Below are 67,424 nucleotides of genomic sequence, written 5' to 3'. Positions count from 1 at the left end.
GCGCACTTAGCCCTGGTTATGGGTATGCACTTTGTTGTACGTCGCTCTGAATAAGAGCGTCTGCCAAATGTCAATAATGTAATGTAATGTAATGTAATGTAATGTATTTCAAACCACAGTGCACTTACTCTTTGTTACTGCACATTGTACCAATACACTTTTATGTGTGTTTATATATGGGCTATCTGATCATTACCATGGAGATCCCAAAAGGCCAGGCTAAATTGCAGTCTATGATCAAGATAGCAAGTATAATTACTGGGGACTGGTCATATCAGCAGCTTAAATTATCAAATCCTCTCCACTCCAAATTTAAATTAATCACCCTGTCAAGGGATAGAATCCTACTGAAAAAAAACCACATCAATTGAATTTCCTCATGGGGATAATAAAGTTCACGCTGACATAGACTTTTGCCCAGGTGAATCTCTTCTGAACCTTGCCAGCAATAAAGTCTAACCTGGCCAGCAAAAAAAAGCCTACACACAGAGTGAAAAAAGTTAGAATGGTTGTTTAACTCCCACTGGTGGCTACTTTTAAAAGTGCAGTGCAATAATGAGAGTAAGAAAATGTCAATACTGAGAAGCTATTACATTGAAAAAAAAAAGAGAGGGGAGGGGGTGCAACCAACAGAAAAAATAGAGATAATTTTATGCTGTGCAAATTATGGGAAAATTGTGTGCAAGCTAATTTGTTAGCTGAAATATATGATCATTTGGGGTGGCCTGTATCATATTGGCTAAGATAAATGACTGGCACAAGCAAGGTTGGTGGTTTGATCCCAGGTGTAGCAACAATAAGATCTGCATAGCCTTTGGGCCCTTGAGCAAGGCCCTTCTTAATCCAGGGGAGGATTGTCTCTTGCTTAGTCTAATCAACTGTACGTCGCTCTGGATAAGCGAAATGTCAATAATGTAATGTAATGTAATATTTGTGTCATCTCCTGTGTCTTCATGTTGAAGTGTCCAGTACGTTGGCCATCCAAGTGCATATGTGTGTAGCAACCGCAGTCTAGGGTCAGTTTCATTTAGTGAGTCCATATCTGAGCATCAAGAACATTCACACAGTTCCTCAAAAATCTGTTGTTTTTTTAATCAACTCAACTAAATGTTGGATATAAAAGACTGGATGTCACTACATATCCTTTATTTAAACAAAAATAAAATATTTTTAAAATGGGACCTGGGAGTAACCTTAGACTAAAAGCTAATATGAAATCCCACATTAAGCACATCTCCACATACACTTTCATACACACCTCATAAATAAAGCCTTTAGCCCTGTCTGATGCTGAGAAATTGACTTGTGTGTCATTGGAACATTACAGATTATCCAGTATGCAGCAAGATCTGACTGATAAGGGAATAGAGGCAGGAACACATTAGTCCTGTACATACAAAACGTCACTGAACTTTACTTTTAGAATAGATTTTTGCATTTAAAGCTATTCTTTGCTTTTAAAGTACATGGCATACATGCTTGTGCCTTACCAATAAAGGAGAGCACATAGATCAACCAAATATGGAAACTACCTTCTAAAACTACCCAAATGTACCAAAACCCACAAGTACTCTCGCACAATATATTATTCACCATCAGCATGTTTCAATGTTTTTTATTTAGTAATCTCATTTTTTGTGAAATGTATTGGCACCTCTAACAATTATTCTAGAAAAAATCTGTGAGGCAATACAATTTTACTAAATAAAAACAAAAACGATACAAGCAAACTCTTTGGAAGGGTGGCGCAAAGAAAGACCTTACTGAGCAGAATAAACAAAACCAAGCATCTTGAGTTTCCTCACTGGAATTATGACTGGAAGAGAGTGCTATGGTCAGATGAGACCAAAATTGAACATTTTGGCCATACACACCATCAACATGTTTGGCGGCAAAATGAAATCAAACTGAGCTAGATACAGCATACTATAAAGAATGTGGGTTGTCCACAAAAATTCTCCCACTTTTGCCCTGTTGAGAAAGGGGTTCTAAGAGAGAGGAATGTTTTAGTAGTATCTATCCTGTGTATAAAACTATTATGTACGTATATATCCATATAGTTAAGCTATAGTTTGTCTGTTATAGTATGTACAGTGCTGTCTGTAAATGTTTGGACCGTGACATTTTTTGTTGTTTTCACTCTGTACTTACAGCCCTTTTTATACATGGTGCCCCCAATTGTAGGGAATGTCAATGTCAGTAACAGTAAAGCAGGCTATCACTGGACTGAAAAATCAAGAAAAAAATCATCATAAGGCTGAAGAAGCAAGAACGCACTGGTGAGCTCTGCAATGGAAAACAACCTGGTAGACCACAGAAGACCAGTGTAATAGCTGATAGAATAATCCTTTGAATGGTGAACAAAAATCCCTTTATAACTGTTCAACAGATCTATGCCTCTCCAGGCTGTAGGCGTAGATCTGTCAAAGACAACCATCAAGGGAAGACAAGCCTCAAGAATAGAATGGCCAGGTTACAGTTTGCAAAAACATACATATAAAAACTGTAGCTCTTGAACAAAGAGTTTGGACAGATGAAAAGAAGATCACCCTGTCCCAGAGTGATGGAAAGAGAAACAGCTCACAGCTCACAATTCTAAGCATACCACCTCATATGTCAAACATGGTGGATGTATTGTTATGGCTTGGGCATGTATGGCTGCCAATGGAACTAAGGTTGTGTTCATTGATGATATCACTGCTGACGGCAGCAGGCAGCAGGATGAATGCCAAAGTATGCAGATTTATCTTGTCTGCTCAGATCCAGACAAATGCATAAAACTGACTGGACTAAGCTTCATCATCAGTGGGCGGCAGATATCTAGCATGGGCCCCGGTGCAAGATTTTTACATAACTAAAGCTTAGGCCTATGCCACTCATGTCAGTATCAGAGGAAAAGCACAACACAATACATTCACTGAATGTATTGTTTACAATAAAATATGAATTCATATATGAAAATAATGATTCCAAGATTGAGCAATGTAAGAATGAAGTTAGCTCACATTAACGTTACTTCGTTGTGAAAAACAGGAATCTAGGGCGTGGAAATATAGGTTGAAAGATGTTTTGACATATAGACGGACTAGGTTAAACCTAATACAGCTCAGGGTTTACCTGGATATAACATGGCTACGTCCTAGTTCCGAGAAAACTTTCACTTTTCAGCCAAATGTAGCCGAATTTTCTCCTGAAAAAGTACAGTAGGCTAACTTTATATCTAGCTTGCTATCCTACCTGCAAAGTTTCGCCGGCGTCGTGTGCAATGATTGCGATGGGCAACTGCTACTGGGGACAGTAAGCCGTCCAGTTTAGGTAGTTTTGCGGCTTTTTAATCATTTCTTTTCTGTGACCCGCTTGTGTGCTTCAAGGGCATTTTCACACTAGGCATCTAAATGGCACTAGACTAGCTAATAGCAACATATGATCAAGACAGTTCACGGAGGAAAACAGCAAGCATATTTCCCAGCAGCACTCATATCAGAAAATAACAACACCAAATGAATTAGCCTGCCACAAGTTATTTCATTTAATAGTTTTATACATTATAACCTTTTTTCTGTAAAATAGACACGCGGCACAAATAAATAACCATGTAATTGTAATAACGATGAAGTTGAGACGGGTGCGTGGGGGTTGGACCCAAAATGCACGACTCAGAAACAATAGTAATATAAAGACCCCTCAGGGCTTTATTCGGGACGAATCCCAGGAGAGTAGTCAACACAAGCAAAGTCCATACACGTAGATCCAGCCAAACAAATACAAAACAAACAAAAAGCACGGTGCCGAGGGAAGAGGCAATCTCGTAGTCGGTAGGCGTGCAGGGAGGTCCGGTAGCAGGAGAGCGGTCAGCGGGGCAGATGAACAGACCAGGCAGAGGCGTAGTCGTGGACGAAGCGGGAGTCGAAACCATGAAACAATCAGCGGGGCAAAAGTACAAAAAAACGGTAGGCGGGGACGTAGTCAAGAAACAAAACGAAGGTCACAAAACAGAAATCAATAGTCGATGGTCAGTAAACAGGCGTGGATCGTAACGTGTAATCAAACAGTCAATAATGCTCAAGCGTTGCGTGGTCAACAGAGGCAGACAATTTCGCAGTGAACAGTTGCGCGACTGGGCTATAAATGCAGGTGTAGACAGGTGTAGACAATTAGTTAGAGCGTAGCAAGGAAATGGAAAACAGGTGCGATGGATGACAAGTTTAACAAGGAGATTAGTAATCGTTAGTAATAAACCTATCCTGCCCTAGCATTAGTAAATTAGTAAATGACATGCACGAGAAACGTAAGGTAACATGAACACATGATTAGTCTTGTTAGTTTCTACCCAATCCTGATCTAGCGTTAGTAGTTTTAGTAAATAGACAAATAGAAACATTAGGGGAGTGAAGGACAGAACGAGAGAGAGAGAGAGAGAGAGAGAGAGAGAGAAAAGGCGGAACGCAAGGTTTGCGGAAAAGCATGTAAAAGTGTATGCATAACAACGACCAGTTAACGTAACAATAAACATAAATCAAAACATGACACAACGCGAAACTAAGACGATAACCACTAAACATAACCAGGAATATAATCGTACGAAAACATAACTAGACATGACAAGAAAATAAATCCTAACGAGACATAACTAAACATGACAAGAAAATAAATCGTAATGAAACATAACTAAACAACATGACGATCCTAGACTAACATAATACATGAAGACACTACGTGACTAAGACAACATGAATAAACATAAAACATGGCGAGACAGACCTGAAACGTGACAGAAGTGACGCGTTTGCTTATTTAAGGATATACAGTGCATCCGGAAAGTATTCACAGCACTTCACTTTTTCCACATTTTGTTATGTTACAGCCTCATTCCAAAATTGATTAAATTCATTTTTTCCTCAAAATTCTACACACAATACCCCATAATGACAACGTGAAAAAAGTTTTTTTTTGAGAATTTTGCAAATTTATTCAAAATAAAAAACCAAGAAATCACATGTACATAAGTATTCACAGCCTTTGCCATGAAGCTCAAAATTGAGCTCAGGTGCATCCTGTTTCCACTGATCAACTTTGAGATGTTTCGACAGCTTAATTGGAGTCCACCTGTGGTAAATTCAGTTGATTGGACATGATTTGGAAAGGCACACACCTGTCTATATAAGGTCCCACAGTTGACAGTGCATGTCGGAGCACAAACCAAGCATGAAGTCAAAGGAATTGGCTGTAGAACGCCGAGATAGGCTTGTCTCAAGGCACAAATCTGGGGAAGGATACAGAAAAATTTCTGCTGCTTTGAAGGTCCCAATGAGCACAGTGGCCTCCATCATCTGTAAATGGAAGAAGCTCGGAACCACCAGGACTCTTCCTAGAGCTGGCCACCCGTCTAAACTGAGCAATCGGGGGAGAAGGGGGGCCTTAGTCAGGGAAGTGACCAAGAACCCGATAGTCACTCTGTCAGAGCTCCAGCATTCCTCTGTGGAGAGAGAACCTTCCATCTCTGCAGCAATCCACCAATCAGGCCTGTATGGTAGAGTGACCAGACGGAAGCCACTCCTTAGTAAAAGGCACATGGCAGCCCGCCTGGAGTTTGCCAAAAAGGCACCTGAAGGACTCTCAGACCATCCATCCATCCATCCATCCATTATCTGAACCCGCTTATCCTGATCAGGGTCGCAGGGGGGCTGGAGCCTATCCCAGCATACATTGGGCGAAAGGCAGGAATACACCCTGGACAGGTCGCCAGTCCATCGCAGGGCACACACACCATTCACTCACACACTCATACCTACGGGCAATTTAGACTCTCCAATCAGCCTAACGTGCATGTCTTTGGACTGTGGGAGGAAACCGGAGTACCCGGAGGAAACCCACGCAGACACGGGGAGAACATGCAAACTCCGCACAGAGAGGCCCCGGCCGACGGGGATTCGAACCCAGGACCTCCTTGCTGTGAGGCGGCAGTGCTACCCACTGCACCATCCGTGCCGCCCTACTCTCAGACCATGAGAAACAAAATTTTCTGGTCTGATGAGACAAAGATTGAACTCTTTGGTGTGAATGCTAGGCGTCATGTTTGGAGGAAACCAGGCACCGCTCATCACCTGGCCAATACCATCCCTACAGTGAAGCATGGTGGTGGCAGCATCATGCTGTGGGGATGTTTTTCAGTGGCAGGAACTGGGAGACTAGTCAGGATTGAGGGAAAGATGAATGCAGCAATGTACAGACATCCTGGATGAAAACCTGCTCCAGAGCGCTCTTGACCTCAGACTGGGGCGACGGTTCATCTTTCAGCAGGACAATGACCCTAAGCACACAGCCAAGATATCAAAGGAGTGGCTTCAGGACAACTCTGTGAATGTCCTTGAGCGGCCCAGCCAGAGCCCAGACTTGAATCCGATTGAACATCTCTGGAGAGATCTGAAAATGGCTGTGCACCGACGCTCCCCATCCAACCTGATGGAGCTTGAGAGGTGCTGCAAAGAGGAATGGGCGAAACTGCCCAAAGATAGGTGTGCCAAGCTTGTGGCATCATATTCAAAAAGACTTGAGGCTGTAATTGCAGCCAAAGGTGCATCAACAAAGTATTGAGCAAAGGCTGTGAATACTTATGTACATGTGATTTCTTAGTTTTTTATTTTTAATAAATTTGCAAAGATTTCAAAAAAACGTCTTTCATGTTGTCATTATGGGGTGTTGTGTGTAGAATTTTGAGGAAAAAAATGAATTTATTCAATTTTGGAATAAGACTGTAACATAACAAAATGTAGGAAAAGTGAAGCGCTGTGAATACCTTCCGGATGCACTGTATAAACACACGCCACTATCATGGCGTACGTAGTCGTGTTATTTTCCGGTGAGTGGTTAAGATATAATGACCTGTAAAAAAAAAAAAAAAAACGGACATACTGATATAAGACACGTATAGTGAAATGCAACTGCACCTGCTCCATCAGCTATATGACGGCCACTGTTCATGTAGCAGGACAATTAGCCAGAGAAACAAAGGAGGTTTTTTTTATATACAAAATATAGAATATGATGACTTTATTTCAGTTCAATTACTTTTGGTCCCCTAAAATTAAATTAAAGCTGAAAGTGCGCACTTAACATAGTAGTATCCAAATTATTGCAGACTGCACTGTATATACACTCAGCGAGCACTTTATTATGTATTTATTAAATCAATTTTTTTACTTATTGCTTCTCCTGCTGTAGACTTGCCACTTAGAAGTTTGATGCGTTGTGTGTTCAGAGATGCTTTTCTGCATGCCACTGTTGTTGCGGTTATTTGCATTTCTGTCACCTTTCTGTCAGCTTTGACCAGTTTGGCCATTCTCCTTTGACCTCTTTCATTAACAATGTGTTTTTGCCCCCAGAATTGCTGCTCACTGGATGTTTTTGGTTTTTCTCAACAAGCTCTAGAGACTGTTGTGCATTAAAATCGCAGGAGATCAGCAGTTTCTGAGCTACTCAAACCACTCTGTCTGGCACCAACTATCATTCCACGGTCAAAGTCCTCATTCTGACATTTGGTCTGAACAACAGCTGAACCTCTTGACCATGTCTAAATGCTTTTGTGCATTTAGTTGCTGCCACATGATTGTACAGGTCCATCTGGCTTTGCTGAAAATTATATAAATATTTTAAGTTTTCTGTGATGTGTGATATTGTTTTTGGTTGTCGTCTCTTGTCCAGTGACAAGAGTATGAATAAAAAGCCTCAGAACCTATTATGTGTTGGATGTTTGTTAAACAATACACGAATTTCACTTTATTCACATTATTTCTCTCTTTTGGGTCTTCCATTGCAGTTCACACACAGATAATACAATAAAATTAAATTAAAGCTGAAAGTGCGCACTTAACATAGTAGTATCCAAATTATTGCAGACTGCACTGTATATACACTCAGCGAGCACTTTATTATGTATTTATTAAATCAATTTTTTTACTTATTGCTTCTCCTGCTGTAGACTTGCCACTTAGAAGTTTGATGCGTTGTGTGTTCAGAGATGCTTTTCTGCATGCCACTGTTGTTGCGGTTATTTGCATTTCTGTCACCTTTCTGTCAGCTTTGACCAGTTTGGCCATTCTCCTTTGACCTCTTTCATTAACAATGTGTTTTTGCCCCCAGAATTGCTGCTCACTGGATGTTTTTGGTTTTTCTCAACAAGCTCTAGAGACTGTTGTGCATTAAAATCGCAGGAGATCAGCAGTTTCTGAGCTACTCAAACCACTCTGTCTGGCACCAACTATCATTCCACGGTCAAAGTCCTCATTCTGACATTTGGTCTGAACAACAGCTGAACCTCTTGACCATGTCTAAATGCTTTTGTGCATTTAGTTGCTGCCACATGATTGTACAGGTCCATCTGGCTTTGCTGAAAATTATATAAATATTTTAAGTTTTCTGTGATGTGTGATATTGTTTTTGGTTGTCGTCTCTTGTCCAGTGACAAGAGTATGAATAAAAAGCCTCAGAACCTATTATGTGTTGGATGTTTGTTAAACAATACACGAATTTCACTTTATTCACATTATTTCTCTCTTTTGGGTCTTCCATTGCAGTTCACACACAGATAATACAATAAAATTAAATTAAAGCTGAAAGTGCGCACTTAACATAGTAGTATCCAAATTATTGCAGACTGCACTGTATATACACTCAGCGAGCACTTTATTATGTATTTATTAAATCAATTTTTTTACTTATTGCTTCTCCTGCTGTAGACTTGCCACTTAGAAGTTTGATGCGTTGTGTGTTCAGAGATGCTTTTCTGCATGCCACTGTTGTTGCGGTTATTTGCATTTCTGTCACCTTTCTGTCAGCTTTGACCAGTTTGGCCATTCTCCTTTGACCTCTTTCATTAACAATGTGTTTTTGCCCCCAGAATTGCTGCTCACTGGATGTTTTTGGTTTTTCTCAACAAGCTCTAGAGACTGTTGTGCATTAAAATCGCAGGAGATCAGCAGTTTCTGAGCTACTCAAACCACTCTGTCTGGCACCAACTATCATTCCACGGTCAAAGTCCTCATTCTGACATTTGGTCTGAACAACAGCTGAACCTCTTGACCATGTCTAAATGCTTTTGTGCATTTAGTTGCTGCCACATGATTGTACAGGTCCATCTGGCTTTGCTGAAAATTATATAAATATTTTAAGTTTTCTGTGATGTGTGATATTGTTTTTGGTTGTCGTCTCTTGTCCAGTGACAAGAGTATGAATAAAAAGCCTCAGAACCTATTATGTGTTGGATGTTTGTTAAACAATACACGAATTTCACTTTATTCACATTATTTCTCTCTTTTGGGTCTTCCATTGCAGTTCACACACAGATAATACAATAATACCATGGCTTGATGGTGAAGGTAAAGGCTGAGGAGGGAAAATCATCTCTGAGGGCTAATAGTAAAGCAATATAGCTGACAGCATACCAAAATAACAAAATCTATGTATCTAACAACCATAATGTACAACCACCCTGTGGTCTGAAAAGGAAAAGTATTAAATAAAAAAATGAAAGGCTGCTGGCTGGACTCAAGAGATGTTTCTTCTTGTTGGACTCATTTTACTGAACATTATGTCCCTATTTCACAAACTGAGTTTTTAATGCTGGTACGGGAACTCTGATTAAGTGATTGTGCAACCTGTGCAAATGCTAGTGGTTTGAACTTTTTGTTTACAAACACCGTACAAGCTCCACTGAGATAGCCCAACCTACAAAAGTACAGAACTAAGAGCAAGGAGCCACATCAGAAGTACTGCCCTTGTTGTGCCTCGGCCTATAGGACGGATTTCACAGGTCTCTGGTCTCACCCAACCCCAGACCACCCCCGTGTACTGTTAGTCATCAACCGTGATTTGGGTTCATGGCTCCTCGGACTCCCACAGACAGCAGACCTTACACCTATGTTGTAGCATAGCGTAGGTGTAAGCGTAGGTGGTTCCTTTCTGTCTGTACCCTCCGAAAATGATTCCCAAAATCTGACTAATTCAAATGGTGAGTAATAGGGACGTCACATAGCAAGAATTGATTGGCAAGTCATTTCTGCTGACCCATGTGTGGACACAAGAGCTGTTATCTCAAACTGCTCAGTGGACCCTGGTCATATAAAGCTCCTAACCCAGCTGGGGTGCTTCACTTTTTGCAGGACAAACAGTAGGCTGGCAGAGAGACATGGCATTGATACATGTAGCATGCTTTCTAATTCTGTGCTCCATCTCTTCAGCAGTAAGTGCATCATCTTTTTTTGGTCACTTTTAAATTATTACTTTTTAAAATTGCGTGTCTGTCAGATAAGGATTTCATTTGTGCTCTTCTTTTGTATTTCAGCAATTTAGAGGTGATTCTGATGGGGTCTGTGCCCCAGATGACGGATTTGTGAGTATTGTTACATAGTGTGTGTGGGTATGGGTGTGTGTGTTGATGTGTATGTTTGTGCATGTGTATGTGTGTGTGTGTGTGTGTGTGTGTGTGTGTCATTATAGAACAGTTGCAAATATATAAATGCAGGAGTTACATATTCATTTTTTCACTGGTGTTCCCAAGAAATGATACCCATGCACAAATAGCCAAGGAACTATATGTACACCTTAAAAAGGTCAATCTTCAGTTTTAAATGTGTTTTTGTCACTTATTGTTTGCAGGGTAAATACTGCCCAACAACATGTGGAGTGGCAGATTACCTGCAAAAATATAAACCCAGCATGGACAAAGAGCTTGATGAAATGGAATATTTATTAGAGGAAATATCTAATCTGACAAAGGGAGCCCAGGACAAAGTGACCTACATGAGAGATTCTGCTACCCAGGCACAAAAGTCTAATCCCCCAGGTGCAAACTCATTTTAAGACACTTATAAACTCACTATGGAATAATTGCACACCTAATTACACATGTATGCATGTTTTTCCTTTTCTCAATTTATCAATTGGTCAGTAGATATATTTTTTTTCTGACCCCTCTGTCCAGTCTCTCTCTCTAATGTGTTTACACTCCAGTTAATCAGCATATATCCAATTAATCTTGAGTGTCTATCCAATTCCTTCTCAACTGAATTGATCTATTTTATCTGATTATTTTATTTACAGATTATTATATAAAAAGGTCATCGAACATGTTGGATGACATTCTAAGATTTGAAAGGAGTATCATTGAGCAGGAATCAAAAATATAGTAAGTTGGTTATGTTTCTGTTATGAAGCTGTCATTGCAATTTATAAGTCAGAAAAACATACAGCATCATACTTCTGAAACTGTGGTTCTGAAGTTCAGGATCATCATATTAATTGTATAGAAATATTGAAATAATTACTTACATACATACAATTTAACCTTTACAAAGAATTGAACATGTGGTAACCCTCCCATCTTCCCCCAGTGAACTTGAAAGAATGCTTGGGACCAACGAGAAGCAAATGCTGCAGCTCAAACAACTGTCACTGCAGCTAGAACAGAAGTGCCAGCAGCCCTGCCAAGACACCATTAAGATTGAGCCTACTACAGGCAAAGGTAGAATCAGCAGGCTGAAATTGATAGCGCTTTCCCACAGAATAATCACTTTACCTTTTCCATCTATTGAGAAAACACCATTAACATATTATCCACTGTAGTTTACACAGCCTATATTTCTAAATTGAGGACCAGCCTATAAGCCTATGCAAGTTTTTGTTCCCAGAACTAACTGCACAATAGTGTAACTATAGTCAAGGCCATAGTAAAGTTTTTTGTACAAGAACAGTCTTCAGTTTAGTCGTTGATGAGCTTATTAGGAAATGCAGCTAAAATGTCACTAAATTAACAACTCCGATCATTAGGAACTGAATGAAATCCAAACCATATACAGTCCTCCTTGTGCACCCCTGATATAAATGCCAAAGCACTTCAGATTACCTCGCTAAATGGTACTACAGATACTACAGAAGTGCCTGGGAATTGAAGCTGCAACCAATTGCAAACTCAGTTCCCGAACTATAACTGCCTCAACACTGGATGTATGGCTAAATAAATCGTACAAGGCGCAGGCTGAGCAGATTTGTTTTTCACATTTGTTCCCATATCAGATTGTCAAGACATAGCCAACAAAGGTGCTAGAACCAGTGGCCTGTACTTCGTGAAGCCCATGAAAGCCACACAACAGTTCCTGGTCTACTGTGATATCGACAGCACCGGAAGTGGCTGGACTGTGCTGCAGAGGGTAGGCCCACAAGAACAACCAAAGATTAAAGGTCACTCGCTGCTTTAACAGTTCAGTTATAACTGGATGTTCTCTCCTTCCAGAGGCGTGATGGAACCCTGGACTTCTCCAAAAACTGGATCCAGTACAAGGAGGGCTTCGGCTACCTGTCTCCAGATGACACCACAGAGTTCTGGATTGGTAACGAGAAGATACACCTCCTGTCCACCCAGTCTACCATTCCATACATTCTGAGGATTGAGATGACCGACTGGGAAGGAGCTAAAAAGTGAGGAACCCCATCTCAGACTGAACAAAATGGCTGACTGGAGTGAATAAGTCATATTTAGTTTGTAGTTGCGTATGCTTTGATATTAGAAGCGGGATCATGGGAGTTTATGGTATTTTAAAGATCAAATATTCACAATATTCATATGAGTTAATATCAAGCAGGGTTATTGTGTTATAGTAATGGTAAATGGTTGGCATTTATATAGCGCCTTTATCCAAAGCGCTGTACAATTGATGCTTCTCATTCACCCATTCTCATTCACCCAGTCGGAGGGTTGCCGGTTCGATCCCCCGCCCGGGCTGTGTCGAAGTGTCCCTGAGCAAGACACCTAACCCCTAAATGCTCCTGACGAGCTGGTCGGCGCCTTCCATGGCAGCCAATCGCCGTTAGGGTGTGAGTGTGTGAGTGTGTGTATGAATGAGTGAATGAGAAGCATTAATTGTACAGCGCTTTGGATAAAGGCGCTATATAAATGCCAACCATTTACACACTCACACACCAACAGCGATTGGCTGCCATGCAAGGCACCGACCAGCTCGTTAGGAGCATTTTGGGGGTTAGGTGTCTTGCTCAGGGACACTTCGACAAAGCCTGGGCAGGGGGCCTTCCGACTGCCAGGCGACTGCTCTTACTGCCTGAGCTATGTCGCCCCATATAGTGATGATCAAAGTTTTACTTTTGTCCTCAAGAAAGAATTCCAGAGTTTAGCCCTTGTGAAATAGTATGTTTGCAAAGTTATGCAACTCTGAAACAGATCCCTGTATTCAAAGTAAACAGCATAGGTTGTGTTGCACAATGTTTCTGGGGGAGGGAATGCAGCAGTGTGACTGTGTGCAGGTGTGGGGTGGTGAGCTGCTATCAAAGCAGAATTTTTATAGAGAAATTCTCTGAAAATTGTCAAATCTTTCCATCCTCATTTACACAGTTCAGATGAGGGTCTGCTACAAGTTTTTGGTTTCTCCTTGTTTCTAGGCATGCCGATTACGCCATGTTTAAAGTGGGCCCTGAGGTTGACATGTACCGACTGACTTACGCCTACTATTATGGGGGAGATGCTGGTGATGCCTTTGACGGATTTGACTTTGGAGATCCGAGCGACAAGTTCTTCACTTCCCATAATGGAATGCAATTTAGCACTGCTGACAAGGACAACGACAGGTACGAGGGCAACTGTGCCAAGCAGGACAGGTCTGGCTGGTGGATGAACCGGTGCCACGCTGCACATCTCAACGGCAGATATTACAAAGGTAACAAGCCCTGAAAGCATAATTCTATTAATAACAATGTTAACATAGTATATTTCCTTTGAGTATCACACCTTTTATTAAATCGACATGCATTATTATTTTGTGTGTTTGAAATTATGTTTCGACACCAGCCTTCAAAAGTAGGCTGCAGAGGGCAGAAAAAGCAGTGTCTCACTTATAAGTAATTATTTTTTTGCTTTGGATGTCAAACCAGCTGTTTTATTTTGAGGTTCCACATCTGTGAGACAAAAGTGGATCACCTGAGGCTATCGCTTTCTCCATTTTTCATTCAGATGGGAAGTACACGGAGAAGGACGCTGGTGAGAATGGCTTTGACAACGGCATCATCTGGGCAACATGGCACAGCCGCTGGTACTCCATGAAAGAGACCACCATGAAAATGATCCCCATTAATCGCATGACCACAGGTGGTGATCAGCAGACTGGCGTCAAGCAGTTTGGTGGTCTTGGAGACATATAAATGAAATATTTGCTAATATTTCATTGTGCAAATAACTGTTTTTTTGTGTTTGCTGTCTACAGTCAAACATCATGTTTGTCACCCAAGGACAGTAATATCTTTGGTCTTCTGTTCACTTTGACTCATCTTGGCTATTTGTACATTTCCCCCAATACATTTCTAAGTATAACCACTATTTCTAAAGTCCACATTAATGCAGCATGGCTTAATGTCTCTGCTGAACTTCAGTGATGAGGACTGAATATTATGCACAGAAAGGAACAACATTTTTGGTTTTCTTTTTACTGCTACAAATAAAAAGTTACGGTTGACTGTTTTTCTAATTCCTGTACAATTCTTCAAGAGGGAAAACATAGGAAACAAATCCAGCAGATTTGATATAAAAAAAAGAAATATCAAGGTATGTATAACTAGAAAAATACAATCTCACACCTCACTGGAATTCATTCTGTGACAGAAATTAGGAATGAGAGAATGATATTAGGCTATAGTTAGAAAGCCATTGAGTATTCAGGAATCTCAAATATTTCCCAGTAATTATACATTTAAATGTAAGTAATATGAAAAAATATATATTTCTATGATTTATAATTTCATGAAAAACAATGTAGCTTTTTTCCCCAATCATGACCATGACACTAAGTAGGCTTCAACCTCCTAAGACACTGGGTCTGGTCTCTGTATCAAGAACCTTATGTTCTACTATGTTCTACTATGCTGTAACCAACACTACAAGGGACATTCTATAAAATAAAATGAAATAAAAAATCTTTCACTTTTTTGTGCACTTTGTTGGTGGACAGAGATTTGAATCTTTGGTATGAGGCATTAGGCTTGAAATAGCCGTGATTTTTGGCTGAGACTGGCAGTCCTGATAGTGGAAGCGTAACGTGACAAATTCCGATCAGCATCATGAAAATCATTTTAGAGCATGTCTGGAGTTTGCAGAGCTATTGACTACAGTAACAATCAACTGGGAGACATGCATTATCCCTACTCACAAACTTACATAATTTTATTGCACATATATTTAGCCTCTTATGTGATATAAAAGAATCCCCACCTTCAAATACAGAATTGATCATAGTACACAATTAAGAAAATGACACTTTACCAGTCATCAGAAGATAAGAATCATCCAGTTCCATATTATGAATGTAAATTTAAATTATTAGACTGCTCACAGTTTTTAAAATAGCTGTTCTGCATTTCAGATGTATCAGTGCCATCATTAGCTATAGCTAGTCAGCTAGCTACATAAACTATTATGCAATAGACAATAAACATGAGCCATCACTGTCAAGAAAAAGGTGGGCTCCAGCCTGGGTTACTCACCATGGTGGCATCCTATAATGACACTGTGATTGATTGTATGACACTGTATGATTAAAAACAGCACTTCAAATAGACTTCAATATGCTGTTTACTACTACTACTACTACTACTACTACGAATTATAATAAATATAATAATAATAATAATATTATAAATAAGTCCGGCACACATGTCCACCCCTATTGATGGAAACATGCTGATTAAAACTATCAGCTAAGTGTATGCAAAATAAATAACAGTATATGATGTGCATGCCTGAAAGGACTAGCAAGCCTTCACTGGCAAATGTACATTCTCCAGTCCCACTGTCTTCTCTCTCCACAGGGCAAGTGACTCCAGATGGACACTGTCATCTCAAACGCCATTCAGAAAGTGAACTCTTTAAGGGTACTGAATGCTAAACCAGTCACTGATACCTTTCAATGCCCTAGCAACACAGTTTTTAATCACAGTCAGACATTCTGGTTTAAATACGGCAGAATAAAAAAATGTGTAATTTTGTCCCTCTGCAGTTCAACTTTTCGACATGGTAAGTGGATAAGAATATTCACACATCTTTCAGTACATTTATTCTTTAGAGAGGCTTTGGTAACTGAACAAATATTTATCGGTGTACTTTGCTTGACAAACATGGGAGGACAGGCCACCTTTCCTTGGACTGTTCTACTGAAACAACAAGATAGAATGTCAAGAGTGAAAATTAAACAGACACTTTGTACTGTTTGACTGCTGACTGTTAAAAATGTCTACCCATCAATGAAAATGTATGCACATAAGCGATGAGAACTGCATGGCAGCACTCATTGTGCTTAAGTCATGCTAAGCAGCTGAATTACATCTGTGTAACTGTACTGCTTATCAAAATATTAATTGAACGTAGATTAATTCAGTTTACCAGAGTGGAAAACCCACCCATGGTGTAACGTTATTTAGGCTATTTTTTTCTTCTTCTTTACATCAGTTCCGTTGTAATCTTCAGAGGCAGCACCTATTTGAGATTCTTGGTACCTGCACAGTAGCCTAAGTTTGTCTGTTACGCAGGCATGTACCGGACATTTTATTTTGATTTAAAAAGTGTTTACTCACCATTGATAACAAAGTTGCAAACTGGGGGAAAGAAATCACTTTATTTGGTTATCCAGCACAGTAGATGGCGCTAGACATTTTATAAATGGGAGGAACGTTTATAGTATACCGGAAGGCCGGAAGAGAAACTCAAATAATTTCCTCGCTTCCTCTTGTTTTGTTTTTAATCTTATTCAAGTGTTCACCAGTATAGCTGCGTGTCTTGAATTTTACTTTTTGTCTTAAAGTAGCAAGCTACGGGTTCTTTTTTTCTACGTCTTCTTCAAAAGAGTAACGATGTCTGAGGTATGGTTGTACAGCTTTGTCCAAACATTAGTAGTTCCAGACAGGAGTAACGTGGCTGAAGTTAACACGATGTCGTTCGGTTCGCCTATGGTTGCATTTCGATTTTGAGGCTAACTAGCTAGATAATTTAATGATGAACAACTGTATATCTCGCTAGATAGTAATGGCCAATACCTTAATGTAGTCTATATTAAATGTAATTGGATGTGTGACCATGTTGCGTGTGGCACTTTCCAGGAGGTGCAGAAGCACTCTGTCCACACGCTCGTGTTCAGGTCCCTCAAGAGAAGCCATGATATGTTCGTATCTGATCACGCGAAGCCGGTTTCCATGGACGAACTAAGGTAAGGTGGACTAACCCCCTGACTTTGTAGTTTTGTGGCATACTATTTTCCCCTGATACCCGAGCACTGCAATAATGCTAATGGCGAACTTTCCTCACGTTAGGTATTTCTAGACAACACACTTGCAAGTATTATCTCCTTGTATTCGTCGTATCAAAGTTGTGTTTACTGACATAATATGCTTGAATAAAAATATCGTTTTTATATGTTCTTCTGACCCATTAGTCATAAACTGAAGATGGATGCCAAGCTTCGCGCAGAGTACGGCGCTGTTTTGCATATGCCCGTTTTGAAGGAGGGGAAAGACAAAGGCTCCCACCACACATCTGACCAGTATAATCCACAGGCGTACCCCGCACTCACCGGTATGTGGCAAGATCTTTCATGCACCTTGATTCACAAGCCATATCATGAATTCAGAAGACAAAACATGTTGATTGCACATTATTTAGAAGATATATGATGCAAATGCTTGAAAAAGAAAGGAATCAGGATTATGTGTAGAGTAGTCATTCCACTTGTTTTTAATTTTGTTGTTGTCTGTGTAAGGAAATGGGATAAGGGAATGTAATTATTTCTCTCAAAATGACAGCACACACAGTGAGCGGTCAGTACTGATTTGTTTGGACTCACTGAAAAATAAACTTTTCAAAATTGATTGCAGTCAAGACTGTTTTGAAAACCCAAAATTGTTGATGGCTCTTAAATATCTTTCATTGTCAGGCTCAGATCCAGAGTATCTCATCACCGGAACCCATCCTTATCCATCAGGACCTGGTATGACTTAAAACCCGAACACATTCTATTTGTTTGCTTAAAGCTTCATCTGAATCCATGCCAGCACATCGTTCTGAGAATTATACACGCATCTGGCTTCTCCCTCAACAGGAGTGGCTCTGACGGCTGACACGCAGCTGCAGAAGATGCCCAGTGAGGGCGCTGCACATTCCCTGGCCCTGGCCCTGCCTCCATCGCAATCCAGGTACGTCCCCTTTCCTGGGAAACGAATTACATTACATTACATTTTTGGCATTTGGCAGACGTACAGTTGATTAAACTAAGCAGGAGACAATACTCCTCTGGGGCAATGCAGGGTTAAGGGTCTTGCTCAAAGGGCCCAATGACTGTGCGGATCTTATTGTGGCTACACCGGGATTAGAACCACAAACCTTGCGTGTCCCAGTCATTTACCTTAACCACTATGCTACAGGCAGCCACTAATGTAGCAATAAGAGTTCTGACTTCATGACAAATGGAGGAGCTGTTTTATTTTAGCACTAAGCAGCGAAGACTGCTTGAAAGAGTTGCGTTTCTTTACATAGTCTTGATTTCATGTTATTTTCAGTCCCAAGATTGCCATATGGCCCTTAACAAAACCTCTTTGGTGTTCGTGTGGAGCCACTTCACATTGGGCTTGGGACTGAAAGGGTTAAGTTTTATGAAACGGACATCAGAATGTTTTACATTTGACACGTTAACCTTGACTGAAAGAGTTGTGCAGAGCTTGGAAAGACCTGCGATGATGTAATACCCCCCACTCTCTCTGCAGACAGCAGGCTAACCTCACTGCCGCTAGCGTGGGGGACATTCACCGACATGCCGGAAGCGCGGAGAGATCACAGCCTCCTCTACACGGCATGGTGAGCGGGTCCGGCGCCCGTGAATACAAAGCACATGATGAAACGGATCCCATCAGGATCACGGCAACATTCAGTCTACTGCAGGACTGGACAGTGGAAAGGACTTTTTCCTTTGTATTTTTACATTATTGGCATTTGGCAGACGCTCTTATCCTATTTCAGTTTCGTTCTCCAGTTGTAATTAGATGGTTGTGCTCCGGCAGTGTTTGACCGCATCTCCTGTTCTCCTTGTGCTCCTAGTCTCTGGCGGAGGCGGGGGGAACGAAGGGCTCCACTCTGATGGCCAGGAAGGCCCCGACCATGCCCAAGCCCCAGTGGCATCCCCCATGGAAGCTGTACCGGGTGAGGAGGCTTCGCCAGCGGCCTGATCCACTCTCCACGTCCCCCACGTCCCCTCTCGCTGTGACCTCCCTGACACCCCTTTAACCAGCGCGCATGTCTCCTCCAGGTCATCAGCGGCCATTTAGGCTGGGTGCGATCCATCGCCGTGGAGCCTGGGAATCAGTGGTTCGTCACAGGGTCAGCTGACCGAACCATCAAGGCAAGTTTTCTGGGACTCTGCGTTACTGCACAAGCGAAGGACCGTTCAGAGAAAAAAAAGCCATGAACTGGCAAGATGCTTGTGGAACCTTTTCAGATGGAGGTCATTTCATTTGTTTGCCATAATAATATAGTAATAATGATGATGAATTTTATTTATAACGTGCTTTTCTTAAACCCAAAGCGCTAAAGCCATCATTTTGACGTGGAGTTCCCCGTAATTATTTTAGTTTTAATTTGAGCAGGGCTTATGATGGCAGTATAACTGAGTGGATAAGAGTGTAAGTGATTGTGTACAGTCACCCGTATCTCTGGGGTCTAACGGTGCGTTTTTTCTTGGGCAGATTTGGGACCTGGCCAGCGGGAAGCTGAAGCTCTCCCTCACAGGCCACATCAGCACCGTGCGTGGGGTGGCTGTCAGCTCCCGGAGCCCCTACCTCTTCTCCTGTGGAGAGGACAAGCAGGTCAAATGCTGGGACCTCGAGTACAACAAGGTATTCACTGAGAAAGGAGGCATGTTGTGGAGTCCATAGTAGTGGACTAAGTACTTTGGAAGTACTAAGTGCTTTTTGGAAATTTTGATTGTAAAGACTTGAAAATAGCATTACCGGGTACAGCTGTAGCAGTGTGGTCACAGATAATGTACTTCTTAAATGATGTCGTTTTCTGAATGTGTCTTTTGGCAAAAGTAGGATTTCAGATTTTGTTTGTCATTGTTAGGTTATCAGGCATTATCATGGCCACCTGAGTGCTGTGTATGGCTTGGACCTGCATCCCACCATTGATGTGCTGGTGACGTGCAGCAGAGATGCCACTGCCAGGGTGAGTGGAATGAAATGTATCCATAACTTTGGAAACTTTGCTTTGATAATGGCAGCTTTTAACATTTCATAATATTGCCATAACCATGTTTCAGAATCACATGTCTTGCTGTATTGGAGAATATAGCATAAAAGTTTTACAGTATCTCTGTAGCATTTTCAGAGTTTGGATATCTGATTTACACCATTACCTGGGCAGGCAGCTGTATCTCAGAGTTTCTGTACCCATGTGTCCAGGTTTGGGACATCCGGACGAAAGCCAATGTGCACACGCTGTCCGGCCATACCAACACTGTGGCTACAGTTAGGTGTCAGGCTGTAGAGCCCCAGATCATCACAGGTAAGGAAGTTTCACCTGCAATTCAACAGACGTTGTCATTTTATGTTACAGGGCAGGGATGTTGAATTCCAGGCCTGGAGGGCTGGTGTGCAGTTTTTTGCGATTCTCTGTTCAGGAGCAGAAGTGAATAACTGCGTCATAATTTGGCCTCGATCGTCATCCTCTTTTCATAATAACAGGCAGTCACGACACCACCATCAGGCTGTGGGACCTCATTGCTGGAAAGACCAGAGCCACGCTGACCAATCACAAGAAGTCTGTCAGATCAGTGGTTCTGCACCCCCGATTGTGAGTCATTTCCTCTACTTCTGCTGATGTGGAGAGTTGCTATGATGCGTCCATGAACAATTAACTTTAATGTCCTAGGAACAGGAGTAAGAATGGTAGGCTGAAACCTTCCAGAACAGTCTGGCGAGGGCAGGAGGAAAATAAAATCCAGTGTATTTATGTGGAGCCTTGGCAAAACATTTGTCATAATATGCTAGAGAAAAGTTCATAGCCAAAAAAGAAAGCCTAAGACAACAATGGCAAGGAAAAGCTCCGGTGGGATATCCTGGAAATGTTTTGTAGGAGACCTGAGTCTGACACCAACTATGCTGAAACTTACCCTACAAGGGACTGTCAATATAAAAATAAGATGGACAAATTTTCTTTTTGAAAACAATATCCTCCTGCATAATCGATCTATTAATAATCTATTCCAGGAGGATATTGGAAAAAATGGGATGTGCCAATTACCCTTTTAATACTTTACTTTCACAGGTACACATTTGCCTCTGGTTCACCAGACAACATTAAGCAGTGGAAGTTTCCGGATGGGAGCTTCATCCAGAACCTTTCCGGTCATAACGCCATTATCAACACGCTGGCTGTCAACTCTGATGGAGTGCTGGTCTCTGGAGGTAACCGAATGAAGGATTAGCAGATGCACTGTACATGTGGTTCCTGTAGGAATTTGATCACTAATCTCCTATCTGAGCACACATTATTTAAGCATTTTTCACTTGGTACAACAGTATGTTCTCATGCATGAAGGCCTCAACCTTTAGCCTTTAGGTTTCAAACTATGGTTCAGTTTTTACTCCCGATACTTGGTGTGACACTCCCCTGGTACTTGGTGTGACTCTCTGCGGTTCACTCTTGTTCAGCTGATAACGGCACCATCCACATGTGGGACTGGAGGACCGGGTACAACTTCCAGCGGATCCACGCCGCTGTGCAGCCCGGCTCCCTGGACAGCGAGTCGGGAATCTTCGCCTGCATGTTCGACCACTCCGAGAGCCGGCTGATCACCGCCGAGGCCGACAAGACCATCAAAGTGTACAGAGAGGACGACACTGCAGTAAGCAAGCCTTCATACCGTTCAGCTCACCGCACTTCCACATTTCTGCTTGCAGGTTTCTAATTTTGGTTGTCCATACCATTCCACTGCAAGATGCACACGCTCTAGGATCACATTGGTGTTTGTTTGAAATTAGGTGTCTCCTGTGGACTGTTCCTTTGTGTGCGTGTGAAGAGCTTGTGGAATAGTGACAGTCCCATTTGGAGCTGAAACCACTGTGTTATTTTTTTCCAGACTGAAGAATCCCACCCAGTCAATTGGAAACCTGAGATCATCAAAAGGAAGAGATATTAAAGTGGAACTATGCTTTTATTTTTCCCTCCGTTTCATTCACAAATGGCCATCAGCTAAAATGCTTGTTTCTTATATCCCAGAATAAATGTGTTTTTTTTAATATACAAGTTGCAGGAAATGTTTTGTTGACTTTATTATATAAATTCAGATTTACAAAAACTTTCACATTTGCACATTCTCCATCTGACAGCCACCACACCAGAACTGCAGAATTGTTCTCAAAAGGGATGTTAAACATCTTTTGATTTAACCTGTGCTGTAGACACAGCTGGGATTAAAAATCCTTTACTCCAAAAACCATTTGCAGCTTTCATTGTAGTATTTCACTCCAGTCAGTTTCCCATCATGCACTGCCAGAAAGCTTTGGGAGTGCTTATTCTTCATGATAACAGCCCTCTCTGGACTGCTGTCACTGCCATCCACCATCAGCTGCCACTCTTCTGCCTCGTGGGGACTAGATTTAGTGTAAGTAGAGTTTCCATTGGGTTCATAACCTGCAGGACATGAGACCACATTACATTTGGCTTTAGTGCAAGTAGAGTTTCCACTGGGCTCATAGCCTGCAGGACATGGAGACCACATTTCATTTGACTTTCCGGACTTGCCTGCATGAACCTTTTGGGCTGTTTTAAGTTTATACAAGCTTAGAATCAGCGAAACTGGCCCTTTTTGTTTGTGCTTGGTAGCAGAGATGGATTTTTTGTTCAATGCATGGTGCTCCATAAATGTACTGGTCTTAATTTGTCATTTAGCTGACACTTTTTTCCAAAGCAATTTACAGTTGACTAGACCATTTCTTTTCAGAAATAAAGCGGAATGCCTGGTAGATGTACAGCATGCGGAGCGGTGAGATTTACCTAAATATCCACTGGTAATGAAGCTCCTGTAGTGCTTGCAGCCATCCCCCCTTATTTCCTCCCAGCACCTGCGGTCTCCTGGACTGCTGTGGAGCTCTACACAGTTCATGCTGTCACTGGCTGGGTGGAGTTTCTCTTCGCCTGTGGTAATCAATGCAAAAGTCTCAGAGACCGGCAAGCAGGCCTGGGCCAAAAAGCCAATGAAAGGGATTGACCTGCCAGTAATCCATACTAAACATTCCAGTAATTATTTACATTGAAGTTTCACTTGGTAGAATGCACAGGTGCCATCTGGAGTTTCATTTTGGGGGCTCAGTGTTCACAGTTTGATATTTTGAGGCAATATTGACATTAATATTTCTAGACCGAGCAAAGTCCTACTGTTACAAAACAGTGTTTGTGATTTTAATTCAGTGGCCCGACCTCCTGGTGCTGGAGAGCCACAGAGTGAGCTAGCTTTTATTGTTACTCAGTAGTTGTTACTCAACTGCTTTCATTGATCAGTCAACTCGCCTCACCTGGCTTCTTGGGTCTGAACTGGTAGCTGATATTAAGACCCTGCGGCTCTCCTGAACCAGGAGTGAGGACCACGATTTTAATTACACAGACTACACCAAACCAGCTGCTCAAACTCTTATAAAATCATGCGGCACAACAGCCACACTCGTTTTTCCATTGCATAGTAATTGAGGCGTTTTCAGGGACCCCAGGTGCTCACCAGATTCCCAGAGGTACAGTCCCGTGAGGGAGTGACGGAATCCTCTTCCTGGTTTTCGCTGCACGGCCAGTCTCTCAACGGCACCGTCGTTGATATCAAGGGGCGGGGTTTCCTCATTCAGCTGGCTCCCCGCGCAAAACATGATCTCATCCTCCAAGGACTTCATGCACTTCTCAAAGTGCTCATCACTCTGCTCTGCGTTTCTGGAGATGGTTTTATATAGAGGGCTATGAAACTTAACACCACTATCAACTCTTAAAAACACTAACTCAGGAAGATGCATATTTTAATTCCACACTGCTTGTTCGACCCTGCAAGTACCGATATTTTTGTGTTAACCGTATTAAAATAAAAAACTTTTTGCAAAGAATTAATAGTCTCAGTTGCCTTTCCCAGGAATAAAGATATGCGCTGCGTAAATAAGTGAATTAATCTTTAGTAAACAGCGCCCTCTGCTGGTGGCATTATGTATCATGTGCCTGCAGGTAAGGAAAAGACTAACAAAGACAACAACCTCCTCATTACTCATGGATGAAGTCCTTGCAGCTCTGAATTCTATTCACTGAACTGTGCATTCTACTCTCCATCCCACCTTCTTTAGCCGAAACACCATTCTCCACATTGGCCAATGTGATTCTCTCAAAGAACTGCCCTTTAAAAATACACTGGTCAAACAATCACCAGCAAAGGCTAGGTGTTGGTAATCACAAAATGCTGAATTCTGCCAGCCTTTTCTAAGTTATCTTTACTTGGTGGCCAGATGCACTCCTATACATACAGTCATCAGTCATTTAACGGAGAAGTCATAGTGAGTGAACACAAATTCTGCACCAAAATGTATTTCAGTTATTAAATGTTGTCCACCATACCAGTTGATGAGCAAACACATATGTTGGTCTCACCTGAAGTTTATCCAGAGCAGCCCAGCGGTGATCAGCCCTAGCCATTCGGTAGCCTCCCAGTTCTTAACCACCATCACAGGCACAATGGTCACCCCCCGGGTGTCTGCGTAGTTCAGCTCCTTCTTGGCGCTGCGTGAAGCCTGGTACTCCGGTGTCATGAAAGGACAGATAACCGCAGCCTCTTCCACGCCTGCCGCTATCCTGCCGAAGCAGAGAGTGTCAGAGAGCAAAGGTCCTGTACTCAACCCTGGTCCTGGAGCGCTACGGTGCTGATTGAGGAACTCAACCCTCATCCTACAGGGCCACAGTGCCTGCAGGACAAATTTAACCCTGACCTGGGGTGCCACACTCTCTAAGCCTACTCAACCATGACTTGGAGGGTCACAGTAATGTAAGCTCAATGTGGGGAAGAGGCCTCTTCCACCAGAAGTTAACTTCCGTTCAATGGTAGCCTTTCTCCTGAGGAATGTGGTTTATGATTATGGTTGCTTATTACGATACGATACGATGAACTTTATTGTCCCGCTCAGGGAAATTTGTCTTGGACTCTGCGATGCGTCATGAATGCCTTGACAGTCACAATGACAACAAACAATACATCCTCAGCCATAACAGCATCAACAATTACATAACAGTATTGCACATATCCCATAACATAACACATACATACACCTCATAATAGTACATGCTAAAAGATCACCGTAATAAAGACACTATAAAAATTATTACATAAACTTCAGCCTGAAGCAGCATTGTTAAGAAATTGAATGGAAGTTGGAACAAATTAGTTCTTAAAACAATTGAGTTTGCAGTGAGGGACTCTATATCGCCTCCCCGAGGGTAGGAGGTCATACTCTCAATGGAGAATGTGAGAAGGGTCATTAACTATTCTCTGGGCTTGCCTAAGAACAGTTTGTTCATAAATAGACTGCAAGGTCTGGTAGCTGCTTTTTCCAATGACCTTCATGGCCGTGTGCACCAGACAAGCAAGTTTAGTTTTTAGTTTTGCGGTGAGGTTGCCATACCAGGATGACATCCCATATCTGATTAAACTCTCCAGCACTGCCTGGTAACATAAAAACATGATGCTTTTGTCCACCCCATATACTCTCAGTCTGCGTAGGAAATACAGTCTCTGCTGTAGACGAGAACACAAGATATCAACATGCACATACCAACTAAAAATGTCATCTAATGAACTCCAAGATACTTATAAGAGCTGACCTGTTCAATGGGTGAGTCGTGTATAACGACAGGGCTATGATCCCCTACTTATTGACCATCTCAGACTTGTTCACTATGGTCCGAACACCGCCGTATAAGCCTGCCTGGTTCGTAGTCTCTCATTAGCAGCAGCTTCCCCACCACAATGTCACAGTGGAGCACTATTACCATGTCACTGTATGCTGAAATGGATCGTGTATGTCACTCGTACCAAGTTTTTATGAAAATGGAATGAATTGTACTTTACACGCACACAAAAACCAAAGCTGATCTGGTAGAAATATAGTAGTTATTAGTCATGAAATTTGCACTGTTCAGAACATGGTGAGCGAACTTGGTGTCCAGAACACGGTGAGTTTATGTTACCTGAACCTTGACCTGGAGGGCCACAGTACCTGTGAACCTACATAACCCTGACCTGGAGGGCCACAGTACCTGTGAACCTACACAACCCTGACCTGGAGGTGCATGTAAACCTACATTGACCCATAGAGCTGCAGTGCCCTTGACCCGGAGGGCCATTTTACCTTATGTAGGCTAACCATATGTTGGACACAAAAAAAGAGGATGGGGTAGGTGTTATGAACATAATACTAGGCCATTTGTTCATGCATGGTCTATGGAAGGAGCAAAATCTAACCAGACATTTTTAGGAATAAAAAAATCCCACCCTGATGGATAAAAAAAGAAATAAAATCAGGTCAGCCTAACGTTACCTAATGGGCTTTAATTCTAACCAGACACATGAACACCCAAATAAAACCAAAAATCAGGCTACTTTAGCCCCCTCTCCAGTTCAGAATGCGTTCATTTTTTATAAAGCTGACTCCTCAGGCCTGCTGCATACCGAAGGACTTCATGTTTCATACAACTGCTCAGGAATGTGAGAGATATCAATCAATTGAGCCTGCCTGTGTGAATTTTGAACATGCATCACTTTGCAGATGCTCTTATGTAACTTATATTTTGCATTTGTTTTGTTTTTTTGTTTTTTTACAAACAATCCAAATGTGGATATTTTTACTGAAGCAATTCAGGTTAAACATCTTGGTATATCAGTTATATTATACTGCCGCTCTACTTGTACATACTACTACTCACGCATCATTAATGTTTCCTGACACTCCTCCTTCGATGTCCATCCAAACTGGTAAGCCATCCTCCTTGAGACGATCATAAACCCTTTTCACAAGAGCTTGGATGTCCCATTGGTAGGATAACATTACATGAGGTGCCATCCCAGCTAGAATAAATATGGTAGTTGTGCCAGTATGATAAAACAATATGGATACTCTATGTAGTCACTGTTGAGCATGCAGTGAGAGAGGGCTGAGCTTCCAGTAATGCCACAGTTCATAGGGGATTAGCCTGTTTGCTCAGGGGAAACTCTCAGGTTTCACCTGTTGCCAGGTTACCAGTGTATAAGCCAATGATACACAGCTGCTCATGTTTTACTAATTGGTTTCTTCGTTATACAACACACAATACAAGGTGTATTTTATTCCTAATTTATATTAGTTTTTTTCTAAATCATTGGCAAATACAATTTCTGTTGGTCAGTTGAAAATCAAGTTTACATATTTGCATTTGAAATTTGCTTTACAGTGCATTGCGCTTGATAGTGTTCCGCAAATGTGTTTCCGTTGTGTGCCTGTTCTTATTATGTAAATTAACAATTAAAAAACTATTAAAGCTAGAATGCAATCCTAAATAGTGTGCCATTGTGCTGGGCTATGTATAACAGCACAGGTGGAAAATCCAGGTTTAGAATGTCATGGGTGGAAGATTAACGTGGCAGGACATTTACTTTATGATCGCCGGACTTTCCACCTCTGGCTAAATGTGCAAACAGATGTATTAGTTCAATTGGCGTTATGTGTGTCAATTGAATATATTAATATTTAGATTTCACCGACAGAGGGCGACAAATAACTACTAAGGCCAAACATCTCGGGTTCTGCAGGACCTTTTTTCGGCTATGAGACTCCACCATGTCTTTAAATTCACTGTCAACCAGAGGTGGAAAATCCACGTTCAGAAAGTAAACGTCCTCCCCGAGTATTTTGTTCCAATTATCGGATTTGCTAATTCGCACAGTTAATTATTCAGCCAGGAAGTAGACCTAATTCGTGAAATTAACTGGCTCAGAGTTCATGGTGGAAGACACAAAACAGGACTTATACTTTCTGACCCTTGGACTTCACCACCTCTGGAGTCAATTTGCATGAATTTTCAAAAACAGAAAACTCAATGTTGATGTGCATGTACAACATATACAGTTCATTAAATTAGAATGATTTTTAACATTAATGAAAGCTGTAGGGTACATATTCCGATGTTATTTTGAGCACCACGCTGGAAGGTGTATGTATTCTCAGTAGTCATACTCAACAAATAAATACCTTAAGAACGATATTCAGAGGTACCCTACAAGCACACAGACCGCCAAAAGTTATCTATGCCTCAAATTCGTCGCACATGTCACGTGACACTGGGACAGTTTTGCAGCCCACGTCATGGCAAAGTGAGAAGAGAGATACTGAGTTCCTGCTCCTTGCAGTGATATTAGCAGTAGGCACTTAAATTGTTCCTTGTGACCAACTCGCATCTAACCACGTGCAACTGAGAAATGTCCGAGGGGAAATAATATTCCCGGGAGATTACAATTACGCACCGGAAAAATGTGAGCTTTGGAATTGAGCTCTGGGTGTTGGAGAATGGACTTTGGAAAAGTTGCTTCGCGCGCAGCAATGCGCAGAATTTCCCCTACCTGTCTTGTTTTCGAGAAGCGGGGAGTGGAAACGGGAGTACGTCTTCTCCAGCGTCTTAACTTTTTGTAGAGAGGACGGTATACGCAGAAAATATGCGGAGGTTGTAAAATGCGGTCGAGAAGGATGCACAGTAGTTGTGCGACTCCCAAGTTACTTCAGCTAATTGCAGTTTTGCTACTGTATAGCCAGTGTTCTGCTCAGGTGTACAACCTAAGTCTAGCAATCGAAGAGGGGCTACCAGCAGGAACAATTGTTGGAGACATAAGGGCTGGTCTGCCTGATGACATTCCAAATAGCGGGTTTTTCATATCAGAAAGCAGAGACTCCTATGTGTTCAAAGACCTGGAGATAGATGGAGATACTGGGATAATAACCACAGCGCAGGTTCTGGACAGGGAGAGTACAGATAAGTATGATTTTGTGGCAGCCACCTTAAATGGAGAGGTGATTATGGTACATATTGTGGTAAGGGATGTGAACGACCACTCTCCAGTATTTACCAGGGAAATTGTACTGTTGAATATATCTGAACAAAGTCCCAATGGCACCAGGTTTGAGCTGGAAGGTGCCCACGACCAGGATGAAGGTGAATATGGAACCCAGGGTTATCGCATAACTGATGGTGCGACCGGTGAGCTGTTCAAGGTGGAATACCGCAGTGGAGGAGAAAGTCTATTCAACCTGGACCTGGTTCTTTTAGGTCATTTAGACCGAGAGTTGAGGGATCTTTACACATTCACCATCGAAGCTTTCGATGGGGGGATTCCACATAAGACGGGGACACTACAGGTCCAGGTCCATGTCCTGGATGAAAACGACAATGCCCCTGTATTTAGTCAAAGAGAATATCACACGTCCATATGGGAAAATGCCCCGACCTCTACTACGGTGTGTCAGGTTTTTGCCACGGACCTTGACCTTGGACAAAACGGGCATGTTACTTACGAGATAAACCGGCGCCAAAGTGACCCAAATGAGCTCTTCTCTATTGACCATAGTACCGGAATAATCAGTGTGAACAAACCCCTGGACTACGAGACACAGCCATTCCACGAGTTGATAATCAGAGCACGAGATAACGGAGAGCAGCCTGAATACAGCAGTGCTCTGGTGGTGGTGAAGGTCCGGAACATCAATGACAACAGCCCCACCATCAACGTGATGTTCCTCAGCGAGTCTGGAGCGGCCGAGGTCTCCGAGGGTGCTGGGATCGGAGAGTATGTGGCCAGGATATCAGTGTCAGACCCTGACCTTGGAGAAGCCGACATGGTCGGCGTCTCGCTGGAAGGTGGGGATGGAAAATTCAGTTTGAAACCCTCAGATGGCTTCCTCTACTCCCTTTGTGTGGAGGACAAACTGGACAGGGAGGAGGTAGACCTCTATGCCTTGAAGATCGTGGCCTCTGACTTGGGCTCTCCACCTCTGTGGAGTGAGCAGACTCTTGTGATCAGGGTGACAGACTTGAATGATTGCCCACCCATTTTTGAAAAAGATGAATACATATTGAGCATCTCTGAAGACACCTTTCAGGGGAGCATAATTTTTCAGGTCCAGGCTAAAGATCTGGACGAGGGCATGAACTCTGTTGTGCATTATTCAATCGTGAATTCTGAGCAGGACCACCTGATTGACATTGACCCCAAGTCTGGACTCATAACCACAGCAGTGGGTCTAGATCACGAGAGAGAGGCTGAAATCCAATTTTCTGTGTTAGCTGTGGACAGTGGATTCCCACCCCTTTCTGCCACTACCTTGATCATAGTTCATGTTGAGGACATCAATGACAACCAACCAGTTTTCGAGAAACAACTATACAATGTGTCAGTTCTGGAGCACACACCCATTGGGACCTGCTTCCTTCAGGTAATTGCAATGTTGATTTCTGTTTCTGCTTGAGTAACTACTGTTAATGCCTTTGTGTGAAATGCCTTTCATGGTAAATGGTTGGAATTTATATAGCGCCTTTATCCAAAGTACTGTACAATTGATGCTTCTCATTCACCCATTCATACACACACTCACACACCAACGGCGATTGGCTGCCATGCAAGGCGCCGACCAGCTCGTCAGGAGCATTTGGGGGTTAGGTTGGCTCCCCAAATGTCGCCCCCTAATGTCGCCCTCAAATGTCACCTTTTCAGACATTTGACTAATGGCCTTGAACTTCTGTTATAGGTTACTATGCTGTAGGCCTACATTTATCCTGGCTGACCTGAATTATTGCCCATAGAATAGCAAGTGAATATTTGACGGAAATATATACCTAATATTGTACCTATTTGCTTTTTCACGTATATGCATGTGTGCTGGAAATGTTAATCAAATGAATGAACATTCATGTAAGCCACATCACAGGACACAGCATTATGACATTTGCATAAAGTTGCATAATAATGTCTGAACTGCATTGTTTGATTGCCTAAAATGACTCCAGATGGAAATGGTAATTTACTGTTTGAGTAAAAATATGAAATATATTGTTTCTATACAATACACAATCACGATAGCCACACAAACGGACACACACAGAATACACACACACACGGACACATGCACACACTCATCCAAAACAAGTGTTGCCCCTGAGAAGAGAAGAGATGGGCTTTCTCAGTGGGGACAAAGCACGCAGTGTTGAGAACCCCTGGCTGGTCCTACCAAGCTGCCCCTCACTGTCACAGTGCTTATGTAATGTGACAGAGCCAAGGCCTTGTACCATCTCCAGACTGAGACCATTATTCCCCTACCATCCTGACACAAAGACACTAAGCCTAACTGCACGGTCATGCTTTCTCTAGTACTATTAGACATGACAGTTTCAAAATTCCTGATAGGCAACAGTCTGTGATTTTAAGTGCCATTATTACATATTTATTTATTTATATATATATATATTATAGTGAACTTTAGAATTATTCACAGATTTGGCACCCTTGATGAATGTGCACAAAAGATACTGTAAACTAAAAAATTATAAAACCGTTATATTACATTACATTATAGGCATTTGGCAGACTCTCTTATCCAGAACAGTCCTATGAATCATGTAAACACGCATTCCATTCATTTCCAGTGCAGAACCTCAGCTCGAACTTTCAAACTTTTCAAGGCATTACAGATCAAATATGAATAAAGATTCAGCAGCTGCATTTCTTATTCCTCGCTTCAAATGTTTTCAGAAACATATTTTAGTGGACTGTTTATGAGAAATATGAAAGGTTATCAATGGTCCGCCATATTATTATGAACAGCAGTCTACCCAATCCGACTACTAGAGGTGTCCCTTGTTCTTGTTAATCCCATTGGCCATCTGACTGACAGAGCCCACCTACAGTACGATATATACTGTATTATAATGGACAGTTTTCTGAAGTTAGAAGTGTTTGTTGTATCCGACGTGGCACATACAAGCCCTTTGTATGGATTATTTTTGGCCTCCCTCACCATCTTCTTTACCATAGATGGGGACAACGTGTACCTGTGTCCTCTTCCCGGCAAGTTTGCAACCATTCCATATGTTTTACATAGTTTCATGTTTAACCATTTATGTGTTTTTGGCATACATTTCTACACTTGTGACAAGCAATTACCTCTCTTCTGAATAATTTTGAATAATTAAAATAATTTTGATGCCTATGGTTTTCAGAAAAAACATGTTGGTCTCATTTGGACCTTTAAATTATGATTGAAGGAAAGTGCTGTGACAAGATGAGACAAAATTTTACATTGAAACACAGATACAAGGTGGTGGGTCAGTAATGTTTTGGGGCTGTTTTAATTCCAGAGGTCCAGGGGCACTGGTTGAGATCAATGTTATAATGGATTCCATCAAGTCTCAGGGCATTTTAGCTGACGATCTGGTTGGCTCTACCACAAGTATGAGACTTGGCTGTAGGTGAAATTTCCAGCAAGACACTGACCCAAAGCATACCTCAAAATCCACACAGAAATGGTCACGTGACAAGAAAATCAATGTTCTGCAAGGGCCATCAGGTGCCAGACCTCAATCTAATCTAAAACCTGTGGGCAGTTGATAAGTGCAAACCAAAGAATGTGAAGGATCTTGCAAGGGTCTGCATAGTAGAATGGTCCAAAATCTCTTTGAATGCGTTCTTTAACCTTATCAAGCATTGCAGGAAAAGGCTCCATCCTGTTCTCCTTGCTAGAGATGGATACACTAACCCAGGGGTGCTAATAATTTGGATTTTGGTGAAATATTTTTTTATATAGATGAATGTAGTATTTTGGTTGGTTCCATTGAAACATTATTAAAGTACAATATTTTTCACATGTTGGTATTTTGAGTTTAAAACTTTGAAACGGTGACGCATGACAGGTTTGCCATTATTTTGCATAACCCCAGTCTCTGAATTTGAGCTGTGTTGGACCAAGCAGAGACCTTTATGTGCTTAAGGCTGAGGTAGTTATAAACTGCAGGCTTACTTCCTCTCTCTGTCTCTCTAACCTTTACTTCCCATCTGCAGCCCTTCCCATCTGCAACCTGTTGTAGCCTGGGATCCCAGTGCAAATAAGGTTGATTTATATGAACTGGTATATGAGTAAGACTTTGAACTGGGGCTCTCATAAAAAAGATGAATCAGAGTTATATATACGTATATACTTATGTTTATACCATTTATAGCTCAATACACTTAAAAGCAAGCGGTCTTTTAATCTCAAGCATCAGGTGTGATAATATTTTAAAAAAAATTGTTAGAAGAATGGCTTGGTTGATTCAGTGGTCTTTCAGCAAGGCCTTAACAAACAGCAGAGTGAGGATAAGCACAGGGTATTTTTGGCCTGTCTCAGTGCATCTAACCAGATTAGTTGCCCGCTATCAGACTCCATTGTGATAGGAAGACTGCTTCTAATACCATTCCATACCTCATTTGGATTGGGTCAGTTAATAAAAAATAAAAAATGTGAATTTTCAGTTTTAAACTTGGTGAATGATATTAAAAACATTATCTTCTTGGGGTCAAAGTGAGTTTATAATTACCTTAGCCCCTTGGTCCACTGGAGCAACCACCTGCAAGCATTCATTGTCAGGTACATTTTGTGTATTTTGAAAAGAGTAATATGATGTCAGTGTCATGTTGGAATTTTTCATGCAAAATAGTAGTGGGAGCTATTATGAAAAATAGTCTACATGTTGTTATTTTATTTAATTATTATAATTTTGGGTCAGTTTACTCATTTAATAGGATATCTATTTAGGTGCCTGTGGATCTAATTGTTGAATACTGAATCACATTCTTCTAGGCCAGCGGAAGGCAACCCTGCTCATGGGGTGCCAGAGACAGTTCAGGTTTTTGCTCCATCCAAACATATAACAACATTACTGGATTCCTTTTAATATTTATTTATTTTTGAATGTTTAATGAATGCAGGTGACCATGTGCCAGAGGCACTTAGTGTTTCACCATTCACAATATTCAGGCTCTGACTTCTCATCCTCAACACTGGCATTACAGAGTGGCCTACCTCTGCTCTAGGCTGCATATAAAGTTCTGATGCCTAGATAGGAAACGGCCACATTTGTGAAAAACATGTCTATATCTTCGTATATCATGTTTTTCTCTACTTGTGTTAGTAAAAGAGCCTGTTCATGAGCATAAGAGATAAATGTACTGTGATCTGTCTGATAGAAAAAGTTATTGATCCATAAAATAAGGTTGTGATTTATTCCTCAGTGGCAGGCATCTCAGCCCTTGTTAAGATGGTTAAGTGATGGATCTGCAGTCATTACATTTCTGTTTCATATATTTTATTCCTGTGGATTTTAAAATGACATGTTGAGTGAAAAGTGTTAATTACGTGCCCTTAAGTAAAATATTTAGATAACAGTCCCACAAGTCAGACAATGTATGAGAGAGGAGTTGTCAGAGTAGAAGGATTATGACATGATATCTGAAAATATATTTTGAAATACACTAAAGAAAAGCAGGGTTTGTTGGTGCAACACTTTCTATCCTCATTGAATGCGAACTTGATATGTGAAGGCTGTTTCTTTCCTCAAAAACAACCTGCTGGGTCCGATATATTGTACTCTGCACTCTGCACTCTGTTTACTTAACAGAGTGGCTTGCTTTCTAGAATTATCAGTTATGAATATGGTAAGCAGAGCATTGTCAGTAAGAACTCTTGGGTGATAGCGCTTGTGTCCATGAACTCAGTCGTGCCTGCTTTCTTCAAAGGCACTTTCGTTGTGACCAGTCACTGGATCTATTTGCGTCTTGTGTCTTATCAGATGAAGTAATGTTCTTTTTATCAAGCACAGTACGGGAGGTAAATCCCAGGATTGCATTTTATTACTGTGCATAGTTCACTCTGAATTGCCTGCTAAGAACTACATATCCCTTGGGTTCCTGTAAATAAGGACATATGATGTGACTTCTGAATAACAGTGGCATCTCACTAATCAACCCATGTTCCCTCTGGACAAAACCCTGTCATAATATGACTTTCACACAATGGAATCCTAAGATATGGATCTACCACAGCCTGTAGAATAAAATGAATTATGATTCCTTAGATTTCACCCTGACCTGATTTCACCCTGAATCTATCCCAGATTAAGTTTAGATGGCTGTCTTCTAGGCTGGAGGAGATCAGTGGCATTTGTGGTCATGTAACACCATTAAAAATTACAATTCCATTATGGCAAGGTTTATGGGGGAAGAAATAAAAATTAGTCACAGTTTCCAAGAGCTTGGGTTAGGGTTAGGGTTCTGATGGTTGATGTGAACATTAACTGAACCTTGCGCTTGAACTTTCAAGCGCAAACTGAAGACGCACCTATTCAAGCAGCACCTCTCCCCGTCCCTCCCTACCTCCCTGTGAACCTTAATTGTTGTCTTTGTGATTTACTTTGTGTATCGGTATTTTTAGTTGGCTAGGTAAGCAGTATTTGGATAGTTAAGTTTGGTCACTTTTGCTTTGTTGTTTGTTTGTTTATTTGTTCGTTTAAAAAAAGAAAAAAAAGGCCCTGGTCCTTATCTTTGTTGTACAGGTAGCAGTTGAAATTGTACTTCCCTCTAGGGTCTTTCAGCGCACTTATCCCTGGTTATGGGTATGCACTTTGTTGTACGTTGCTCTGGATAAAAGTGTCTGCCAAATGCCATTAATGTAATGTAATGTAATGTAAGTGAAGCCTCTGTTTGTTTGTAACTTTTTTTCTCTGTAGGTCACAGCAACAGATGCTGACAGTGGTGAGTTTAGCAGAGTGACTTATTCCCTCTACCTCGGGCCTGACGGCTATGACAAACACCCCCTCTTCTTGATTCACCCGAATTCTGGTGAGATCTGTGTGTCTGAGGACATTGACAGAGAGGCTGGTCTGGTGAACTATGACATCTTGGTCAAAGCTGAAGACCAGGTATGAGTCATTCAGCATATCTCATTATACAACCTAGATATACAGTCAGGTCCATAAATATTTGGACATTGACAAAGTTATTGTGACCTTAGCTGTCCACCACAGGATATTGGAGTTGCAAGTAATTAATGAATATGAGCTCAAAGTGCAGACTTTCAGCTTTAATTTCCATTGGGTTTATTAGGACAATTATTCAGGAAAACAACCCTTGAAGTGATCCATCTATATCTACTGCATATCCAGTGGCAGCATGATGGTTTGAGGCTCATTTGATACCTTGGACCCTTAATGGCTTAAAGCCATTTCAGCCAAGAAATGTGTTCTATACTGTATCAGCATAATTTACAGCTGAATCTAGTCCCACCCCCCAATTCCCATAGAGATCCATTCAAATGCAAAGAGTTTTAGCTTTGCTGAAAATAAGATATCCAGACTCTGATGATGTTGATATATCACGAACATCAGGAAGTCATGGTATGCATAGGCTATGCAACCATGTATAAAAAATGACAATTTAATCTATGATTATGTTAATTTGTCCAATTATTTTGAGCCCCTAAAATTGGGGGGACTGTGTAAAAAGGGCTGTAATTCCTACACCATTCACCCAATTTAGATGTAACTACCCTCAAATTAAAGCTGAAAGCCTGCACATATTCACAATTTACTTCTAATATCCTGTGGTAGACAGATAAAATAACAATAACTTTGTCAATTTCCAAATATTTATAGACCTGACTGTATTATTATTTGTGTCACTTCTGTTGTAATGGAAAATAACCTCATGTTTAGTTTGTGTGTCTCGTTATTCTCGAAAACAAGGCTGTGGCAAATTTTTTAATTATGTACGTTTGGGGTTAGCCGTTAAATTTGAAGGCAATGCTTTGACTGCAATTAAAATGGAAGTACACATGGAAGAACATCTTGGAACTGTTCCCCAGGGAGGCCTCAGCACGCAGACCTGTGTTCATATAGAAGTGGAGGACCTCAATGACAACCTGCCAGTCTTCAGCCCGGAGACGTATGTTACAAGCATTAGCAGCCGCACCCAGCCGGGCACAGAGCTTCTGAATGTAATTGCAGCTGACAGAGACTCTGGGACGTATGGGCAGGTGTCCTATGAGCTCCTCTCTGGGGATTTGTCCTCCCTTTTCTCTGTGGATAAAGCAACAGGTAAATGGGATTATTTCCCCTTCACCGGCAAAGGCTTCTGGTGTCAGGTTGTCATAGACCCTCGCTCCTCCCTCCATCGAAAATATATATATATATATATATAATATATTATATATATTGTTGTAGAGTTCTCCTAGCCAGGGGGAGCCCAGTGGATTTATTTTTTTTGAAAGTTTGCTTTTGTGTAAAATCCTGAGTGTTTCACATTTGACTGGATCACTTAATGCTGTGATTGGGATAAAGGTATTGCAAAGTCATGCAACACTGGGCCGAGGTTTTAATCTCCTTACTCTGATATGGCTTTATGACTCTACAAGGGTCACGCACAAGCCATATGGCAGCGATACTCAACTCCACATCCTGCGAGCCATAGATTCTGCAGGCATTTGTTTCAACCGTGCGCTACACCATTTGATTTCAATAATTCACTTATCTGAACCAAGCAGGTAGTTAGTGAAATCATGTGGTGTAGCGCACGGTAGGAGCAAATACCTGTCGACACTGCGGCCCGCAGGACATGGAGCTATATGGTCTTTTTTATACGTCAGGTGCAGCCATGTTGGAAAGTAGAAAGTGAAGTGAAGTCAGATATAGGTTTTTTTACTCTTACCAAACATCATCCCATCCCCCTCCAGGTGTGGTGTACCTGGCCTCTACTCTAACCCAACTGGGCACCGGCAGCATAAAACTCTCCGTATCTGCCCGGGATGGGGAGGGTCTGAGCTCTGTCCAGCCGGCCACGGTCACCGTGAACATCATGAGCAGTGCGATGGAGCCTAGCGTGTTCCAGAGGTTCCGCTACGCCTTCTCCGTGCCTGAGGACTCGCCTGTGGGCACTCCCGTGGGCACCGTGCAGGCCAGCAGTCCTGACAGTGAGTTTGGGTGTGGGTGCCATCTGATGGTCTACCAGATGGTTCTTCCCATAAAGTGACTGTTATCCACCTATTTGCCTTCTCAAAACGGCTAATCCTCGCTTTTCCTGCCTCAGCTCTACTGTCCACTCCCAACCTTCTGTAGAGACGATTTGACACTCAAGTGTGATACAGATTTAAGTTGTAGGGCACTTGTGGAAAAGGGGTTAAAAAGATAAAACTTTAGAAACTGGTCTTACGGTAAGCTTTGAATTTGAATTTTATCCTGTGATCATAGGGTCCTATTTGTGAAACCCAGAGAAATAAATCACTCCAGGAACACTGAATCCTGCCATAGAGTCATGAATATGAAGCTAGGCAGCTGTCTCTTTGCCTGTGGCTCTGTACCACACTGTGCCATGAGTGTTAGTGGCTGTTCAGACCGTATCAGGTGATTTCACTCAGTGTCAGTGTACAGGCCTTTAAAAGGCTTAGGCCCTATGGTATGACCTAGCCGGATCTCAAGCAGGTGTTAAACTTTGCTTTAATCAAGACACTCAGGAACCTTAGTATTTGAGCATGTAGTTTTGTGTTGGGTGTAAGAAAAATAATGAAATACAGTACCCCAGGGATCGCAGTCTACAATGAGAATAGCCACAAGCAATGAACCAAAATAAATACAGGAATTAAAATGATAAATAAAAATTTTTTTTTTTACAAAAAATACAATGTAGCCGATGCAGTTTTCCTGCTTGTGGGATTTAGCTATACCAAAGGAAAACTGAACAGCATACAGTGCAATCCATGAAAACTGTTAATTGGCTTTTGAATAGATTGATCATGCACACATTGCATGTGGAAGCCACAAAATATAGCAATATACCATAGACTGCGCTGAAACTTCTGCCTTAAACCTGGGTTGAGCAGGTGGGTTAAACGTGAACCTGACCTGTCTGACCGGAAAATTGCTATAGCTATACCAAAATGACAAGTTCCGAAATTGTAAGAGGCAAGAGGCATTTTCATCCAGAAAATACAAAATCAGCAGCACACCAGCTCACAACACGACAGACACTGGCTGGAAAATTTGGCCTTTGAGGTTAAAGTGCAGACTCTAATATGATGGATGCTATTAAGTAGATACAAAAAAAATGGATCATGGAAGTATATGGAGGTTGGTCCTGGAATGAGACTGTAGTCCAGAAGGCTATGCTTGTATGAGTGGGTCCCGATTCTAAAAGGTATTTCTAGTATGGTCCTGATTTTGAAATATTTACAAATCAGTGTGCTACTGTACCATATAGCCTGTTCTGATATGTATTATGTATACCTCCAGATTCCCTGGAGGCCCTGTCTTACAGGATTTCCTCTGGAGACCCGATGGGCCTGTTCCAGGTGCACCCCGTGTCCGGCCTCATCTGCACCAGTAGGAGTCTGGATCACGAGACCCAGTCGTACGCTCTGCTCATGCTCCAGTCCCAGGCGGCTAGCTCTTCGGTCCAGAGCAGTGCTCAAGTCAACGTCACCATCGCTGACGTCAACGACAACCTGCCGGTCTTCCCCAGGGACCGAGACACCATCGTGGTCTCCGAGAGCACCGCCCCCGGGACCGCCCTCTACATCGCCCGCGCCCACGACCGCGACAGCGGCGCCAATGGGAGGGTCCACTACGCCCTGCGGATGGAAGGTTCTGGAAACCTTACCGACGGTACCTTCGCCGTGGACCCTGGCCTGGGCACGCTGTCGCTGAACCAGAGCCTGTCCCTGGGCAGGCAGCCCGAGTACACCCTCCAGATTTTGGCAGAGGACGGAGGGGCCCCATCGCTCAAGGCGACCTTGACGCTCACCGTTACTGTGGAGCGCTCGGTGACCGTAGACGCCCTGGCCTTCGAGACACTGGCGTATCAGGTGGAGATCGGCGAGGGGGCCCCGCGTGACTCACAAGTGATCCAGGTACGGGCACACGGGCGGAGGCCCCGGCCCTACCCCGGCCTCTCCTACTCCCTCCTGCCCTTCTCTGGGACCCCTCCCTTTGGGATAGACTCCGAAAGCGGCTGGCTCTTCCTGTCGCAGAGTCTGGACCACGAGGCTGTCCCCCTGTATCGTTTCGGGGTGCAGGCCACTGCCCGGGAGGGCAGCTCCGTCCATCACGCCACGACAACCGTCACCATCATCGTCCTGGACGAGAATGACAACGCGCCCGTCTTCACCCGGGATGCCTACTTCTTTACCGTTCAGGAGGGCCCCGCCCCCCAGGGCCTGATTGGCTCAGTCAGAGCGACAGACAGGGACTCCAGGAAGAACGCGCAGCTGTCGTACATCCTGCTGTCTGACGGGAAGCACTTCCGCGTTAATTCCAATACAGGTGAGACCAGTACATCATTTTGGAAAAGGTATATTGAATTCACTGGTGTTCATGAGAATACAGAGCCTTGTAAGTCGTTTTGACTATTAAAATTAAGGTGAAGGTCAACAGATGGAATTCAGGTGTACTTTCACCATGAGCTGAAGCTCTCTCTGTCATTCTGTCTCTCTCCATCTCTCTCTCTCTCCTTCTCTTGCTCCATCTCTCTTTTGCTATCTCTCTCTCTCCCTCTCTCTCTCTCTCAGGGGAGATAATTAATTGGGTAGCTCTGGACCGTGAGGAGCACACTCATCACACCCTGAAGGTTCTGGTGACAGACCACGGTCTACCTCGCCTCAACGCCACCGCTACCGTTCACATCCTCGTCACGGACATCAATGACAATCCGCCCCTATTCTTACACGTACCAGCGAGCAAGGAGATCAACGTGCAGGTCCGTGACCCCAAAGCCTAAATCTAATTATCTTCAGCAAGGGCTCGCACAACACCGCCACCTGGTGGAGAGGATCTGTACACTTTCACCAGTGCAGACTGATGCTAAAATACATTTAAAATTCGACCAGTAAAGTAAATAAATAGGCCTAAATCAGGGTAGCCAAAGCCTGTTCCTGGAGATCTACCCTGTAGGTTTTCCCTCCAGCCCTAACAAAGCACATTAATTCAACAGCTACAGATCTCATTGAGGTACTAATTAGTAGAAGTGGGTATGCCAAATTATGGTTGAAATTAAAACCTACAGGACAGTAGATCATCAGGAACAGGGTTGGATAGTCCTGGCCTAAATATCTGTGGTTGTATTGATGTTGCAGCATGCTGTATGGGCAATGATTTGTGGTATAATATGACCTATTTTGGTCTCAGGATTGATTCATTTTAAAATAAAATCTGATATTTAGATTTTAAAATGTTTTTTGTGTGATTACAGGACTTATTCATTAGAACTAAATAATATGTCATGTATATGACTAAGTAAGTAAGTAAGCTTTTACGTATTTGCGAATAGAGTATGGTAATGTCATTTGGAATGGTATTGAAAGAAATAAACTGTTGGAGGTGTGAAACGGCAGGGGAATCAGGGACATTTCAGAATATCCACTGTGTTTGTTTTGCCTTTTCACTAAAATGCTCTGCTGTGGAACTGCTTATTGACAGATTTGGGCTGGATTACCAGTAGGCTCTGTGGTTACCACCATGTTTGCCAAAGACCTTGATGCCGGAGAAAACGGAACAGTTGTGTTCTCTCTCATGTCAGGTAGGCTTGCAAGATCTCAATGGTAGTGGAGCTACTCTGTATTCTAAAAATGTCTCTTCATAACAAGTTCCATTGAAATCGACCGTGTTAGGGGGAGTAGCTCAATCTTGGAAGTGTTAAAATGGTAAATGCACATAAAATCGTTTTTATTAAATCATTTTTATTGAACTGTTTCCAATGATTAACTGAATGAATGGTGTCAGTCAAATCAGCTGATATAATTATGGGGATGTAACCCTAATGGAACACTCTTTCTTTTAGATGAATTGGGTCTTTTTGAGATTGACAGTAAGAGTGGGGAGATCAGAACCACAGGGGATATCTCTCAACAGGCCAGAACACAGTACACTCTGACTGTCATCGCCACGGACAATGGACCTGCACCACTGGAGGAGACAGCTGTGGTGCACCTGCAGGTGCCTGCCCTTTGCATGATGGGATTCATATGCAGTTGAAAGTGTCACCATTAAAATGTATAATAAACTGGATTTGTGCGTATAATTCCTGATTACAGCTCAGAGTAGAAAGTAGGTATATTTATCTCATTATAGGAGAATGTTTTATTTTTTATGCTGTAAATTAAATCAAGAGTTCCCAAGACTCACCCCTTGAGAATTACATGGTTTTGCGGGTTATTTTTCAACTCAAAAGTCTTTTTTCCAAATAAAGATTAAATCTTTAAAATAAATACACCACCCAGTAAAGTATTCACAAGAAAGCAGACTTGTAGCATAATGAATGCATTGTAAAGAAATTAATGGCAAATTAATTATTTAGAAAAGTTTATGTAATGAACTTTTACAGAGTAGCATGAAACCCCTGATAACTAGCACTCTGCCCAAAAAACACAGGCCCTCTCTCTCTCTCGGTGCAGGTGCAGCCCTCTGAGGGTGTGGGTGTAGGTTCTGCATCACAGGCCTTCCTGCTGCTCTCTGTGAGGGAGGACTGCCAGCCCGGGACCGTCATCGGATCCGTGGGTTCGCCCGAGAGGCTCCCCGGGACCCTCTACTCCATCGCCGAAGGGGACGGCAGCCTCCATTTTGGGATCGACCGTTCATCCGGCGACCTGTATGTTATCCGTGAGCTGGACCACGAGGCCACAGCACGCTACCTGCTGAAGGTGCGGGTGGACAACGGGGGCCAGAGAAGCAACGGGTCCACGTCGGTGTTCGTGAGCATCGGCATGGAGGACGTCAACGACCACACGCCTTGGTTCGCAGACGATGTCATCATATTCGGTCTGGAGGAAAACCAGCCAGAGGGGGCGCCAGTTTACACCTTCAACGCCAAGGACGGGGATGGGAGCTGGCGAAACAGTGATCTGCGCTACACTATTGCTGGGGGCGATGGGATGGAGCCACCTTTCCGCATCGATCCACGAACAGGGACTCTGACCGCCGCGGGCCCTCTGGACCGTGAGAGGACCCCGAGCATCACCTTCACTGTGACCGCCACCGACCAGGCTCTGCAGACATCTGACCGCAGATCCGGAACGCTGACCGTGCACGTGTTCCTCCTGGACCTGAACGACAACGCCCCTGCCTTTGTCTCCTCGGACTCGGCCCACGTCCTTGAGGACAGTGAACTCGGCAGCCTGGTGCACCGACTGGTCGCCAAAGACGGCGACCTCAGAGAAAATGGTCTGGTGACCTACACTGTCCTATCAGGGAACGAGGAGAGCCTGTTCGCTCTGGAGGAGAGCACAGGTAGGCCTGCTATTAAAGTGTTTTAATAGCAGCATGTTGCTGACTTGCCATTTTTTAGCCGTTTAAGGAGAGTAACCTACTTGTCAAAGGGTTAATTGACAGAAGATACATCAAAGATGCATCAAATTGGAATATTTTGGTCTCAGCAGACAGAAGACCTTTCAATTCTAAGAATATGATATGAATACAAATTGACCTATCCAGCACACATTCAGTGCCCACCTGCTGCTCACTTGTAGCCCAGCGTGCACACTTCAAAATGAGTTAAAATAACTGAGAATAGTTGGTGAACAGTCCTGCTGCTAGCTGACAGTACTGCTAATAGGGCCAATAGCTGTCTCTAATGGTGTCTGGCTAGATCAGTGGTCCTCACTCTTGGAGAGTCGCAGGGTCTCCATCCCAAGTGAGGTGTGTGTAATTAGCTTAAATTGTGTGTAATTGTTTCATTGATAAATTAAGTGCTGAGTATCGACAAAAGTCCGCAGCTCTCCAGGACCAGGAGTGAAGACCGCTGGGCTAGATGCTTGCTTGCTAGGGAGCACCTGATGACTCTATAGCAGGGCTGCCCAGTCCTGTTCCTGGAGATCATATAGTACCATCATTTAGGTTTTGACTCTAACCCTAAGAAAGCATACCTAATTCAACAGCTAGAGATCTCCCTGAGCTGAATTAGTAGAATCAGGTGTGTAAAATTAGGATTGCTGTGAAACAGGACGGTAGATCTGCAGGAACAGGATTGGCCAGCCCTGGCCAATGGTATAACCTCTTACAGTAATCTTGGCTCTTCCCTCTTCTGAAGGCCTGCTGCACCTAGCCGCCCCCCTGGACTACAAATCGGCCAGCGCTCACGTGATGGTGGTCCAGGCTTTGGACCGTGGCCGACCCAGGCTCTCCTCCACACAGACCCTCACCGTCTCCATTCTGGACGTGAACGACCAGGCTCCCGTGTTCGAGCGCAGCGTCTACAACGCCACGGTCATGGAGAACAGGGATCCCGGAGAGCCCGTGATCCAGGTCACGGCGTCAGACGAGGATTCAGGTAGACCCGGCTTCTCTCTCTGCTTGCCCAAATTTAGTTCATGTTGTGCATCAGGATTATAACTGAATGCAAGGGAGGCAGTTGGAGACAGTGGAAGTATAAGGCCTAAAAAACTCATGATCCGACCACCTCTCACCCGTGTCTGAAACGAAACCATAATCACTTCTTCCTTAATCTAACCCAACCCGAGGCGCAATGGATAACATGTATATTATCAAGTATTAGTTTTTATTTTTATTCCTTTTTCATCTTCCTTGATTTTTATTTTCCTGTTGTAAATCGATAAAATGTATAAAAATGCCCGCCAAAGGACAATAATGTAATATAATGTAATGAAATTGTATGTAACATTATATTAGTCTTGAATTTACTTCAAAGGAGTGGCCACCGCAATCTATTTTTTACCAGTGCTGTTTTAGACATACTTGGCCTCAAGGGGGCAGCACTGAAACGCATGCCGGTAGAGGAGGGGTCTTGTTGCTGTGCAAGCCTATTGTTGAGACACAGCTGTCACTTTCTCTTGATGGGAACTAAAACACAATGTGTGTTTATTGCATCAAGTGAGAGATGTTATCATTCATAGGTTTACAGCAAATATTCAGTTACAGGATTTTGGCTTGAGTAAAGTCAAAGCGGTCTTCACATGCTAATCACAGCCTGCAAACTTGACACCAGCAACAATGTTTATCCTTGTAAAAATGCCCCTTGCCGCCACAAATCAGAATTGCCTGCAGCCCCAGGGCGGGCGCTTTGATGAACGGAGTGGTCAACGTTTTGTGTAAATGTTCCTTTTCGTACATTTTTTCATAAGTCAGACTCAATCCCTTGGACCTTCCTTTGTATGAACTAGTCTTTTCTCTCTCTTTTTCATTGTTCTGTATATTGAACTAAATTACTTGTATATATATTTTTAGTGAACTCCATCTCCTTTAAGTCTGCACATGGACATGTTAAAACATTGTGCATAGTTTCTTGAATCTTATTTTTCTTGAAAATATTGACCATTCCAAACTCCCTTCCAAAATAATGTCCACTTCAGCATTGGTGTTTGTGCACTGTGACGTTCTTCAGGTGAAAATAGGCCAAAAAAAGCAGTCGGACGGCCTTGTGAATTTTTTGAGAGGGCTTGTAATGCAGACCACATGTGCTAATAATGATCCGTTTTCACCTGCAGTCTCTAATGCGCCCTCCTTCTCCCAGCTTGCTCTTTGTTTCTTTTTTTTTGTTAGATGTTCCCTGACTGTTCCATTTGTTATCCCGACAAAGCAGGTTTTTGATTGACAGATCTTGAGGAGGGCACTTGTAGCACCCACATGCCTTGTGGAAGAACACATAGTTACTGTGAAAATGTGGTTGTTAGCGGTTTAATATCATCCAGTAAGACCTGCCTAAAGATCATAATGATTGTCTTCTTGAGGTCTCAGAGGTCAGAGATTGCTAGTCTGATCCCATCAATTCCCAACAGTATCCAGTCAAAGGCTTGAGGCCTAAATCAATCACGTGAACGGGGTCTGTCCTTGTAGCCCTGGTCTCACGCTCATCCAAAAAAAGAAAATACTGTGTTTACGTGACCTTGTTAAACTGTTCGGTGATTTGTTTGGACAGCAGCAGCAGGTTCTTTTGGGGGCCATTTCCACATGCCCGTATCGTTAATCAGCACCCTTTCCGAGCACTAAGTACCGGACTCTAGCGAGTCTGCTTCCCTGACGGATCTGTCGTAGAGTGAGCGCCGCGGGCAGCGTTTACCTCACGCGACCCCGACGCGACCTCGGACCGCCGCCCTTCCAGAAAGGGCAGGGCGTATACCCACATCCACCGACCCCGCTATGCTACGCCGGTTATTTCTGTACCCGACCATGGACCGTGGACACGACAGCAGCCGTGAAAGTAGTCGGTGATGTAAACCACATGTCGGTAGAGGTTCTTGGGGTTGAGGTTGGGGCGGGGAGAAGTGGGGAGTATTTCGCCGGGAGGGGTGGGGAGCGGGGAAGGAGGTACTGGAATACAGGGGGAAGGGTCATTAATCTGTGTGTTTGTATGGCTCTGGGCCCTCACCCCCAGCCCTGGCCTAATGGGGGGACATTTGTCCATTAGACAGGCTTTACGCCCCTGACTCCATTTTGCGAAGATTTGTTGAAGGCCGGGGAGGAGAGCGAAAGCGTCTGGCCTGAGGAGGGAGCGTTCCTGCAGCAGGGTTTAAAGTGACAGACCACATAGGAGCTGTGATTTATCCCCCAAGCACTGTTCAATCTCACAATCAGATAAGAAGGTCAGAAAGGCCACTCTGTACTACTAAGGTCATGCACATTGTTCCGCCCAGTCAATCCGGGGGTTGAGCAGTCTGAGAGGAATTTTAATGAACATGATAAAATAGTAAGAAAAGACAAGTTATCTTTCTCAGTTTGATACCTGATATGCACTTCTTTGCTTATCCTCGTATTTATCTTTTTTATCTGGTCTTTTTCAGTTGACTTATGTGCTGTGCTGAGGTTATTATAGGTTTGTCTTTTCCATTAGTTTTATTTCTAAACTGTTTTTTTCTTTTTTATGTTGGAGATCAATGCCTATTTTGTTGGTATACAGTATGTATTAGTTTTTGTTTGTGGGGGAGAACATTTTATTTAAGGTGATATAAGAATTTATTTTAATTTGTTTAAAGTGATTAACATTTTTAAAAACAACTGGTATGTTTTGCAGAATAATATAATAATATGTAATATATAATAATAATAATAATAATAATATATATATATATACACAACCATTTAAAACAGAGGCATGTACAGGTACAGTATTCTGTCGATAATGTATTCAAAATACTCCAAGTCTCAGCTGTCTCATTCAACAATACTGGGGCTGGCTGAATGCGTGCACCTTCTCCAATATATCTCACAACTTTTGATCATTCTTATCTTTTGTTACATCTCAAAAGATGCCAAAATGTAAGAATTTGAGGTGCTGTTTTTCAACAAGATAGCCGCCTTGGTGCAGTATCCGAATGGATATCTTTTACAAGACCTCAGTGAGATTAATCAAGAAGCAGTATGATTAAATGAGTGTAATGAGGGTTCGTCATGCTTCTGTGTGTCACAGGGGAGAACGCTGCAGTGCGCTATACCCTCCTCCCAGGCCCTGGGTTCGAGCTCTTCTGCATAGGCTCTCACACTGGGGAGATCAGCACAACCTCACAACTGGACCGTGAGAGACAGCAGATGTTTGCTCTCAGAGGTAACACCAGACAGCCCTTACCTCACCTCCTGAATCTCAGGAAACACAGTTCGCACTGACAGATCATACACATGTACAACATCCTCCCTAGCTGTTTTAAATGGTGCATTTATGACTTTTTTGGATTTTACTTCAGAATATAAAGTGTGTGTTATCTTAACATTTAACTGCACTCTAAAGTTATCTATCACTTTGTCATATTTGAGAGAGTGAGAAAGTCCTTGTACCTGTTATAAACAATAATTGTTTTATAATTCCAATACTCACATGTATGTACACACACACACACACACAAACATACACAACCCACAGAGTGTATTGAACAACCTCTTTAACTGAGATCATCATTGGCTTTCTCACCACTGCATTTTAATAAAATACCTCAAATGTTTCAACACTTTCCCAATATGTTGCAACTAGTAATGGGGAATTATCAGACTTTTAATTTTTTGAAAGCAACATTACTCATCATATTAATTTAATGTGAGGAAATGTAGATTTTTTTAACATTAGTTAATACATATGTGTTCACTTACCTACTGATATATAATTCAAGTATAAAACTTTTTCCAGCTCACATTTTTTCATTATTGCTTTATTTGAATGTTACTCAATCCAAAAAGCCCAGAAACTGTTTTGCAATAAAGTTTTGTCGGATGTGTTGGCTGTCTGTCCGTGTTGTATAGTCTGGAATATATGATGTGGAATATGGAATATAGTCAACATTCAATTTTTTAAAAAGCAGAAATTCAATAAGAGGAAATATGACCTGGACTTGCAGCCAGAACCGCTAAGTAAGAAATGTAAAACCTAAGGGAAATTTTCTATTGGCACAGCACAGAACATGAATAAAAAAAGTCTTGTTTTAAGACCAACTCCATTTTTGAGCTACAGCCATATGGAGCTGTAAGATACGTACAAATTAGACACCCAATCTTGGATACATTCCAAAAGCCACACATTAAAGGGGAAATTTCACCTGAAGTTCTGAACTACTGGAATATGGAAGAAGACTGACAGAGCACTGGTAGAAGACTGCAGGAGGACTGTAGTCAATGATTGAAAAAGGAACCTACAGGAGAACTTTCTTTGATAGAAGTTGAAATACTATCAAAGGAAGAACACTTGTTGTAAAAAGGAACTTTGGTGGGAAACTGCTAGCAGACAATTGTATAAAACCGTGGTATAAAACTATGTTTGTTGAGGATTGTTGAAAGGTTGTGCTAGAGCAGGACTATGACAGAAGACCATACGTCATTGAACACAGATGGTCTTGACCAGTGATCTCAAGCTCAATTCCTGGATGGTGACAGTGTTTGTAGGTTTTTGTGGTTACATTTAATATGCAACCAATTTAGGCCAGACAGAAATGTGTGTGGACTCTATCCAGCCAGTGACTTATTAAGGACTTGGATTACTAAATCAAAAACCAAAAAGGCAGCAGACCCGACAGTGGCCCTTCAGGAATGAGACTCTGAGGTACCTCTCTCTGTGCCCCCTCCCTGCAGTTCTGGCCCAGGACAGTGGCATTCATCCTCTCTCCAGCACTGCCACTGTCCTGTGCTCCGTTCTCGACGAAAACGACAACGACCCCGAGTTCATGCAGCCCTCCTTCCTGATCCGGGTCCCAGAGAACCTCCCCCCAGGACATCTCCACATGGCCCAGGCTGCCGACCCAGACTCTGGAGCCAACGGGACCGTCCTGTACAGCATCCAGGGTGGGTGAGCACCTGTGGCCAAACACTGGCCTCAATGCCTCTGACTTTATGGGACTATCCTGGTCATATTATCATTAGCAACCCTTAGCAATAGCTTTATCGTTTTCTGTTTAACCACTTTGAGTTGCAAATGTTGTATGTCAAAATACATTTCACCTGTATCATTTATGTTGTAAGCTGATAGTTTGCATAAATTCATTTTATATTGATTTCAATATGTGTGTTTGTGTGTGTGTGTGTGTGTGTGTGTGTGTGTGTGTGTGTGGTGCGTGTGTGTTTTGGCTCTTGGTTGGAATAGTTAACGGATGCTGAGCCTGTACGTGATGTCCTGGGAATGTTTTTAGCCTGTCTGGCACTATTGCTTATGTTAATTGGGTGAAAGCAATTATAATTCTGCTGGGTAAGAACATTTGCTAAATTATTGAAAATGGAAGCTGCTGCTTGTGTGCTGCTAAGACTGATGATGTAATGTACTCGCCATTTTCTAGGTGAGGACATTGATGATTTTTTCACCATAAACACCACAAGCGGATTGATCACCACGCTGAAAAGCCTGGACAGGGAGAAGCGAAGCAACTACACCATCATCATCAAGGCTCAAGACCAGGGTCCAACCCCCAGGAGCTCCACTGCCCCGCTGCACGTGCTGGTCCTGGACGAGAACGACCACAGCCCCACCTTCGGCCAGAAGAGCTACCAGGCCTCCATCAGGGAGGGGATGCCGGCGGGGTCGGAGGTCATTCGACTGACTGCCACCGACAGCGACGAGGGCCCCAGCGGTGAGGTCACCTTCTCCCTGACGGACGACACCCTGGGCGCGTTCGCGGTCGACGGCTCCTCGGGCGTGGTGCGGACGACCAGGCCGCTGGACCGCGAGACGCGGTCGCGCTACACCTTCTGGGCCTCGGCTACGGACGGAGGCAGCCGGGGCCCGCGCAGCTCGGTCGCCAGCGTGACCGTGAACGTGGAGGACGTCAACGACAACACCCCGGTCTGCGCCCACAGTCCCCTCAGCGCCCCCGTTGCTGCGGAGGCCGCCCCCAACCAGACAGTTGCCACAGTGAGGGCCCTGGATGGCGACCTGGGGGAGAACGGTACGGTGACGTTCGCCCTGAGCGAACTGGATGCGGTCTTCGAGGTGAGTGAGGGCTCGGGGGATGTTCGGGTAAAGACGTCCCTTCCTTCTGGCTTCTTTGGCACGAGGCTCCTGCGTGTGGTGGTCACGGACCGGGGGACCCCCGCATTGTCCTCCACCTGCCTGGTGCTCGTACATCTCCGGGGGCAGGAAGAGGGGCTGCGCTTCACTGAGAGCGTCTATGAAGCGGCTATACCCGAGAACAGCAAACCCGGTATGCAACCAAACCGCTCTTCCTTTAATGTACTGTATATGTGACCCCTTCTATCATAATCAGTCGGGAGTGGCGATGGCCGATATTACATAAATCTATGTTTATGTAGAAAAATATGTATATTTTAATGTTTCATCTTAATTTTGTAGAACTATATCTTGGCTTTCATAATCCTGATGTCTTAATGCCAAATTCAGAGCAAAAATATAGTTTTTAAGCTTTTAAACACACGTTCTCAAAGTGAAAGTAGCCCCGGAATTATGCATTGTTTGGAGGATAGCCAGCTTGTCACCGTTCACCAGTCACACAATCACGTCAGCTGCTTTCGCAGCTACAAGCTAATGTATTCTGTTACATCTGATTTTACTCAAGAAATGCCTTTGCTTTCATGATCTGTATATGTTCATGTCAAATTCAATAAATGTTTTTAAATAAGAATAAAAATATAGATCACAAGCTCACAAGCTTGCACTGGCGTTTTGTTTGGCTACTGAGACCACACAGCCGTTTGTCACCATGTCACACATCACGCAACCATTTTCAGGTCTTTGTTTGAGTGTTAAATTCAGTTTTAAAATATAGTTTATGGGGTCAATGCGACTTTTTTTTTATAGAATAGGTTACATATGTGTAAGGACCACGGGACTATGTGTACATACTGTATGTCCTGCAACTTTTTCTTACAACATAAGTGCCACAATACTCACTGTAATGAACACATCATTGAGATTATTGTTGTTAATGTCTAGCTTAGAGTATGTAGTTATCCTAGGTTGCTCATTAAATTAAAGTGATAGTTTCTGGGGTTTTTTGCATTATTTGGTGTATGTTTTCAATTGACCCAGACAGTTTTTGTGTGGATGTGAAGATATTTTACATATTTCCAGAAGTTTCTGATGATCTGCTGTTTTTACAATGGCTGGCATCAGAGCATTTGCTGGTTTGTGGTCGAAAACAAGAAAAAAAGCTTCAAAACAGAATGCACAGTGACATTATGCCTCCAGAGTTTCCCTTCTTTCTGAACAGTGCTCTGAATCTCACGTCCGTTCTTCCGTCAGGTTCTTGGGTAGCGAACGTCATCGCTGAGGACCAAAGCCTGGACGAGGGCAGAGTGGAGTACAGCATTTTCAGTGGAAACGAAGACGGAGCGTTTGCCATTGACGCGCACAATGGTGAGTCCCAGTAGTGTAACAGCCGTCTGCTTTTACTTGGAGGCTGACTACGTGGCACCGATTCCTGTGCTTTCCTTCATGAGGCGACCTGCGGAAGCACAAACACGTTCTCACGCTCCTAAGTCATGAATGTGCTCTCAGTAAGAATTGCAACCCATTCATCTGATTAGGCTAATAGCGTCCTTTCATTTTCCTTAAGTCGTATTCCCAAAACCAATCAAATCCTTCATCCGTCCTTTTGGTAGCAGGCCTCTCTGGTCTCCGAAAGGCCATTCTGTTCTCTTGCCTTTTTGAGGCATTTTGTCGACTGTTGTTTGGAGGCGAATCATTTATAGAGTGTGTGGCTCCTTATGTCATGTGTCAGAGGCTACATTGAGGCTTACCAGCCTGTCCGTCATTAACAGGGGTTGAAATGATGTGGCTTGGCCCTGTGTTCCACACTGGTCCTCTATGTTGTTGAAAACAAGCACATTGCATCGTTCTGAACAACAAGATTTACCAAAGCTATATATAAGCCCAACAATTTGAAATGCTTTCATATTGTCTGGTTTTCGTTAAATTATTTTTGACAAGATGATTCCTTTCATGTGTGTCTGTTGCGTATCTTCTGCCATGGGATTGTGCGAAGAACACAAACATCTGTCCGCAATCCACAAACCCGTAGGCTAGAGAGGAATCGGGCCTACTTCCAACAAACTTCTCAAACATTTCAGAAGAACGCCAACCTCATTTCACCTTGTTCGCCTTTTTGGCCATTATGCTAACAGAGACACTAATGGGCTAAAATGTGTTGTGTCACTGATTTTCGTCAGAAGAGCCAGACTGCGAAGGTCACAGGTGGTATTTTAAGCCCACACCCAGTTAATTGCAACCATGCTGTAGCAATTATTGTTGCTGTTTTGTCGTTTGTGAAACGTGCACCAAACAAAACTAAATGAACCACTGTCATCTTACATATTAATTTGAGAGGAACGAATATCAGATTCATTCATTTTCATTGGCATCTATCAAAACTGCTTCATTTGATTTATTTACTCATCTTAGTTTCATCCAAAAAAGGCTGTTTTTTCTGCTCTTCCAGATATTCTTACCCTAGGCTGGGACTCAGTGTTCAGATCTCAGGACATTGTCATTTCAGCAGGGAGATGCAGGGTTAGACATTGGTCAGATTCTCAAATTTTTTAGGTTGTGAATATAAGATGTTTTTGACACATGCCTCATCTTGCTATTATGTAATGTCCCCATGTCTTCAGATCAGGCCTGGGTCAAATATGTAATTGTTTTGGATTCAGATACTTTACTGTGCCCCATTGATCTTGCTTGCTGCATTTGAGCCAACCAAGAAGGCCAGAAGGTGGGGTTTGCATTTTCAGAGATTATTTCATGGGTTCCAGCACACCAGACAAGCTCAGTAAAGCATAGAAAAATATTTGAACCCAAAACAATGATCTGCTTCAGATCCATAGAGTTAATGTGATTTGAAAATAATGGTTACGTTGCTTTGAACTTTGTCTTGGCCAGGTTTATAGCAGAGATGTATAATCCTGGCTTGCAAGCCTACTCTTACCCTTCAAGCCCTATGGATTACAGTGATGAAGGAGGGCTGTACTTTCTATCATGTTTTTCCCTTGCATATTCAGTGCTTTCCATATTTAAAGATTTTGTCTGTTTGGATATTTGAAAAATTGAGTTACCCTAGTTTATTGATGTCTTGTACAGAGTGCATCTTCCTGTGCATCTGTACATTAGTTATTATAAGTCCATATTGAGCAAGTGAACCACAAAATGTAATTGTGTGAGAGTACAGTATCTATATGTACAGAATTTGTGAGTGACTCATTTCCATGGATTAGTTCCCCTTGTTTGGGTGTGTTCCAGCTGGCTTTCAGTGACCCATCTATTAAGGTTCAAGAATACGCAAATGTGTTGGTCCACTATTGCATCACAAACAGCATTGATGGATGGCCCTTTATATTACAAAATGGGATGTATACGATGGTGTGCATTTACACATGGTTTGGCTTCACAGGTGACATCACAGTGAAGGAGCAGAGCCGTCTCGACTTTGAGGAGAAGAGGACAGTCCACCTGGTGGTTCTGGCAGACAACGGGCGGCAGACAGCCCACTGCAGAGTTACCATCTCCCTGCATGATGTCAACGACAACCCACCATCCTTTGAGCAGCACTACTACAAAACTGCTGTGTGGGAGGGACAGATACCCAGCACCTATGTGATGCAGGTAACGCCAGACCACCTGTAGCAAATCCAGGTTAGGAAAGTAAATGTCCTCACCAGTATTTTCTTCCAACCACTTGGTAATTAGTACAATTCTTCAACCAGGAGGTAGAACTAATTTGTGAAATCTACTGGATAGATATTAATGGATACCAAGATATTAATTGTAAAAGGATTTTTGACCAGGAGTGCCCAAATGTTTGCATACAATATATATATATATATAACCTGCCTGCCCCACTCCAGGTGTTTGCGTTGGATGCCGACAGTGGTCTGCACGGGCAGGTAGACTACTCCATCCTGTCAGGGAACCACAATAACGCGTTTGTCATCGACTCCACGCGGGGCATCCTGGCCACCAATGCCGTCCTCGATCGAGAGATCGTGCCCTCTTACAAGTAGGTTTCACATCAACAGCCTCGGCCTTGGCCAAAAGGTTTTGCTCCAGACCTTCTACACAGTAATGTTCACTTAATTCAGCTCTGACAGAGCAGATTTGAGTCCAGTCAGGATCACATAATATGCCAGAGTAAATTTTACTCTGTCAGAGTTTAATTAACACTGAACGTTATACTGTGCACTGCTTGTTTTGGCGCTGTTGTATAAGAGCCTGTTTCCATGTCACAGTCAGAATTATGAATCATTATGTATTGGTATTGGATCAGAACCCCTCTGCTGACTGTGTGTTTATAATTCGATAAGAATCATTGCAGTGACTGTACAGGATAGCTCAGTTAGAATTTGTCGCTCTTTTTTCCTCTGTCCCAGGCTGGTCCTGCAGGCTGTGGATAGGGGCAGTCCCCCCCTCACAGGCACCTCCACCATCAGAATCCAGGTGGTGGACGTCAATGACAACAGCCCCTCCATACCTCCCATGGAGCCTGTGGCCATAGCAGAGAGTAAGATGCTTCAGCAAATGTGGTGAAGCCTATATGATTGCAAGAAGGCCCTTGGTACAATGTATATGTCATACATTTAGTTTCTGTATAGGCCCTGAATGTGGCCAGCTGCTTACATTAGATATTTCATGTTTGTTACATATCCCATTTCAGGGTTCAGAGTTCTGTTTGCATTTCTCTTATTCACTGCACTCAGTGTTCTATCTAACCTGACTACTGCTTAACGGAGTTCTCACAGTGCTGTCAGCCTTATTATGGGATGTTATTTGTCAGTACAATGTTTATGACAGAAGGAAACTTGTGTTATAGCATCCGGATTCAGATCCGGTACCGGTGTCCGCACTTGCAGATGTGTGTGAAATTGGATTTGGACACATCCAATCTAAATATTTGATTACATGTGGTTCAGACCACAATTATCAAATGCAACACTGTCAGATATAGAGGGAATTGTATATACAGTATGTTGCATAAAAAGACAAGGGTAAAAGTGGCCTCCATGTCACCTGTGTCTGTACCATCTTAGTATGTTTCAATATAGAAGATGTTCTTGTGTGACATTCTTCTCATCTGGTTGGTAGATCTGCCTGCAGGTTACGTTGTGACCCAAGTGGTGGCCAATGACGTGGACTTGAGTTCCGTGGTGACGTACAGCTTCACGGAGCAGGGAAGTGGGGGCGGCTGGTTCGCCATTGACCCCTTCACCGGGGTCATCACACTGACCAAAAGTCTGGACCGCGAGGAGTGCTCCCACTACACCCTGAGGGTCCAGGCCTCGGACTCTCTTCACCAGACCGAAGCGGAGGTCACCATCCAAGTCATGGATGTGAACGACAATCCGCCTGTGTTTTCCATGGAAGCCTACCAGGTTTGGAAACATTGGCGGAAGGGGGGATATCTCTGGTCCAATGATCTGGACTCTGGACCTTGCAAGAATACTGTGGGCCTGCTGTTGATATAGCTCCACCAGTCATAGTCCACCAGTGTTTTGCAGTGTCATCAGCTCGCCACACAAAAAATGTTTTGCTATTTGCTACAGTGGTCAGCTAGCAAACAGTGGAGCTGTTGCAGTCAAGTTGACCTGGTTGTATAATAGTGGCAGGCTAACAGCTATTGCAACAGTGGTTTTGAAATCATGGTTCCTCACTATAAGGTCATAGCATCGCTAATGCATCTGCTTTCTTTCTGTATCCCCCCTGCAGGTTGTGTTGCCAGAGCTATCTTCTGCGGACACCTTTGTGCTGGCACTGTCTGCCACTGACAGAGACTCTGGGCCTAATGGCAGAGTGTCCTACAGGCTTCTCACATCTCCTCTAAAGAGCTTCTACATCCATGCAGAGAATGGTGATGTGTCTTTCAGTTTGTGTGTGTGTCTGCGTGTGTGTTTATGTGTGTGTGAAGCTGTTGCCACACTTCAAAATATTTGAGTGAATTTACACATTATTGGCGCTTTAATATATTGCTATTTTTTCATTGCATTGCTGTGAAATATGATTATATATATTTAAAATCCTCTTAAAACATTTCTCTACAGTGCACTCATATAATATACCTGCTATTTCACTGATGTCTTCATAAGTCTAGATGAGCAAATAATTCCCCACATGCTCTAAATTACTGACCTTGATCATTATGTTATTCTTCCCCTATTTTAGTGTGCTGATTGTAACAGTATGATTAATTCCATTGTAACATTCCATCTAGCAATTCTGCTATATATACTGTTCATTTGAAAGTTTGCTACTTCCAGACCTTCTATGTAAATCATCAGAGTGGAGGGATATTGAAGATGGATTCCACCAGCCAGGGTGTAATCTGCCCTTGTGTCATGGATTCCTGTCAGCAGATTTCTAATTGAAGCATGATTTACATTTTCTTCTTCTCATGTTTGGAGGGCAAACTGTAATTGCTCAAATGAAATGTTTATTTGGGATCGGGATTTTTTCGAAGAGTGAGAAATTGAAAGTGAAGTTTACATCGGTAGAAGATTACAATAATCTTGCCTGGACAGCAGACGATTTTGCGTTTACAAGAATCTTGTCTTCTTTTGACAGAAAAAGACCCTGCAGTATGATATTGTGTATTTTTCCCATCAAATGATGGTACCACACATTTGGAAGTTGTGCTTCCAAAATAAATGCAACATAACAGGAAATGCAAGACACTAAACAAAGGAAATTGGAAAATGATCAAAAATCAAACTAAGAATTTTATTCTTGAATTGCTAATGGAAGACACTTGGCTTGCTTTCATTACGTACAGTATATAGTGCAGACACACATTTTCCTTAGACACTATATCAGAGTTTGAGGTATCACAGCTTGCTTTTAGGAATTCATATTAATGGATTAGAATTTTGAACAGACCCAGCAAATGTGGTATGGAGATTGAGCAGACCCTGCATCCAAGTATCCATCAGCAGCAGCTGCTAGTTAGATAATATTTTGCAATTGCAGCAGTTATTCAACAGCGATTTTGCCTTCTCTTTACAACTTTCTCTTTTAATCTCTTTTTGACTTAATCTATTAACTTGACTTCTGGTAAAGGACCTCTATATGCTTGCTAGTTTGGTCGCGATAGACTAAACAGGTTTTGGGATTGAGGGGAAAAAACCTGTCTAAAAAGAATGTTATGTATAATTTTTAATCACAAGTTAAAGTGTTATTGTCAATCAAGTTTGAACTCTTTCACAATGTGTATTAAATTCAAACCTTCTTTGACCTGCAGGGTCTCTGTTCACCAGCAAGCCACTGACACATGTGACTAATGGGAATGCGATCCAGCTCATGGTGGAGGCCAGAGACGGCGGTAACCCCCCACTCACCGCTGTGACGTCTGTGGAAATCTACATGCGGGACGCTAACGACCACGCCCCACGCTTCCAGCGGGCATCATACCAGGTGAGCGTCTCCGAGGACACGCCCCAGGGCAGCACCCTGCTCCTCCTGCGGGCCGACGACCAGGACTGGGCCCCTGACAGCTCGCGTGTGGACTACGCCATCACTGGAGGCAACCAGGAGCAGCGATTCTGCTTGGAGGCGGGTGTGGTCCAGACCGAAACGCGTCAGACGACCATCACCAGGCTAGTCCTGTGCAGCATGCTTGACCGTGAGACGGCAGAGAGCCATGCGCTGACTGTGACCGCCACTGATAGGGGAAGCCCGCCACTGAATAGCTCTGCCGCGGTCACCGTGACCGTTCTGGATGTCAACGATAACGCGCCCGAGTTCAGCAGCTCCGAGTACCACGCGCAGGTGAACGAGGGCAGCCCTCCTGGAACCAGCCTGGTGCGGCTGTCTGCCCATGACCCTGACGAGGGCCAGAACGCGTGGGTCAGGTACGCCATAATCTCCGGAAACGGCAAGGGCCTCTTCAGGATGGATCCTCTAATGGGGACTGTGGAGGTGAACCAGAGCCTGGACTACGAGGAGGATGTGAGATTCACACTGACCATCAGGGCCTCTGACGGAAACGGAGATGGATCGGGGGGCGGCAATGTGGCCTTTGCCGTGCTTTATATTTCTGTGCTGGATGACAATGACAACTCTCCCTACTTCCCCTTCCCTGCAGTCAACTGCTCGGTGATGGAGAACCAGCCTGCCTTTTCCCCTGTCTGCACAGTCCACGCCATCGACCGAGATGCGGGACCCTACGGCCGGCTGACCTACTCCATCCTCGGCCCCTGTTACTTGGATTATAGTAGCAGAAGCCCAGACAGGAAGGACGCTTTCGCCATTGACCCCCTGACGGGCGACATCCACACCTGGCAGACCTTTGACTATGAGCAGGAGTGTGAATACTGCTTCCTGGTGGAGGCCCGTGACAAAGGTGACCAGACCACGACCACGAGGGTCCAGGTGGTCATCGAGGGTGTGGACGAGTTCAGTCCCGTCTTCACCCGGCAGCAGTACCTCTTCCACCTGCCAGAATTTGCCAAGGCCGGGCAGAGCATTGGCCAGGTATCAGCCACCGACCATGATACAGGACAGGATGGCATCCTGGAATATGCTTTGGCTAGGTCCTCCCCCTTTTTCTCCATCAACAGAACCAGCGGTGTCGTCTACTTGTCGGCTGCCGTGTACAGGAGACAGGGTATTGGTGCCGGAGGGGAGCTGGTGGACTTTGTAGTGATGGCCAGCAGCCCCAAGATGGACTCCAGGTTGGCTTCCTGCCTTGTCATCGTCAACATTTCTAGGTCTGCCGAAGTTCCATTAGGCATGTCCCTCAGTGCGCAGACCATCAGCCTCAGTGTATCTTTAGTCATCGTCCTCCTCCTCCTCATCGCCTTCATTGTCCTTGTCCTGAGGTTCAAGCGAAGAGAGACCACCACGAAAAAGGGCACCCCTCCTGAGACCTCCAACCTGACCCACAGACTGGATGCCTTTGATAAGACTGTTGTCAGCCACAACGCATCCAATGGCATCAGCCTCCAGGATCTGAGGGGCCTAGTGGACATTCAGGTGAAGAGGCGGCTGGCTAACCCGTACCGTCACTCGGACTCGAGTGGTCGGGGTTCGGCTGAGGGTGAGACGGCCGAGGATGAGGAGATTCAGATGATCAACGAGCACCTGTACCGAAAGAGTGCTGGCTCCACACTCAGCATGGGCGCATCCTGGATACCTGATTCCAGAGTGCCCCAAGATTCAGACCCACCATCCTACTGGGTGGAGGAAGACGGCATGATTGAGCCAGTTGCTATGGTCACCGTGGAGACGGAAAGTTCCGAGAGCCTTCACAATTTCCGGGAGGAGGGCGGGGGTGAGGAGATGTTGTCACAGCCACTGATGAGAGATGGGAACAGGACCAGCGTGGGCAGGTATGCCTCTCAGGGTGAAGCCCAATTAGGTGGGACTGTGGGTGGGTCTCTGATCTCAATGGCATGCACAGAGGATGAGCTACAGGGCAGCTACAGTTGGGACTACCTCCTAGACTGGCAACCCCGCTTCCAGCCTCTAGTCTCCGTCTTCTCAGATATTGGCCAGCTGTCTGACGAGGAGGTCGAGCCAGAACAGGGCAGGGGCCGGGTCCTCGAGACACACAGGACACTCCAGCCCCCGCCCCTCATCACATCTGTCGCCCGACCGGGGATCCGGTCCGTACCCCCAAGGATGCCTCCTCCACGTGCGGTGCCGAACATGACCCGCACACCATACTTTCCTAAATACTCCTACTCCCCCCTAGCCAGGAGCACAGGCCTCACCCCCTCCAGCATGACCCCCAGCTTCTCCCCTGCCCTGTCCCTGGTCAACATGAGAACACCCAGTGCATCACCTGTGGTGTCAGAGACTGGACTTAGTGCTACTCCCACCAGGCCTATCCCACACCCCTCCTGTATCAGAGATGGGGAAATACAGGTATAGGCTCTTTTCACTCAAAACACTTCATCTCAGCAACAGTGATGTCAGAGCAGTGCGTCTGCAAATATTTTCTCAGCAATAAATAATGAGACAAAGTACCTTTATTTTTACTTATATGTCTGCTCTCAATATTTTATATTCTATTTAATGACTGCTATATGAGCATGAATCTGAATGCTATTTCATGGTGGCCATTTTCTGGTAATTTGAACCAGAGCACCTCAATGAAAAAGTAGAAAATTGCCATGATACATTGCATCGACATCTTGCTAATGTTGTCCTTTAAGAAATGTTCGGTGCACTTAACCCTTTCGCGCAAGCCCCCTAGTGGTCAGGATGCCGATTTCTGAAGTTAGACATTCAATGCTCCTGCAACCAAACTGAATGGAGACCATTCACAACAACTATGCTGAATATGGAGTTTCTAAGTGTCACCATTTTTGCGTAGTTCGTTCATTTAACAAACACCCCTGCCAGGGCTCATCTGCAACTATCGGGACACATTGGAGCAAAGCGTCTATCTGGGAGTTCATAAGAAGATAAAGCCAACAATAGCCCAAAGATGCTGTATTTATATTCATAATGAGTAATCTGTAACTTTACTGGATTTTTTAATATGCAAAAATCCCCACTTGCTTTTTAAGCTGTTGTATCTCTTTTCAGTTCATTCCAGTTTGATTTGAAATATTTTATCCAGTAGAGGACAGTATAAGCATTCCAACAGTGTATGGCATATTTAATTGGATTAATGGTTGAGTGCATCAGAGTGAATGGCTTCTTCAGCACAGCTTTGCACTGTTAACCATAATGCAACACACTGATATACACTCAAGCAGTTGTGGCATAATTGTTTAATTATTTATGGAAATAATAATTTTGCCAACTCACCAGCATGTACTGTAAAGGCAAATTCTCACCATGCTGACATGGATCGTAGATCCTCATAGATCTTTAGTAGTTCTGCACATCACCCTAAGATTTTGCACACTTTTGGTCAAGTGTTTGATCCAGAAGATAAATAATTGTATCTGTTTTACATATGTGGCGCTCAGTGTTTTATTTCAAACTAAATAAGAACTGTTTCACTTTTGCATTTGCCAAAATAATTCAATTTGTGGCACTTTATTTCATCCTGAATTATGAATAAACAAATTAACATATTATTGTAAATGTCCACAGCTGCATGTACTTAAATAACAGAGGAACAGTGAGAATTGGACATATTTAAAAACATATGTATCAGTTGTCAACCAAAAGTATTGGAAATTATATGATCAGTCAAATTCCACTGAAATGAAAGATTGGAATTATGTAGTGTGTGGAAGTCATTACTTACAGTGCCCTCCAGAATTTTGGCACCCATGATAAATAAAAAAGGATGTTCATCTCAGTCAGAAGATTAAAATCTCATTGAAAATACTTAGTTTGAATTGAAGAAAGCAGTCTATAAATTCAGACCAAATGATTGGAAGGATCTTGAAAGATATGGTGGAATATGGTCCGAAAATCCCCTCCAAAATGTGTTATCCTTGCAAAGGGAGGATGCACAAATAGCCTATCTTTTAGGTAAATAAGTTGTTAGCTGGTTAGGAAGTTGTTATCTGGTTAGTTTTATTAGAATGACAGATGATAACTTTATTAGCATACACTATAGCTAATTACCTGTGTTGTTTATTAGTGGTCCTAGCAGTGCAGCTGCTGAGACCCTGTAGCTTTTGTTCTGTTTTTTGAGGGGTCTGTGCAGCACAGCAGTTCATATGGTACTACTATTTCTGGATGGTTTCTATTTGAGACTTTGTCAGTTTGCAATATTCAGCACTAAGGCAGCTGTTTGAATGAATGTAATCATTTTGTAAACCAGAATGAATAAATAAGAAAGTTTTTTGGAAGAATTGAATGCATTTTAACAATATGGTGCATATCTATGTAGTATTTACACAACGATGGATTTGTTTCAATTTGATATAAGGAAACTGTTCATATTTCTTCTATGATGAAAGCTGTTTTCACTGACTGAGGTGATACCATTGTGAACATATTGTGTCAATAAACAGTTTAACTTAAATACTCACTTTTATTATTATTAATATTATCATTATTTACTGATATTGATTGGGTGCTGCCTTCTCTGTGATGTATCGCCAAGTGGCTAGACTGAGATTAAAGTAAATAGAACAGTTTTGCAATGGAAAAATTGATTGTACCTACAGTAGTTGCATAGTTACAAAAAATCGTTTTCATTAGGGCATATGGGCTTTGCATAAACAAGAAAGGAAGTACTGTAACCAAAAGGTTTATCCTGAAATCACATCATCTCAAAATTCATGCTTTTATCAAGCATTTGTTGGAAAAAAAAAATGTAAAAAAGCTCTCCCACATGGGCCACCCCGACTGTTTCCTGTAAATCAACATTGGAAATGGATGCATGACGTAGAACAATTCCTTGAATCATTTTAATGTGATCCAGATAGAGAAACACAGCCACTCACTGGAGTTGAGCAGCAGTGCTGGATGACTGGGAGACAGGGAGGATGTTCTCAGTGCTTTGCATATTCATTTATGCCCTTTCTTATTGAACTGGGTTTTGGGTTTTGGCTGGGACATCCAGTTACCTTGAAGGGAACCTTGGGCTTTCTTCTGTAAACCCAAGGAGCTTTCATCAGTATTGTACTGTGCCTCATAATTTATAGTTTAACATTTCTGTCCACTGGGAATTTAAGATTGATGGAAAAGGTTGTAAATGTATTTGAAAATGTAACAATACACTTTCCCTGTTTGTATGTTTGGTAAGCATTTTATAAACATCTGCATACATTATAACCACTTTGTACACAATACAATGTGCAGTGTTAATTTAACTGTAACAAGAGTTTATATGAGTCAAATAGGGATGAAATGTACTCTCTCAGAATAAACTAAAACTGTTCTCTGTCAGAGTTAAACTTTTTACCTTGTATGTAGTACCACATCCATGGGGTTTTATATTGTCATGGATTAACCTAATTTCAAGTGGTCCTATTACTATGAACTACCAGAAGTCTTCAGTCAACATGGCCATTTTGGAAGTTGGAAATCTGTCAAAATAATGAAAATATTAATTGATCTGTTGAACCAGGTTTTTTCAATACTTTTAATTTTGTTGAAAATAGTACAGTTATTCTGCCTTGCGGTATTAAATATCTACAATATGTTGTGATTGATGTGTGACTGAAGCGTCTCTCAAGGTTTTTTCAGATCCTGCCCACATACATGAATCTACACACCATACTTTATACAGAAATTGGTATTTTCACCGAAAATGTTTTATCCGGAATAAGTAGATCCTGTACTGAGCCCAAGGTACTTAGCCCAAATAAGTACATCATGAAACTGGCGCTGAAATTGTATGAGAAGGGACCACTAATTTTCATGTTGCACAGATACGTTGTGTAAGAGCTACTCTTTAATGGGCCTGCTTCATTAGTCTATAAATTACATGACCTGGTTGTAGTTTTTTATAGCATGGTGATGTGAAGGAGGCTATTAAAAGGACTCCGAGACCACCACAGAAGAAGCCGAAGGGCTGCCATACTGTGTTTGCAGTGACATCCAAGCCCTCAGTTGGTGATTTGCGATGAGTCTGGGCCCAGGTTCTAATCGCCTCTGAAGCTCAGCTCAGTCCATTCTGCAGCGGTGGTCTGAGCATTGAAGGAGTAACAAATCAAATGCAGAGCTGCTGGCTCAATTTGGTCTGGCATGCGTCCAAACATTTTATTGATTGTTATGAATGTAGTGCATGCAGGGGGAAGGCCATAACCCTGTATAAGAACATGTCTTTACTTATGGGAACAATAGATAGCTGTGCCAATTTGTCTTTGGCATGTTAGCATTAAGCTAATTTGTGGTTATTATTCTATGTTTCTTTGTGTAACGTTTTGAGAAGCATCCTTTGTTTGGACGGTAACTTCCCTCCTGTGTTTGTAGTTTCAGCAGGCCCTTGGTATGTGAAAGTGATGCAGGGAGAGAATCCTTCATGTGAAGTGGTTTTGTCAAAATAAAGTGTCTGCACACAACCCAGTGGTCAGTGGAACAAAGATGAGAATGAGGAACAGATTTCTGGTTCTTTTGCCTCAACAGACGCTATCTATCTTCACACCATCTCAACATTTGACCAAAAAACACAACTACCTCTCTGTTGTCAGAGCAGCAATATAAAAGCACTAGTCTGATTGATTGATTGAATGATTGTGAAGGTAATTCAATTGATACTACAAATGGTTTCTGACTATGAGCTATTTGGAAAAAGATTATTTTCTTTGGGGCCAAAACATTTTTCAAATTAAATTACATATGAAAGAGCAGCCTTCACCTGGTGTTATTAATCACACATTCATTTAATTTCACCTCTAAAAGGAAGAACAGATGGTAGTTGGGGAAACTGGCCATTGCTGTTGGTGTCATGTTTTACTGGTTGTTATGCGTGAATTTTACAGTTGGCTTTCTACCTCCTGTTAATTTTGTTTCAGGAATCAGTTTCTGGATGTGATGGTAGACCAACATTACGTCCTTCTGCAAAGTAGAAGGCTTTTAAACACCCATTAAAGCCTGTTGTTTTATTGACCTAATACAGGTGTATGTACCAAAATGGCAGAGAGTGACTTTCTACAAGTTGGCAAAATAAAATAAAATATGGAAACTGAATCAGGTTTTTTTTCCACCTGTCCAACATGCCATTTCTGTTGGCAAACTCAATCTGCTTGAAATCTCAATGGGGCTTCTCATTTACCAACATGAGCTGTGTGACATGAGAGATTGAGTTCAGAAAAACAGCTCGCTCTGCTGGCGAAAGTTCACCAGGACTCATTGCACACCAGGAAAAGGACAGTTTCTAATGGCAAGTAGAAGACAAAGCAGTGGAGAAGTAAATATCATTTTAGTGCTATTTTATTACCATTTTATTAGTACTATTTATTATTATTATTACTTTAGCAAGATTCATATATTTTAAAATGATTTCCGCATATCTGAGATATTCTTCTGTTCCTGGAGCTGCTGTTTGGACCATTCAACTAGTCCAGTGAACTGGACTGGATCTTGATGACCTCCACCTGAACCTTTGGAGATATGCTGTGCACTCTTTAAAAATGGGCAGAAGAAAGCATCCACGGCAAGCTGCTTTCTTCTTTCAATAGAATGAGACAAAAACCGTCCTGCGTTGAAAAGCCTTCCTGTGTTGCATTCCCAGTTTATGGATTTCAGGTTCTCATTTGACAAGGGCTGTGCTATAGCCGATGTAAACCAGCTGTAGCTAAAACTGCTAAATTTACCTGGCAGAGACTTTTTTAAAAACTTTATCTCATGTTTCAAAGATTGAATGAGGCATGTCCACTGCAGCTCACTTGATACTCTCTTGCACATGGACACTATTGGCAATCAGTCCTACAAGCTTTGGTCAGTGAATAGACACTTTTATTTTGTCAAAATGAAGTTTATTTCTTATGGCACAAAATTAAGCAGAAGCTGGGGGACAAGACATTCTAACTACTATATTCATAACTCACTATATACAGACTGCATGTCTGTGTGCGTGTGTGTGTGTGTGTGTGTGTGTGTGTGTGCTATACTATATAGACACACACGGACACACATATTGTGTACATGGTACAATTTGATTGTGTGTGCTGTGCATACAACAGACTCTGGCTGTACATTTGTAAACTCCAGTCACATTCAGAAAAAATATTTTCTTGGACTCCTGCTTTCATATGTGACTCACACATTGAGGGTGATGCACAGAAACTGGCAGTAGCCATGAGACAGATGTGTCTCAGACTTGAAACACATTAAAAGAGGATCTTCTGTCCGGAGGCTCCCAGAAGTGGCTTGTGCTTTTGGGAAATGATGATGCCCAATTTGTGAGTGTTGTTGTCTTCCGGTTTTCACAGTATTCACTCAAAGCATACCTCATAATCCATGACTTAATTTGCCTTCCAGCAGCAGAGCATTAAATAGAGACCTATTTCAATATTTAGCTTCATATAAAACGTTTCACCATGTTTTACTCCATCATCATATCCCTGTAAATTAGAGCCAAATTTGTTCAAAGAATCATTTATCTCTTACTCATTCATTTAATACACAATAATGAACACTGTCAGCTTGTGAATAGTTTTAGAAGGATTATTATGATTGATGCCGTTGATCGTAACTTGCTGAAGGAAAAAATCCATGTGATACTAGTGTAGTTAATGTAGGGGCATTTTGATGTCATTCTTAAAATATTTGTTTATTGGGTTGTTTTCTATATTAAAAGAGCACTTCTTTATTCCCCCTCAAAAGCTGGCTTGCCTTTGATTCTAACTGCCCGCAGAGCATAACTGATAATATGAAATTACTTGCTTCTTACAAATAGTTTAACATTGAAAAATGGGTAAGTACAGCCTCACTGCTAGATTATTTTCAAAATATAATTCTGTACTTTAGTTTCCCTATAACCCCCTATACTTACTGTCAGCACAACGCATGCTGTACATTGCATGTACGTGTGTGCATGTATGTCAGTGCCTGTGTGTGTGTGTGCGCACACGTGCGTGCATGTGTGTGTGAGTGCCCGTGTGTGCGTGTGTTGTATGTATAACAGAATCTCATACATCACAAAATACACATCTGCGTTATATTATAATGATAAAATCAATATTTGAAACACTGAACACAGATCAGTTACAGACTTTAAAACGAAGAATGTAATATGTTTACCGTCTTTCACCACTACAGTAGTGCAGAAACTAAATGATGGGTGTCCGTCTCATAAATCACACAAAAGTCCAGATGCACTGCGGGCCTTCAGCGAATCATCAAACGAAATCTACGGCTGCCTGAAACACAGAAATTCCTTTCAAGACATTTTTATTCTTGTTGTTTCTGTTTTTGTTTTCAAGTCAATAACTACATAGGCTAAACAGAAGAATATCCTGGACATATTTTGAGTTTTATTTGTGAGGTGAAAGCTTTTCTGAGAATTGC

At 42.7% G+C, this 67,424-nt stretch overlaps 4 protein-coding genes across 4 annotated transcripts; 3 read left to right on the top strand and 1 right to left on the bottom strand.

Annotated features, from left to right (window-relative positions):
- Window positions 1-10,127: 10,127 nt before the first annotated feature.
- On the top strand, window positions 10,128-14,972 carry fgg (fibrinogen gamma chain). The gene is made up of 9 exons (XM_061244322.1): window positions 10,128-10,237; window positions 10,340-10,387; window positions 10,654-10,840; window positions 11,098-11,182; window positions 11,388-11,518; window positions 12,070-12,203; window positions 12,287-12,471; window positions 13,447-13,721; window positions 14,015-14,972. The coding sequence occupies exons 1-9, from the start codon at window positions 10,184-10,186 to the stop codon at window positions 14,200-14,202; spliced, it is 1,287 nt and encodes a 428-aa protein (XP_061100306.1). The 5' UTR covers window positions 10,128-10,183; the 3' UTR covers window positions 14,203-14,972.
- Window positions 14,973-16,749: 1,777 nt separating this feature from the next.
- On the top strand, window positions 16,750-22,526 carry plrg1 (pleiotropic regulator 1). Its single transcript, XM_061245844.1, has 15 exons — window positions 16,750-16,908; window positions 17,146-17,252; window positions 17,478-17,617; window positions 17,976-18,029; window positions 18,141-18,234; window positions 18,802-18,892; window positions 19,133-19,234; window positions 19,341-19,433; window positions 19,777-19,926; window positions 20,153-20,254; window positions 20,491-20,593; window positions 20,773-20,881; window positions 21,356-21,495; window positions 21,742-21,935; window positions 22,170-22,526. The coding sequence occupies exons 1-15, from the start codon at window positions 16,900-16,902 to the stop codon at window positions 22,227-22,229; spliced, it is 1,548 nt and encodes a 515-aa protein (XP_061101828.1). The 5' UTR covers window positions 16,750-16,899; the 3' UTR covers window positions 22,230-22,526.
- LOC133130887 (uncharacterized) lies at window positions 22,338-27,341 on the bottom strand. Its single transcript, XM_061245845.1, has 5 exons — window positions 27,032-27,341; window positions 24,707-24,907; window positions 23,805-24,007; window positions 23,087-23,227; window positions 22,338-22,723 (listed from the first exon to the last, which is right to left on the bottom strand). Exons 1-5 carry the CDS (start codon window positions 27,166-27,168, stop codon window positions 22,515-22,517), a joined length of 891 nt encoding a protein of 296 aa, XP_061101829.1. The 5' UTR covers window positions 27,169-27,341; the 3' UTR covers window positions 22,338-22,514.
- Window positions 27,342-28,824: 1,483 nt separating this feature from the next.
- Window positions 28,825-60,425, top strand: dchs2 (dachsous cadherin-related 2). Its single transcript, XM_061246910.1, has 20 exons — window positions 28,825-30,564; window positions 35,885-36,076; window positions 37,018-37,249; window positions 37,885-38,121; window positions 39,437-40,465; window positions 40,711-40,898; window positions 41,618-41,717; window positions 41,979-42,133; window positions 42,592-43,423; window positions 44,223-44,462; window positions 47,556-47,690; window positions 49,199-49,408; window positions 49,897-50,757; window positions 51,816-51,929; window positions 53,959-54,170; window positions 54,413-54,564; window positions 54,935-55,065; window positions 55,647-55,933; window positions 56,268-56,409; window positions 57,793-60,425. Exons 1-20 carry the CDS (start codon window positions 28,825-28,827, stop codon window positions 60,423-60,425), a joined length of 9,822 nt encoding a protein of 3,273 aa, XP_061102894.1.
- The last annotated feature ends 6,999 nt before the right edge of the window (window positions 60,426-67,424 follow it).

The sequence above is a fragment of the Conger conger genome, chromosome 6, assembly GCF_963514075.1.
Source record: "Conger conger chromosome 6, fConCon1.1, whole genome shotgun sequence".
Taxonomy (NCBI): Eukaryota; Metazoa; Chordata; class Actinopteri; order Anguilliformes; family Congridae; genus Conger; species Conger conger.
The sequence above is the reverse complement of the archived record's forward strand: the minus strand, read 5'-3'. Positions and strand labels throughout refer to the sequence as shown.

Bases quoted from the DNA above. Each gene is read 5' to 3' on its own strand.
- dchs2 (XM_061246910.1), top strand. From the start codon at position 28,825: ATGCACAGTAGTTGTGCGACTCCCAAGTTACTTCAGCTAATTGCAGTT. The intron at 30,565-35,884 runs GTAATTGCAATG...TTTTCTCTGTAG, and splicing joins TTGGGACCTGCTTCCTTCAG to GTCACAGCAACAGATGCTGA. The intron at 44,463-47,555 runs GTAGACCCGGCT...TGTGTGTCACAG, and splicing joins GGCGTCAGACGAGGATTCAG to GGGAGAACGCTGCAGTGCGC.
- LOC133130887 (XM_061245845.1), bottom strand. From the start codon at position 27,168: ATGGCACCTCATGTAATGTTATCCTACCAATGGGACATCCAAGCTCTT. The intron at 23,228-23,804 runs GTGAGCACCTGG...TGATTACCACAG, and splicing joins ACTGTACCTCTGGGAATCTG to GCGAAGAGAAACTCCACCCA. The intron at 22,724-23,086 runs GTAAATCTCACC...CATGTCCTGCAG, and splicing joins CATTACCAGTGGATATTTAG to GTTATGAACCCAATGGAAAC.
- fgg (XM_061244322.1), top strand. From the start codon at position 10,184: ATGGCATTGATACATGTAGCATGCTTTCTAATTCTGTGCTCCATCTCT. The intron at 10,841-11,097 runs GTGCAAACTCAT...TTTTATTTACAG, and splicing joins ACAAAAGTCTAATCCCCCAG to ATTATTATATAAAAAGGTCA. The intron at 13,722-14,014 runs GTAACAAGCCCT...TTTTTCATTCAG, and splicing joins CAACGGCAGATATTACAAAG to ATGGGAAGTACACGGAGAAG.
- plrg1 (XM_061245844.1), top strand. The intron at 17,618-17,975 runs GTATGTGGCAAG...TTTCATTGTCAG, and splicing joins GGCGTACCCCGCACTCACCG to GCTCAGATCCAGAGTATCTC. The intron at 19,927-20,152 runs GTATTCACTGAG...TGTCATTGTTAG, and splicing joins GGGACCTCGAGTACAACAAG to GTTATCAGGCATTATCATGG.